This window comes from Homarus americanus, unplaced genomic scaffold, assembly GCF_018991925.1.
Source record: "Homarus americanus isolate GMGI-L3 unplaced genomic scaffold, GMGI_Hamer_2.0 scaffold28, whole genome shotgun sequence".
Taxonomy (NCBI): Eukaryota; Metazoa; Arthropoda; class Malacostraca; order Decapoda; family Nephropidae; genus Homarus; species Homarus americanus.
This window is the reverse complement of record NW_024742238.1, coordinates 2,877,803-2,949,891: the sequence shown is the minus strand read 5'-3', so window position 1 is coordinate 2,949,891 and position 72,089 is coordinate 2,877,803. Positions and strand designations below refer to the sequence as shown.

Below are 72,089 nucleotides of genomic sequence, written 5' to 3'. Positions count from 1 at the left end.
GGAAAGTCTTCGAGGTAGTAGATAATGACGAAAATTACGATGTTATTTACTTAGACTTTAGCAAAGCATTTGACAGAGTACCGCATCAGAGGCTTCTGAGAAAAATTAAGGCTCATGGTATCGAGTGGAAAGTTTTAAATTGGATAAAATCATGGCTCACCGATAGGACGCAGAGGGTCAGCGTAGATGGTGTTAAATCTGAGTGGGGCCGTGTAACCAGTGGGGTTCCCCAGGGGTCAGTACTAGGCCCACTCTTGTTCATAATCTACATAAACGATCTAGATACTGGGATCAGCAGTGACATAAGCAAGTTTGCGGATGACACCAAAATAGGACGGCAAATTAATTCAGGGCAGGATGCAAATGCATTACAGGAGGATCTAAATAAACTGCAGGGGTGGTCTGAAAAATGGCAAATGAAATTCAACACCAGCAAGTGCAGCGTACTTAATATTGAAAGAACAAATACTTATAATGTATACAGCCTTAACATCAACCTAGAGAAGTCGACTTGTGAAAGAGACCTAGGAGTACTTGTAAGCCCGGACCTACGGCCTAGAAAACAGTGCGTTAATGTTCGAAATAAGGCAAACAGAGTATTGGGTTTTATATCTAGAAGTGTAAGTAACAAGAGTGCAGAGGTCTTATTGCAACTATATCTTGCGCTAGTCAGGCCACACCTCGATTATGCGGTTCAGTTCTGGTGCCCCTATTATAGAATGGATATAAATTCACTAGAGTCGGTGCAGAGAAGAATGACAAAAATGATTCAGGGACTTAGAAACCTTCCATATCAGGATAGGCTAAAGAAACTTAACTTGCATTCCCTAGAAAGACGAAGAGTGCAGGGAGATATGATAGAAGTATTTAAGTGGGTGAAAGGAATCAATAAAGGGGATATAGATAAAGTTCTTATAATATCCGAGCAGGATAGGACTCGGAGCAACGGATTCAAGTTGGATAAGTTTAGGTTTTGGAGGGTGATAGGAAGAAACTGGTTCACAAATAGGGTGGTGGACGAGTGGAACAAGCTTAGCAACTTTGTAGTAAGTGCGGGAACTCTGGAAAGTTTCAAAAGGAGGCTAGATAGATTCATGGATGATAGAGAGTGGTAGTACTTCTCGACAGGAGCTGCCATGCACAGGCCAACCGGCCTATTGCAGACTCCTAATTTTCTTATGTTCTTATGTTCTTAACATTAACACATAACAAGACGATGTGACCTCCTTAATCTTAATAGTTGTCAAGCTAGTAAACTAAATTAGTGCTAAGAGACCTTTTAAAAATGCAGATATAGGTTATAACATCATCATTACGTTATGAGCGTGACTTTAAAATTTAGTAAAATAAAAGAGTATAATTATCACGAACTAAAGTAAAAGCGTTTGACACTCTACTGTGACATACGTGAGGTAGCTGACTTATTTATCTGTAACCACACAGTAATTTAATATTTTATTGAGAGACAACGTAATAACAATCCCTAGACAAATTCTGCAAGTCGTTTGGAGATAATGGGGTTTTATTGCTCGTTTGACCTTGACTTTGTTGTAATAAACTTGGTGTATTACATAGTTAACCATAGCTTGTATCACATTTACGTACATACTGTTAAACATTATTCCGAACACTGACTTGAACAAAATAGCAGCATTGTTTTCTTTTCATATTTCTATATTTGATATAAGGTGACACGAACTGACATTTACTTGCCATGGGACACAACTAATATGTACTAATACCAATAAGAGGAAAGCTATACAAAAACAGACTTACTATGGAGTGTAGTGACGTAGGGTGAGTGGAGGTCATGTGACGACCCCAAGTCTCCCATACTATAGGGGACTCGTGTGGCTAGAACATTTTTACCAGCACCAACACCTCTGTGGCTGTCTCCATCAACACCACTGATACTGGTGATCAACATCAATGAAGCAGTCCTCACCAACACTATTGTGGCTGTCTTCAACAACACTTAGCTATTTCCATCAACACTTAGTTTAAGAACCACCAACTTTACAAAATGTTCCTGTTTCACCAACACCAACACCATTGTAGCCGTACCGCCTTCATCAAGGTTCAGTTGGGTAAAAGCTCTAAGCTGTTTGTTATATTCATTAATGATCTTGATTTAGGTATAACTAGTAGGATTAGTAAATTTGCAGATGATACCAAAATGGGGAGAGTGATAAATTCAGACAGTGACTTTGAACACCTTCAAAGAGATCTAGATACCTTACATGAGTGGTCAGTAGACTGGCAAATGAATTTTAATACTGATAAATGCAACGTACTACAGATAGGGAAGACGAATACAAACGTTAAGTATAAACTAGGTAACACGGAAATAGAAAACTCAGATTGTGAAAAAGATCTAGGTGTATTTGTTAGCAACGACTTGAAACCTAGAAAACAATGTATTAGCGTTCGCAAAAAGGCAAACAGGATTCTTGGGTTCATATCTAGGTCTGTGAGTAACAGAACTGCTGACGTTATCTTGAAACTTTACCTAGCATTAGTGAGGCCACACATGGATTATGCGGTTCAGTTCTGGTGTCCTTATTATAGAATGGACATAGATTCTTTGGAGAGAGTACAAAGAAGAATGACAAAAATGATCCATAATATTAGAAACCTTCCATATGAAGAAAGACTGAAAAGCTTAGGCTTGCATTTATTAGAGAGGCGTAGAGTTAGGGGAGATATGATAGAGGTGTTCAAGTGGGTAAGTGGGATTAACAAGGGTAAAATGGAAGATGTTCTGAAGCTCAGTAATAACGAAATAACTAGAACAAATGGCTTTAAATTAGATAAATTCCGATTCAGAAAGGATATAGGCAAGCACTGGTTTGGTAATAGAGTTGTGGATATGTGGAATAGGCTACCGAGTGCTATAGTAGGATCGGGGACGCTAGGGAGCTTCAAGACGAAGTTGGATAGGCACATGGAAGTGCTGGGATGGGTGTGAAAGGGATCTGCCCTGTATGGGCCAGTCGGCCTCCTGCAGTATCCCACTTTCTTATGTTCTTATGTTCTTATGATTGTTAACTTGGTCCTTCGTGGAAATAAGATCAATTTCCACAAGCGACCACAACTTGAGTGCATCAAAGTAACTGTAAAGTATAAGCTGTAACAGGTCATTGAACGTATATTTCATATAATTTCAAGATAAACAGGAAAATATCCTTAGCTGCGTAATCCTGCCCAATACTGAGTGTGTACAGGGTAGCTACTGATGTTTTGACCTTGATTTCGGCTCCGAACTCACTCAGGATGTGACTCGAAGCCTCGGGGAATCGGATCAAGTGACAGTCACGTGTTGGTCGGCCTTTAGTTACCTCGGGAATAATCCTACTGGCCAGTGAGATTAACCTCTAGCCCAGTGGTTCTCAACCTTGTTTGCCCCATGCACCCCTTTCACCAGATGTCAGAATGTCATTCCCCCATCCTTTCCAAGATTGTCTGCCTCAAAAAGTGCATTCCAAATAATATGAATATAATACTGAAAATCCTTTGTTTTTTCCATATTAGTACATATACATTTACAATTTTACATGGATTATTTTTATAGTGGAGTTTTACAAATTAAATGCCAATTGAAAATGTTGATCGATTTATAAAACTTGAATAAAAGTAAAATAGTTTTTTTTTATTTATAATGAATTACTTAACAGACCAAACTGAAGCATAATGCAAGAAACAAAAAGTTCAATAGAATACCAGGATATTGTAAATTTGTAATTAATTTTATTCAAATGAAGATTACAGTCAATGAGAAACCTGTGATTGTTTTTTCTTCGCCAATTCTGGGATACGCGGAGGAGTGCTTGAAAGGGCACAACGCAGGTCATTTTCTACCTCTAATCTACTACGTTGCTTCGTTTTAATTTGCAACAGAGTTGAAAAGCCTGACTCACAAAGATATGTCGACACAAACGGAAGCAATGCACGGATAGCTCTTTCTGCCACTTTTGGGTAGGAATCGCACATCAAGGGCCAAAATTCTGTGATTGATTTCTCATCGAACATATCTCTTGCTCCCGAATCAGTTCCCCCCTGAAAACCTGAATTCCCCTGGTTGAGAGCCCCTGCTCTAGCCATGACCATTTCCTTGTCTTTCTTACCTGTACAATACATGTTTCGGGCTGCCACAATACAAAATAATCCTGAACTTAAATTTTCCTAAGTGGGTTTATATAGACCATATAGTTGTGATATAACGTAAGCTTCCACAGAAACATAAGTTGGGGATTTATTTCATAATTTAAAGAATGTGCAAAATAAAATAGCGTCAATTACCCTTACTCGTGCTGAGTCATCCTACACCTGGACTACTACTGTACACCATCATATTAGAGTTATGGCAGCTTGTGTACACAGGCACACGGAACTCTTGGAACTTGTTACGTTTAGAATTAGTATTACAAAATAATTCTATGTATAAATATTTTCAGTGGAAAAATTACGTGTTCACTGCCTAAGCGTTATTTAGAGTCTTCTGGTGACAGATCTGGGACAGTTTTACATTCAGAATTTTTCATATAACGGCGACATTAATGGCTGTTTTATGACTGTTATTTGATGTTTATATTGGGATGGGTAAGACCTGTCATCGTCATGGATTTTTTTCTTAACTCTTACTGGTATTAACAGAGTGCGGCGGCCGAGTGGATTACAGCGATAGCCTTTTGTCTTAAAGGTCGCTGGTTCTATCCCAGGTCATTCCCAATTCACCCAGCTGTAAATTGCTGCCTAATTTCGAAGTTACGAAAATGAAGGCGGTAGAGGGCAGTGCCTGGTACGCTGCCTCCTCGCGTACCGAAGGTTTAGCATATAGTGTTTTATATACACACTGTCACTAAGAGGCACTAAGTGCATTAACATCATCAAAGGTTCATTGAGAATAATTAGTCAGTTTAAGAAATTAATGATATATACAGTATGCCCAGTGACACAGTGACATGAGTGAAGGGAATGTCCTTGTTCACTGTGTAGGTGGTTGACCTTTGGATATTTGGTAACAAAACAAACGCTCCCAATTCTCGTCGGAAAACAATTAGTTGTAGCGCCGTTATCCTGCAATTACTACGTCGTGACAGACGAAAAAAAATAACTACAGTACAAAGAAGTTCCTCCTCCTCCTCGCCCACCATAATGGGCGCTCGTTATGATCCGTAGCAAGTTAATTACAGAAGGTCAACAACATTCACAATAACAAAGATAAAACTACCAGTGTTAGAGAGAGCAATTAACACGTGTTCGTCTGTGTCTTCTCAAATGTTGTTGTGTATGATTCCTATTATTTTAATATCGAGGAGTTCTCAACAGCCCGCGACGTTTTATCTATTCCAACACATGGACAGCAAACCGTATAGTGTATGGTGCTTAGGGAATTAGCCATTATTAATATTATTAATATTATTATGATTATTATTATTATTATTATTATTATTATTATTATTATTATTATTATTATTATTATTATTATTATTCCTTCACACAAATGATTACCCTGTAAAACTCATTTGAAGAGGTGGAAGTGTGGCAGCAAAAGATACACAAATGGACGATGGTAATCTTACTCATGACACGTGATTCGAGTTTAGAGGAAGACTGTTTCACGCGTTGAGACTAAAATTCCTAACACCCACGCCTGTCTTTGATGCCTCACTCCCACCTATTACCTCACACTTGGCTCCAACTGACGCGGCCAGGTGTGATGACCATTAAGACGTCTTTATAGGGTATGAAGTGTACTGTAGATAACTGTAGAATACCAGATATCTATCATTGCCCGAACACCACCACACGAGGTAGCACAATGTCAAATAGTACAATTTGTAGGAATCCAATTTTGACTTCAGATACCTAAGAACCACGAAGCCGCAGAAAATAGTGATTAAACATTGATCGGTTCCTTGTTAGTAATTACGATCTGTAAATATACGGCTTAATGGCTCGTTTCATTCGCTCGCGTGTGTGTGTCCTGTAGAGATATATACACACGAAAGAGCGTATACGAAAGAAAAAAATGTGGGACATACATAAATTTATAGGAGGTGATGCCTTAATAATGTAGTTCAACTGTGAATAAGACCCGGGTCGTGCAGGTGGCATGACCAACACCCATATGAGCCCACACCAGCGTCAACAAACATTTCCCTGATACTGTACATCCATTCCCTAAAATATTCACTATTTTTTTTTAATTCCGAACTGCAGTGGATTTTCTTTCGTTGATAAAGTTTATCATAAAATCGCCATGTTTATATTGTGATTACTACAATAATTACAGAGTACTTACGTAATGCATTTTTTATATTTGCTCAAGACAAACATACTACGCCACATACGGTTACATTCAATCAATCATTGTACCGACCTCATATCTGAGGGTTGGCGACCGCAGTCCTCCACTCTAAATGTTCTCGGGCTGTTTTTACCAATCCTATAAGGTTTTGCATCTCTCTGGGGCTGCTTTTTTTTTAATTCATCCAACCCTGTCTCTGCCTTCCCGTGGCCCTCCTACCCTCAACTTTGCCCAGTATATTTATATTATTACCCCCCATCCCTAACTATATGACCAAAGTATCTCATTTTTATTTTTCTGTATATTGTTAATCTGTTAATAACGCGATAACGACCAGACGGAGGAGCCACCTTACCACGGTGATACCAGCCACAACTTCGTCCATTATTCAACATACTATTGAAGGTGTTGATGTGCTATGACGTTTTGCTACATCAAATGAACACTCGCAGGCCATAATTTTTTCAGATAGCGATTTATAAATACCATGCAATATATTCGTCCTTATTCCAGGTAAAGGGAATATGTTTGAGAAGTGAACGAGGAATAATATCTCTCAAAATATATATGGAAGACTCGTCACAAATAATCTGTTGAGAAACTCTTTGGTGACTTGATACAACACAACACAGACCAGCCGACACAAATACATAGATAAACCTATAAAAATATCCCAGTGTTGTACCTCCCCCCTCGGTATTACTTACATTACACTAGCTGATTATTCCACCACACCTCTCCGCCAGGTGACACGTGATCCATGTTATTATACAAAGAAGTTTGATGTTAATACTCCATCATCAAGTCCAAGACCCACGTGTAATAACGCTGGTTCCGAGTACTGAATATGTGGAGGTGTTGATAATACTAACACGATATAAACCCTTTGTCTGGGTCTAGTTAGTTGCTCATCTACAGAACACAGTATTTTAGCACTGGCGGTGTATTTACTGACTGAATTAAAACCTTAAGACTAAAGCTGAACAATTTCGCCATAAAGGTCATGATCCCAGCGTGGTGAAGGTCCGCCTATACCTGTACTGTACAGTGCAGGGTAATGCACCTCTGTGTTGTGAACCTGAACCTCTAAAATAAACATAATAGTCCTGCGAGATGAAATATAACCCAGCCAATTTAAAAACAAGCAACGTTCTATTTGGGTATCAATAACTATGGCACACTTTCCTACTGATCAAAATCTACTTTGTTTACCAGTACTTCATTACCGAAAGAAGTCCAGTATACCTCCCCACACCTGTCAATGAGTGAGTATATGCGAGCAAATGGAATCAAAACAAGTCGTTCTCACACTGCGGAACATCAATATCTTCAGCAGGTAATCATTCTCCGGTAATGGTAACAGCGTTTGTATATTTCTACTTCTATACCAACCATGGGTTTGTTTACCAATCAGTGACGTCATTAATACGGCTGTCACTGTGACTACACGCATACCTTCTCAAAGTTCGGGAACATGAGGACAGGTCATGCACGTTTCCCGAGGGGTGGATGACATGCGCGGTGGTGAGGAGTTTAGTACTACAGTTCCCTCCTCAGTGTTACCACAGCAGCCCTGCCGAGCACTGTTACTACTGCCCGCCCCTCTCACCCAACCATTTCCTCCCACACCACAAATTATTAAACTCGTACAACATCAAAGTAACTGGTAAGTTTTAATCTAAGCTAATACTCAACTGTACTCAATTTCTTAGTCTATTTTCCTCCAAAGAACATTAATTTTAACAAGTCTTTCAAAATAAAATTCCCCGTTGTAAAGATGCAAACTTTCTTCATCGTTATTCATTGCATTACATTACATATTTTTGACGTATAATAAACCTTTTAATGTTTTAAGAACGTGACTCAAATAAATAGATCAAAATTCATCAATTGGTGATCCGTCAGATGTTACTTGAGCTTATCCAATGAGCAACAGGTTATTATAATTACTGTCTCCGTGAACTACTGTCGACGTCACCACCTACAAGGCCAAAGGAATTAAGTTACACATTCTCAGTTCGTGACTCTTTAATATTTCACTTCATATTTTCCCAATCTCCATACTAGCCCAAGAACACCCTTAACTGCCTTCTGCTCGACAACTTTTTTTCACTGCTGCAACACCTTCCCACATACCAAAGCAGTAATGCTCTAAATTAATTTATCGTACTCATGGGGTAAGTTATCGAACTTACGTGGTTACGTTATCGTGATTATGGGGGAGCCACGAATTACCCAAAAGTACCCAAATGTACCCAAAAGTATCGCAAATAAGGGTAAAATCTTAACGAATATCTGTTATACATACACAAAACATGTTTAATAATATTTTTAGTGTAATTTTGTAAAAATAATTTGTAAGATGAAATAATAAACAGCGAAAAACTTTCAGTATTGGCGAACGATAAATTCCAAAGAGTTCGTGAACAAGGGAGATAACTCAGATCCATCGTGATGCACTTCGCTAACCTAACCTAACGAAAAGTAAATCCTACGGCTATGTTAAATACCCCAAAGTAATAGAAACCGGTAATTATATCTCCATTTTGGATAGGTGACTTTAGAATTTAGCGTTTTTCGATGTTTATTATTTCATTATTTTGACATTTCAATGAAAACATTATTAATCAGGTTTTATTGATGTAAAACATATATTCGTTAAGATTTTACCCTGATTTAATATACTTTTGGGTACTTTTGGCTAATTCGTTGGACCGTGATTATGGTGTTAATTTCTCGTACTCAAAGGATTAAGTTATTGTGTTCAAAGGGTTACCACACTCAAAGGGTACATGATTTAGCTTTCATCTTGTTTTTCAATTTATCAAGAACATCCTAAAAATGGAAATTTTGGCCAAACAAAAACATCAAGAACCTAACCTAACGACTCTCAAATATCAATATGCAAGTCTAACCTAACCGGAGAAACCAGGAACCTAACTTCTTAGCCAGGGGAGCCCCGCCACCCGGACCACCCCAGTGTGTAAGAAACTTACCTTAATTAAGAGATGCAGGAGTAAATCCACGCTGATCAAATTTTTCTCTTCGTCAGTGTCCGTCTCTTATCACAATACCACGTATGGCGATCTACACAGCGCTGACACTCGGACACTTTACTCACAAAAAGTGAGTCCAAAGATGTCAACGGCTGCAGCTTCGTTTTCCAAAATGCACTGAATAACTCGCCGGTCAACCAAAGTAAAACCTTCACACACACACACGCCATTTTCCAAGTCCAGCAGCCGGCCGGAATTCCGATTTCCTACTTTGTTTACATTTGATTATCTTCGCGTTGTGATTGGCTACGAGACCATGACGTCATAAAAACGTTTTCTTTGTTAAATGTAATACATATATAGGATATCGGTAACTATTCATTTCCTTTTTACAATTATTATGCATATATTTAGTATGAAATATTGCACAGTAGATTCTTTAAACAACTTTAATATCGGGTGGAGCAGTACAGTATTATATTGAATAAATGAGGTAAGAAGAGTTCAAGAAGTAGAAAATGGAATGATACCACGGGTGAATATCATAGAAAATGCACTGTTAAAAAGGATAACTATTATATATATATATATATATATATATATATATATATATATATATATATATATATATATATATATATATATATATATATATATATATATATATATATATATATAATTTTAAAATGTCTGATAAAATAACAACAAATAAAAAACTAACACTAAAGGACTCGCCGAAAGTCGATGTATAACGGCGTGTACAGTAGATGCTTTTGACAAAGGCTCTACAGTGAAAGTCATGTGAATGGCACTGAACTCAAGGCGGATCCAGCGGGGGGACCCCTTCCCTTTTCATCAGAAAACTCCAATACTATTCCTTATTGCAGTATTGTACTCAGGCATTTTTGTGTAGGACAAAATAATTGCTATTGACCTCAGAATATCCCCTAATATCAAGTGCACATGACTTCAAATGGCCCCAAAATGCCCATGATATTGGTCAGTTTATAAAAAAAAATCTGTGGGGCTTACAGTACACCTCCTTCCCACCCAAGTGGATGGGCTCGCTTTGCTAGCCAGGTTTCCCCACCCAAAACTACCTTTTGATATTCCTGGATCCGCCCCTGGAACTCAAACATGGAGCAGGACGAAATGACTGTCTTTGTGTTCCTCTCGTGCCAATTCATCATCATACAGCAGTATGGCTAAACTATCAATTATAAAATTAAGGAAATCAAATAAAATACCTTCATAATTAATCTATATCATATTTATTTTGCATTTGACCCCAGAAAAGGCCTAATTAAACAATTTAGGTATTTTTCCGACGGACCATCGGGGTAGGTACAGTGACGTCACGGTCTGCCGACTACGTCATCGAATTTCGTTTTTTTACCGTCAAGCACCGGCCCTTACCACCTGCTGAGTGGCCAATGAAGGATTATGCGCATGCGCACGACTATCACGTCACATCGACACGTTAATTGGCCATTTAAAATATAAAATGAAAATCCCTCGAAAACTATCATTTTGTATACTACGGCAACGTTGCACCTACATATCCTTCTATTTTTTGAAGTTTTGGAAATGAGTGATATTTTGGACAGCGTCTCTCCCTAGAGTACTCCCGAACACCCAACACTCGAGCTCGCCACATCAGTAACTTAGTTATTATTACAGCAGTTAATACATCCTTCTTTTTATTTTTAGTTTAACTCCATGCTTTACCTTCAGTTATAATCACCTGATTATAAGAAATATCTATATTTGCACCAAAATACACTGATTTTCACTGGTTTAAACCTGAATATTTCTGCACCAGTATCAGCGTTTACATACGGTCGCCGGAGGGTTGAACGTGACGTAATAACATTGTCTTGTCCCAATACACGGCCGTGCGTCTGCTTGTTGCTGTGATTACATTTTGAATTAGCTCACCCAGTTTATTTCATCTGATGATTAAACAACCTCAGCTACCTGGGGGTTAGGTTAGATTATGTTAAGTTAACAAGTGAAACAAGCTGGGGCCTCCGCCTAACCTGCAGGTTATCCATTTTTAATACGCTCCAACTCCATCTTGAGTACAACCCCCTTTAGCTTATACCTAATAGTAAGACGAATATTTACCACTGTGAGAAAGACTGTGACTAAACTAGTAGTCTTATACGACGGTCGTTCAGATAATTACCTTCAAGAGTGAGGTGCTTCCCCATCTGGTCCCCGAGATATACGAGAGACTGTCAGTTACACCGGACTCAGCGGAGAGAGTAGAACGCCTGCAGTTGCCTAGCTTATACTATAGGCAGGCAAGGGGTGACTTAATTGAAGTCTATAAACACCTCAGAGGTCATTACTCAGTCGAGTGTTCATACCTGGAGCTGGCGGATGTCTGCCCCATTAGGGATCACAGCTAAGGTTGATGAAGCCACAAGTTCAGAAAATTGTCAGGGTAAACGTTTTTTCAGAGTCAGAATTGTAAGCCGTTGGAACAAACTGCCAGAGAGCATTGTGACGGCACCGTGTGTGAGCTCATTTAAGACCAGACTCGACCAACACAGGTGCAAATACAGATACATCCAGGGGCTAGTACATGCCCAGGACTTACCAACAGTGCGTAACAGAGGCGTGACCGACCGCTCTATAGTTCCTCACGTGGCGCCTTCAATGATCATGTTAAACACTGATTCATCGAAAGTCAAATGAAACCAACGAAAACAAATCTTTATTGGTCTTAACAGTAGCATTTTGTTAACACAGTCATGGGTAAGTGTATCGACAGCTCATACTGAAGGTTTTAAGTGAGTATGAGATGACACGAGTAATATTAAACGCAAAACTGATCTCTACGCTAAACACAAATCGCCCGGAACTATGATATTCGTCTTCGCTTACCTGGCTAAAATTTGGTGTGACTGCTGCCTTTATCTCACTACTGCGGCCATATATAAACCTTCCAACATACAACTGCCCACAAAATATCACTGTTGAGTTTATTTAAAGTTTCTTTTTGGTTACTCATGGTATTAAGAAAAAAAACATTTAAAGGTTAATTAAAAATATTCACTTATTATCTAATTTTGCGTAATATTTGGACATTTTGTACAGCATAGGAATAGTGGATCTGTCGGTGTCATGATTTTAATTAATTTGGTGAAGCTGGAACATGTAATCTCGCTCTCCCATCATCCACTCAGTGCTGAAGACTCCACAAGGAAGGTTCACGAGACAGACGAAAACAGTAATAACATTATAACAACAGCCATCCGTTTAGCCCCTTTAGTACAATGGCATTATACTCAGGGACTTAAGTCATCGTAGTCAAGGGGTTAAGTCATCATACTCAAGGGATTAATTCATATCGAAAGGGTTAATTCATCATACCCAAGGGGTTAATCATACTGAAAAGGTTAAGTCATCATACTCAAGAGGTTGTCTCGTACTCATGGGTTAATTCATCATACTCAAGGGGTTAATCATACTGAAAGGGTTAAGTCATCATACCCAAGGGGTTAATCATACTGAAAAGGTTAAATCATCATACTCAAGAGGTTAAGTCTCATATTCACGGGTTAATTCATCATACTCAAGGGGTTAATCATACTGAAAGGGTTAAGTCATCATACTCAAGGGGTTAAGTCATCATACTCAAGGGGTTAAATCATCATACTCAAGGAGTTAAGTCTTCATATCAAGAGGTTAAATCATCATAATCAAGGGATTAAGTCGTCATACTCGAGGGGTTAAATCATCATACTCAAGGGGTTGTCATCATACTCAAGAGGTGAGGTCATGATACTCAAGGGGTTAAATCATCATACTCAAGGGGTAAAGTCACCATACTCAGGGGGTTAAGTCATCATACTCAAGGGGTTAAGTCATCATACTCAAGGGGTAAAGTCATCATACTCAAGGGGTTAAGTCATCATACTCAAGGGGTTAAATCATCATACTCAAGGAGTTAAGTCATCATATTCAAGGGGTTAAATCATCATACTCGAGGGGTTGTCATCATACTCAAGGGGTTAAATCATCATACTCGAGGGGTTAAGTCATCATACTCGAGGGGTTAACAGGAAGGAGTTTAAGAGTATATTCAGGTTAAACTAAAATGACTTGTGACACCATCTGACCTTGTCTCACACACTGGTGCATTACTCATTACAAAGAACACACTGCATTTACTTTCATGACATGTGCGTTTGTGCATTTATGTGTAACTATGTGCGAGTAGCTCTATATATGATTAGCTGAGTGTGTGTGTGTGTGTGTAACAGTGAGCGGGCATTATATACATATTTCACCCCAAATATTCAGTATTTTACTATTATTTTTTTACACAATGAATTGGGTTAGTTTACGTTTACTTAGATTAGGTTATCGTTAGGGAGTTTAATACGATATAAATAAAAGGAGCTAGAATGCCTAATCGTCAGGTAATTCACTAAACTAAACAACGTTACCGTAAGCAAACATTCACTTGAGACGAGACGTACAGTACAATCGTGAACTACTGGAACAATGGCTTTCATCTGATAATGTGTACACGGAGACGAATATAAACATCCCCATAAACACTGACCGACAACAGCTTAACTATAGTACCAAATGTATTCATAAATTTAACTGGAGCTTTTAATCAAATTTAGCGCCATATTATTAAAGGTAATTAGCGTTATTTATCGCTTAACACAAAGGCTGTCAAACGCGACCCAGAAAATATATGAATAATATCTTATAATGTATTATACCTTTACCCCTTACGATGACTTACCCCTTGAGTACGATGATTTAACTTCTTGAGTACTGTACGACGGCATAACCCATTGAGTACAACGACTTATCCTCTTAGAGTGCGACGTCTTAAAGTTCATCAAGCTCAAGAGGTTGTCACTGTACTCAAGGGAATAGTTCATTATACTCAAGGGTTAAGTAAATCCAAACCCACCTGTGATAAGGGATATTTTAAGAATTAGGATTTTTTTCAGTTTTTTAATCCGAATTCACTCGGACGTCAATGGGTGCCGTAGGTTCTCTGATATTTCTTAATGATGTTTTCAAGAAGTTAAAACCTAACACTGGAAAACCTATCTTAAATAACCTTACGACATCATATCACAAATGTTCGTGAACTTGTCCTAAAACGAGTCGTGTAAACTAGTATTTCCTCATGTGCCTTTAAAATATTTACTGTTTATTATCACTGGCCATCAAAGTCTCCGTCAGTTGTGGAAACATGCCAAACACTTCTGTACTTTTAACCTAACACTTTTTGATGACAAACAGAGGTAGCTAACTCTAACTTCAAATATGTCTTAGCTTAGCACTTTACTACAACTGTCAACATGAGTACAGAATGAACAGTTGTAGTAAGGCAGTCTAGTCTGGCTGGGGGCTAAACACGTCAACACAAGGCTGGAGAACTTCCTACACCTATTTATGTTTACTCGATGACATCAGAGCAGACTGGCCTCCCTCTAACTTACAGTAAGTATTAACAGGAGCTCACAACAACCCCACAGCCTGGCACCACAGTATAGCACCACAGCCCAGCACCACACTCCAGCACCAAGACCCAGCAGAACTACCAAAACAATGTGAGAGAGCCCAAGCGTGTTCAGCACCATAGGCGGCCTTAATTAACAGTCAGGTGATGTCGTGCAACAGGCTACTGGTGGTAATGTCACGAGGTTAGTGGCATAAGGTTAGCAGTGTGCGTGTGTGTGTGTGTGTGTGTCACGAGGATATCTGTGAACGGCACCAAGTTAGTTATAAAGAGTTTGAAGTTCACAGCGAAGGATATTTTAACTAAACCAAAGAAGACTCACCACATCTGGCCTTATTTTCATGTCATTACAACAACACAGAATAAAAATTAATCATCCCCACGTCGACAAAATCTCTCTTTTGTTGTATATTTCACGACAGTTCCCCCCCCCCCCACAATAAACAAACAAACATCCTATTACATATAAACGGACCGTCCCTATTAGTACACACAAATAGGTAACTTAATCCTCCCATTTACCCTAACCTTAATAATAGTGTCAATACCACACACGCCACACCCACCAACGTTCAGGAATGTTACGCTTATTAATATATTCTCGAGTAAATAAGGTAAACTTTTCTAACCTAACTTGTAGCATAGATTTTGTGTACAGAGTTATGAGGCGGTGGGGGTGAGAGAAACGTTTATGATTACAGGGAAAAGGTACATGACCCAGAATGTTTAAGTTGAATATGAGAAAAACACCAAAAAAATCCTTCTGTCAGACTGAGAAGAAGAGGTTTACCGTCAGTTTGGCTGGGGAGTTAATGTTAAAATTGCCTTGAGTTGTGGTATGTCAGACTGAACAGCTGTGATATCTCAGACTGTGCAGGTTTATTGTATCAGGCTAGGGACATAATATAGACGAATTCACACACACACACACACACACAAAACAAAACAATGAAAATCCTCTTTGCCTTCCATGTTGTAAATTGTATCGCACGACCCGTCTCACTCAGAAGCGCAATATCCAAAACACGAGGTAATGTAACTATGTAACCCGTGACTGAGGACGTGCCTTCTGTGCCTCCAGTCTTTTAAAACCACTTGATCTACTCTAATGCCGTGTATCATCACAGTGTCGCGGTGACGTATTGTTAGTTCAAGTTAGTGGGAATTTTGAATCATTTATAAAACTAAACTACTCAAGGTGTGGATTAGCTCTGAATGGCAGTGTTATAAGAGTACCACTGAAACAAGTCACCTCCCGTCCTGTTGCTTAACCACCCCGTCTGTGATCTCATTATGGTAAATATATATCTGTGGTTAAAGTCTCTTGTTATTTTTTTTCGATTTAAAGCGTTTATGACTCCTTAAACAGACAGACGGACGGACGGAAAAACAGAAACTGCACCTTCTAAGACCCGCCTTCAGTCCGAGACGGCTGAGGATAAATATTTATTTCCGTATGCTTGAGGTCGAGAGAGTCAGGCTGTGGGCTTGACGTCTGTATTTGGTGAAGCATGATTAAGAAGTCCTTGAGTGTGGCAGGTAGGATAGGAGGATGCTTGGGAGGTGGTAAAGTGTAACAGGCAGGATAGGAGGATGATGGAATGAAGTAGGCAGGGAGGGGGAGGAGAGGGTGATGGTAGTGTTGAAGGCGTGTGTTGTATGGATGATAGTGGTCAAGGTGAGTGAGTGAGTGAGTGTGTGTGTGTGTGTGTGGTGATGAGGCAGACGAGTCATCAGAGCGTGGTGTGGGACTGTCCTCCGCCTCACGCAATAAATTAGCTGTCGACACTAACTATATCATTTAATCTGTGTCCCTTACTGGCTCAGGTGTAGACAAGGGCTAAGGGCTGGTGTCTTATGGCTAGAGTGGGCTGAGGACTGGTGATTTATGGCTGGACTGGGCTAAGGGTTGGTGTCTTGTGGCTGGAGTGGGCTGAGGACTGGTATCGTGTTCATATAAGCGACTGCTCGGCATGTAGTATCGACCTTTCCGTACATGAATATTAAACTGACTCCTCCGCTTGTGTTAGTTTCTCTTCCATCTTCGTTAGAGTATTATGCCTCCCTCACTTGACAATGAGAAAACAAACATTAAATATCTCTGATGCACACGATCTTTTGAGACACCCTGTACTGTACATCCTAAGTAGCTCGCTAGATTAGTCAACTCCAAACAGCCCAAGTGAAGGATATATCATCTGGGTTCATGAAATTACCTTATTCACAATTATATTATCTAATTTCAGTACACGGTGACCCATTACAGTACAGGGTCACTTGGAGTTAAAGGAAAGTGTTTCATTCCTGTATCTAACTTCATTTCACAAGGCTCCCATAACATTCTAGCTTATTTCACCTGATGATTAAACAACCTAACACTAACCTATCATAACATTAACCTAACATAACCCTCCCACGCCAAATTAGGAGGTTAATCATCTGGTGAAATAAGCTCGAATGACTAATCTACAGGTAATCTCGAATGTTAGCTCAAAATTCCTTAAAATATATTTAATGTAACAAAGTTCGTGACTCAATTTATATTATAACCTAAAAATACTCCATTTACAGACCATAGTAGTGCAGTAATACATTAAACACGACCCCCCCCGGTCTGGTCAACTCTGTCTGGCTTTTAAACAATTACCGTGTTTGTATAAGTTGAAGTGGGTTTTTAGCATATTATTCTGTGTTTGTGTAGTGTTGCATTTATGACTTGTGAATAGTTGACTTCTCCCTGCTTATTTTAACTAAGATTAACCATCCTGAGGCTAACTTAACCTAACTTAATTATACCTATTATAACCTAATCTAGCCTAACTTTTCCTATCCTCGCCTAAACTAACCTATGCTAATCTAACCTAACCTAACTTTGAATATCCTAAACTAACCTAATCAATCCTATGTCACCTAACCTATCTTAATTAACCATACTTATCCTAACCTAACCTAACCTAACCAAACCACACCAAACATAACCTATCCTAATCTAACCTAATTCTACCTAACCTATCCTATCCTAATCTAACCTAACCTAATCCTACCTATTCTAATCTCCCCAAACCTAATCTAACGTTGCGTAACCTAACTTAAACCTCCCTCCTCCCACAGGTAACATTAGGATATTTAATTATCAGGTGAAATAAGCTGGTGGTTCTAATCTACAGGTGTACCCTCGTTCCTATTGGTCATAATACAAGAGAAACACAAACCAAAATACGTCTATGTGTTTTCATCTTGTGTTTGAAATCCGAGTCGCAAAATTTTCTCACTTAACCACATCTAACTGAGCGAGACGGGGGTATTTTAATATCTAACGGATTCTGGATATAACGGACTTTCATCTCTATATAGTACGTTGGAAGGAGGTTTCACATATAACGGGCTTTCGATATAACGGATTGTCTTCTCCATACAGTCCGTTATATAAAGATTTCGCTGTAATCGGAGTAGAAATAAAAAAAATGACACTCAACAAGGATGGAGAGAAAATATATAGACAAATAGGGAGAAAAAACATTACACTTCCCCTGAGTAGAACCAGAGAGATGTTAGCCTATAGTTGAATATAGGTCTATACAGTAGATATTCAGTTAGATCGCCATACAAATTGATTCAGTAAATGCATTGACAGTGCAGGTATACAAACAATAGTAAACCATTAGACAATTCAACCAATCATAACCCAACAAATAACTCAACGATCGTTTACCTCTACGCCCTCCCTACATCTTACGCCATAATCACCATAATTAACGAATAATTTGTGAAATATAACGTAAATCACTGTAGCTGTAATGATCTGTGGTTGTTTGTGTGTAAAGGGTTTGGCTGTAGTTATGTAATACGGAAGAATTCAGTAACTAGGGATACTTTGACCTCGCGTTTTGCCGTTACGTCTCTGATGGGGGAACTCACGCTGGCCTGACCTAACTGGTGGTAGTGGTTTGGTTAGATTAGGTTAGGAATTAGTTTACATTAGGTATGGTTAGGGAGATTGGTGAAGGGAGTTAGATCAGGTTAGGGAAGGTTAGGTTAAGTTAGGGAAGAGGTTAGGCCAAGGAAGGTTAGGTTAGTCACCATTAAGCTAATTTATGGTAGGTTAGATTGGATTAAGTTAGGTTAGGTTAGGTTGGATTAAGTTATGTTAGGTTTGAGTGGATTAAGTTAGGTTAGGTTGGATTAGATTAAGCTACTTTAGGTTAGGTTAGTTTGGATTAAGTTAAGAGCATTATAGAACATCGAAAACATTATGAAAATAAATTAGTCTGGCGGTAAGACATCCTCACCACAATGTACCCCAGCGGTAACAATATCTCCTTAAGCTTACCGAGTTATCAGAGCGGTGGGCAACATGGGGGGGCACCTACAGTAGGGTGGGTGGGGGGCGGCACAAAGGACAGCCTGAATGCACTTAAGTTGTGTAAATCTCTGCACAGTTATTCAGGTGATAATTTTTTCATTTACATGCAAGTACACAAACCAGCAGGTAGTGTATACTGTGAGTACGTCAATAAGATTTGTTTGGTTTGGACAATCTCACGCCAAGCACCCAGCAACCAGGAGACCAACTTCATCTTGTTATCAGCTTATCAGGTCAGGTGGTGGAGGACTCTTGACAGGTCATCTCAGATGCCCGATGGAACCATTAATAGACGAAATGAAGAAACTCAAATATCATAAAGGTCTGTAAACATCCACAGCATATAATGGCAGTGTTTGTACAACTACTGCTCACTAAGTACAGTAAGTTATTAATGTAACTTATATGAATTTTATGTATAGTTTATCAAGCGGGCTTTCGCATTCCTGGAGATGTACTGGTGATCTATTATGCTGTGCGGAATTTTGTTTCGTAAAGAAGTTAAAAGTCTTGCTTTGCTGCTCAGATCACACTTAACCAGATATTTTCCGCCTGGAGCAGACTGTCACTCCTATTCATAATGCACCCCGGATGTTGGGCTCTGTTTTGGTGAAAGAAACGATATTTGTCCAGAGCCAACCTGAGCTGAACAGACGGTGGTAAGCAGAGGGCGTCGGTCGTGAAGGAAACCTTACAACACAAACACTGCACCAAGACACTCAAGGTCCAAGTCCCCCAAGAATCGTAACAAATTCTATTCGATTGGGATCAAGAAGATGTATCCAATTATTACAAATCTAAGCGTACTGTTGAGGCCACTTAAGCTGTCAGTCTGGTTCACGCTCAACAGTTTCAGTTCTACAAGGTCTTACAACACCCGCTAGAAAGAAATGATACAAGTTAGTGTTGTTGTACTGTGCAGAGTGAGTGGAAATTAAATAAGTAAATTTAATACAATAGCATCACCAGAGGCTACAAAAACTCGTCTGTTTAAGATGCTGAGGCCACCACTAGGAGAAGCAGTCAGGTGGGTCCGAGACTACGAGTGGTTCATGCATTTTGCCACTTGAATAGTGTTGATGCTTATTGTTGCTACTTATAAAGAGGTGTACGTGGCGTTAATTGGCTTCAGGTGCACAGTAAAAGACAGACTACTGATTGTGTGAAGAATAAATGCATTTTCTGTTTGAGAGCAGTGTCACGTGTGCATGGGAAGCCAGGAAGACACCTGGTAAAGTGTTGCAACAAACACAAACGGTCACCTTTGCTTATGATAGATATTTTCCCTACGTCACCATCCCAAAGGCGGAAGAAGTAGGCGAGTACAAGTTATTCAGAAAATCAGTGATCATAATAAGGTATAAACAGTACCAGCCACCACCTCCTCACCCACGCTCTGACACCAAGCCAAGCCATCACTCCGCCTCATGCTGATCCTCCTACACCCCAGAGAGCAACAGCAGGATTCCCCCTCACAGTCGTTCTCACAAACCCATAAAACATGACGGATCACGTGAAGATTACGCACCCCAACTTATAAATAACACCCTAATGTTAACCCAACCTAAGCTCCCCAGGTAACAATAGGATATTTAATAATCAAGTGAAATAAGGTGAGGTGCCTAGTCTTCACGTGACCCAACATAACATAAAATTGTATTCGAGGATTGTAAACCACGTGTGATAGAAACAATGGTAGATGTTGTATGGTGAAGGACTGAAGGGAGTATGGCAATAAGCTTGGTCAGATGGCTGCCTACCTACACTGCATCGTGAGGGAAATAATGTCTCTTAAATATTGGTTCCCTTTCCTTTAAATAATGACCTAACTAACCATGGAACGCAACAACCTCAAACTATGATATTGTTCCTTTGTATTTATATATTTACTTTGAACCTAAGATAACACTTAAACGCATCTCCCCGTCCACTGAACAACGCATAACCCTATATTGTTCATTTCAATCCTTAACATTGTCATACTGTAACAATATCTTAGTAATGTTTACTTGGGTTACCTGAAGATGAGTTCCCAAATTGTTTCACCTGATGATTAAACACTGTAACGCTACCTGGGGGTTAGGTTAGGTTAGTGTTAAGATAGTTTATGTGTTACGTAATATAATTATTTTACTGAACTTTGAGATTCAGTTATATATGTACCAAATTTTCATCAATAAATCGTGAATACACTCACAAACGTACATAAAAAAACAGTATACATATACACACAAAGCGCTAACACATGTACAGTATTTATTCAAACAAAACGCACCAGTTACTTTCCTATTAATAAATAAATACCTTCATAATAGTCTTTCTTGTCAATAGACAGTACCCACTCACCTGCGTGGGGTTGGGAGGGAGAAGCGAGGGGGCTGGCAGGGGCGAGGGGGGCTGGCAGGAGCGAGGGTGACAAGGTGTTTTTTTCACCATGTCTCTGTGAAGGAAACAGAAAGGGTTTATCAATTATGGCAGATAAATGTAGTGTTAGCAAAGAAAGAACTGATTTAATATTGTAGAAAATAAGTCAATGTTCAGGATCTATATGAACACCCAACACTGTTAGCACGTTGATGAACCTTGACAAACTGAATGAAATATACAATAAGAGATACTAAACATCAATACCACCGCCTTCTAGCTGCTACAGACCTCAGTAATAACTCTCTTTAGCCCAGAACCAATGTCTTGATACTAGATGAACATAAATACCTTGAAACGTAGATCTTCCATTTACACTTTGGTGGAGCGAAATACCAAAATATTCCCACCCCCCCCCCCCAAAAAAAAAACATTAATATTTAGCGAGGTGATCTGTGGTGTGTGGGTGTGTGGGTGTGTGGTGTGTGGGTGTGTGGTGGGTGTAACGTTTAGAGTGTGGTGAAGGAGCTTATACGTCTCACAGGGGTCCTTGGGTTCTGTTAGCTGTACAAAAAACTGCACGTTGTACACATCAGAGGTGAACCAGTCCTGTTGCCTCATAAACAACCACCATCCTACACTCTTATCATCATCACTCTAATCATCATCATCATTAAAGTTGTACACATTCCTGACAGTATCTCTGAATGTTTGTACGAGCAGCTACGTATGCTAACACACTTCCTTGTGTAGCTTTATGACTAATAATGCATCGTCATCTTCTTCAACAAGCACAGTCAGTTTTAAAGATTCCTGTTCAAAATTTATCGACCATTTCAAAGGTAGCATTATATTCTCTTAACCTTCTGTGTTCCCTCACTCTTTATTTCTCGACCTTGCAGTGTCCCCCCAACAGGTAACCAGAAGTCGTGTATAAGTTTGGTCATATCTGAGTAAACAACAACTGAGATATTCTGGGAATAAAATTATTAGATTTTTCTTAAGAAACAGTGACTTGACCTTTAACCCCTTGACTCCAAAAATAGAATATGTCCTTCTACTACCCAAGTGATGACCACAACCAACCCGCCCTATCAACAGTGTGGGGACGAACACAAACACAGGCTCAGTTTTTTTAATGGGGATTAGCCCACCCAACTACTGTACAGGTAACTGACCCACATCGGGGCCTGGGGGCGAAAATATAATAATAATAATAATAATAATAATAATAATAATAATAATAATAATAATAATAATAATAATAATAATAATAATAATAATAATAATAATAATAATAATAAACAATAAATGTATACAAAAATTAAGAAAATCAAGAGTGAGAAGCGATATACAATATTTTATGCTGTTGTCGATAATAAGAGAAACAATTGCGACCCTGCAGTTGTCTGTAAATGAGGCAGAAAGTCAGATCAGCAACCTGGGACTTGATCACAATATTTGTGATGCCATATGGCAGCAGGGTCTACCATTAGACAATACATTATGCTTCCAATATCTTCCCAGGTGGTAGTACCTCCCTGTTTGATAGCTGCCTACTACCTACTGCCTATATTATAACTGTATTATACTGTACTCCCTCTAAAGCTTCGTGTTGGGGGCAGCGGCGGCGGCCGAATACAGAATTATATCACTCCAGATAAAATGAAAATTAGACACTCCAACTTAATTCCTCTTAAGAACAGCCACCCTAATGTTACCTGAGGGGTTAGATTGGTTAATCTTCGGGTGAAGTAAGCTGAGGTGTCTAATTTTCAGGTAATCCGCTCATTTTCCGTCCTAAATGTCTATAGTTCGCACCTGAGACACCCTCAATTCACCTAACTTTACAATTGGGGAAAAAAGGGCAGTGAAGTGCAGTTCCTACCACACTGCCTCCTTGAGTCCGGGAAAAAAAGGTTTAATCTATAGAGCTGTATCTAACCTACCATTAACAGGTCCTACATTTTTCAAGATTCTTTTTGTGGAAGTAAGCCAACGACATCGTTCACTGGCAAAACAATTAAAACGAGAAAAAAGTGATTCTGACGAGACCAAGTAGTGGTGCTGAAGACCTCTGTGTCACTTGGGTATAGAGGGTGGAGTGTGTCAAGGTATTTAGGTCACCTGTGTGTATTTAGGTCATATTGTCAATCAGTAGACTTGACGTGTTACTGGATAATCTACGTTTCATCACTTGCTGCTACTTGTTATCGCGTATATTGCTCGTCAGGGAGTAGTGGGTCCTGGTGGGTGGGAGACAGTACACAGGGATTTTATCACAGCTAAACCAGACAAATAAAAATAAAAAAGGCGCTTAAAACATTGACGACGATAACGATGATTTTTTATATATTGTTTACCCTTTCAATTCCTCTCTTACACCTTCTCTTTCATTTAATTTTCACTTTGTCCTTCACTTTCAATTCCCATCTTTCTAAATTCTCATTCCTGTGCTACTCTCTGTTTACCTCCAGGACTCAGTGTCAGGCTACGTGTGTCCTGTGTTAGGTTAAGTTATAGTAACAGAATGTACAGTCGACACCTGGTCACATTAATTATCAGTCTCACAGGTGCGAAACAGGTGTCTAATTATCAATACTACTACGTATACACCTGGTAACACTTAATTGGTGTGAGGTTCTTATAATAACCTCCAGTATAGAACCTCCCATCACCAAGTCACGTGAGGTTGAGATAATGGTCACTCATGTCACCTTATCCGGCAGGTGTGAGGTCCCCGAGATGGAGTTAAGTTGGTTCACCTGGACGACGCTGCTGACACTCCTCTACCTACAGCCAGGTGAGTTACTGAGTGACTATCTACCACTACTGTCTACCACCACCCACTACTGTCTACCACCACCCACTACTGTCTGCCACCACCCACTACTGTCTACCACCACCCACTACTGTCTGCCACCACCCACTACTGTCTACCACCACCCACTACTGTCTGCCACCACCCACTACTGTCTACCACCCCCTCTCACTTGGCAACAATGTCTTCTAAGTGTCTCCAGGTGTTAGCATTATTTATTAGGTCTCCAGGTTTTTGCATTGTGGAGGTAGACCAGCTCAGTAAATCGCCAACGAGTGTTTAGTGGTGGTTGTGGCGAGCGAACTGATGTAAGTCTTCTGATATATATTTGGTCAGGTTAGGTTAGATTGTGTTTTGTTAGGTTAGGCTAGGTTAGGTTAGGTTTTGTTAGGTTAGCATTAGTGTGATAAGTCATCAGGCGAAATAGTCTGGGGTGCTTAATCTTCATATGATACGTTGCAGTTAGGTTAGGCTAGGTTGCAGTTAGTGAAGTGACACTGAAAATAATTAACACAACATAAGGTTTATTTTCCCATGAACAAATGACGTAATGTGTTGTGTATTATTGAGGGAGGAGCGACACCCTCATGCAGTGTACGTGAAGAATAAAACACTCACCACTGACATGTTGTATTCATACTTAATAGGTAATCGACTTAGTATACTGTATACACCACACCTAGCAAATTACAGTAAAAAGTTTCGGTCAAAATATGTTAAGTGTTGCAAATGACGGGGTGACAAGACGTGCGGGAACAAGGGGTAATAGCCTAACATGTACAACCATTTATTAACAATACCTGTATCACTGGTTCTATGTCACTTTGTCTCTACCTCACTCACTCTCGCCCCAGATCTGTCTACCACTGTTGGTGTGACCTTGGTCTAAATTGAGCTAAATCTAAATAAACTAACTGTATAGGAGACGTTGTCACACTCAAGGTAGAAGTCACAATGTAAACAAACACAGAAATTCGTTGACGTACTGTACTATTATAACTCTTTCTTTATTATTATTATGACATACATGACCCATAAGCACAGTAGATGCAAAAGTTGCCAAATGTGTTCAGGGAATTTCGACCTAGACTTGTATTGTACATGTACCACGCAGCCAGTCTGGGTCCCTAACAACCCTTATAGTCACTACAAGTGATCTTGGTCACGTTCGTGCCTTTGTGAGAGTTTGAACGCTCGTGACAGCGAACAGCGAATGCGGGTGTGCCAAGTCCGTAGACTTGCACGGTTAATTAGGGTGCGCCAAGTCCGTAGACTTGCATCGTTTTCCATCGTAAATAAAATTGTGAGCTAATGCCTTCCTAAAGAAACCATCGACATGGGACCAGGTTTGTTCCACTCTACGAATTTTTTGCGATTTTTCCTCCAAGTTTGATGAAAAACGATTGTGCCATTTCGGCTGCCCAGAACAGACACACACACACATGCCTAGTCCGATAGTATATTAGATAAACGACCTCCTCCTAGCAAACGAGGGAGGGTCACTACTTTACTGAGTTTTATTAAATAATTATAGAATATTAAGGTTATCTAAATCTCAGAGGGACAGAGCAAGATCTGTTGAATTGAGACGAAATACTTGTCAAAATAAATGTAGGATTACGTAAAGATTAGGCACCTCAGCTTATTTCAGCTTGAGTTTAAACACCCTAATACTAACCTAACCTAACATGCCCTAATCTAAGCTAATCTAACACAACCGAATACCTTATAAGCTACCCTACCCTAACATATCATAAGCTAACTTAACCAAATATAGCCTTATCTAAGCTAACCTAATATAACCTAATCTAAGCCAACCTAACCTTACATAACCTAACCCAACTAAACTTATATAACTTAACCTAATTACCCCCCCTCCAAGTAGCACATTCCCTCCATCTATTTTTCTCCTTTCAATCTACATCACTACTTCCCTATACTTATTGAGACAACACGCGTCTGGGTTTAAATTGGACTCTTTAAAAATACAGTTTCATACAAGAATTATTTAACTATGGCAACAACAAAATTCTCGTTTAGTGTTACGTAAAAATATCAATCGTAACAACTTTCAATAAAATAAAATAAAGGAATATATTTTAGTACCACTGTTGATGAAAGCAAGCGAGACCAGAGAACAAGATGCAGGAATATAGAAGTCTTCACCCGTCTCCCACAAATTTCACCATAGTTCCGGGTATCTCAAGAGGGTCTATGTCAGTACGGATGTTATGGTATTTCTAACATGACTGGTACAGAATAGTATACTACATTAGTAACGTTATTACATTTGTACAAGATTTTTTTTATTGGTACTTTTTTCTGGGGAAGGAAGGAGGTCGGTGGCGTGTTTAATTTCATCATTATTGCTGGTGAGTTTGTCCTTCAGGAGAAAACCAGAGTACCCGGAGAAAACCTGCTGTGTTTGGTAGAGTCGCACCGGACAACACCCTTTTCACATCCGGGCAGGAGTAGTGAGAGGTGCAAGATCTACCACCAGCTCGTTGAAGTAATTAAGTAATTTTGATGTTATGTCATACGTGTGTGTGTGTGTGGTCGACAGGTGTGAGCGAGCGGGCGTTGTTCTTCCAGCCAGACAACCTGCCCAGCTCGGAGGCCAGAGCTACCATCATGCTGGACCCAACCTCCAGCCCCCCTCTCACCAACCTCTCTGTGTGCTCCTGGTTTTGGATCCACCACTTCAGGGAGAAGACCTACGTGTACTCCTACGCCACCTCTGACAAGAACAACAACGAACTCAATATGGGCCTTAGTGAGTGATGCTCTCTGTTTGTAGTCTTTATGTTAACACGTGCACACATACAAATACAGTATATACACTGCCATGTACACACATCCATACACATACGACATAGTACACACACTCACTCAAACAAATATATATCTAAAACAAGCTAGAATCCAATTTTCAATATTTTAAGGTTATTTACAGAAGAAACGGCGTGTAGGGGACGGGATCATGGTTCCTATTGTGTCAACAAGCACCATTTACAAATTGAATGAGTGAACGATATAAAGTTCCCCACTTATACACCTCCCAGCTCCCCACTTATACACCTCCCAGCTCCCCATTTACGCACCTCCCAGCTCCCCACTTACACACCTCCGAGCTCCCCACTTACATACCTCCCAGTTCCCCACTTACACACCTCCTCCCAGCTCCCCACTTACACACCTCCCAGCAACTCACCTTACACCTCCTAGCTCCCCACTTATCCCGCTCCCCACCACCCCTCCCCCCCTTACACACACCTCCCAGCCCCTCACTTACACCTCCTAGCTCCCCACTTACACCTCCCAGCTCCTTACACACCTCCTAGCTCCCCACTTTACATCTCCTAGCTCCCCACTTACACACCTCCCAGCTCCTCACTTACACACCTCCTAGCTCCCCACTTATACACACCTCCCAGCTCCTCACTTACACACCTAGCTCCCCACTTATACACCTTCCAGCTCACCCACACCTCCTAGCTCCCCACTTATACACCCAGCTCCCCTTACACACCTCCCAGCTCTGACTCCTTACACCAGCCCTCCCCTCACTTACCACCCTAGCTCCCCACTTACATACCTCCCAGTTCCCCACTTATACACCTCCCAGCTCCCCTCACACACACCTCCCAGCACCCCACTTACACACCTCCCAGCTCCCCACACACACCCCTCCAGCACTTACACACCTCCCAGCTCCTCACTTACACACCTCCCAGCTCCCCACTTACACACCTCCCAGCACCCCACTTACACACCTCCCAGCTCCCCACTTACACACCTCCCAGCTCCCCACTTACACACCTCCCAGCTCCCCACTTACACACCTCCCAGCTCCCCACTTACACACCTCCCAGCACCCCACTTACACACCTCCCAGCTCCCAAGTTTCACCCCAATTGGTTATGACTGTACCACTGACCTTTTCCCTGACATAAGTATTGTATTAACCTCTTCTATAGCTCTTAACACTTGCTCTAACTATACCTTCACCTATTGTATGAGACGGTAATAACATGTTTTATTTATCTGTTACTCACATGTCTAGCCACACACGCACACACACACGCAAACACACAAATACACACACATATATCCACTCCATCTCTCTCTCACTTAGCCATTTCATTCACCACATCAACCAGCCATATTAAATTCTTCCTCGCTTTAATTTTCCTTAACTGTTTCTCTTCACAATATTTGTTTCATAAGTAACTAACCATTATAATGAGAAACAAATGCCTCCCGTATTATTCATTAGGTATGTGTGTGTGTGTGACAGCTGCCATTCATTTTCAATGATACACAAGCTCCACGAAACACTCAGAGAACGTCACTTGTGTATTAATGAAACAATTACAGATTCTTACAACATTTATACATAACGTTCTTGGTGGATGTTCAGCTGTAAAAACATTATCCTTCAATTCTCACTACGATGAAAACTTACTAATAAGATAAATTTACTACTAAATAAAAACACTGTAGCACAAAATTATCAACTGTGAGTTTATATCGTTATCAGTTGTCCTATTTAAGAGCATCGTGTGTTTACTTAATTGTCACCCACACACACAGTCTTCCCCTCAGGTGCTGAGTGAGTTATTAGTAGTAAAAACCTCTCTGTTAGTCTACCAATTTACCCCCTGAGGCCAGACACCCTCGCTTACCTGTAAATATTTAATCCACCATTGTTCATGTCTAGAGGAGATAGGGAACAAGACGTCGAGTCTTAACACACAAAAGTAAAGTGGTAATTGGCAACAAGTGTCATTAACCTTTACAGCGACCGTTTCCAGCAGTAATTACCAGATATTAGTTATGTGGAACAATTATCTGCCAATAGTATGAGTATGGTGTTTTAGTACAGCTATTTCTTCATCTTTATCTTACACAGTACACATCCCATACTTCTTCCCTTCTAAAACTTCTTGGGCATTTCCTGGTCTCTATCTGTCTCTTATTCACGATCTTGTCTTACGCCTTTCAAGTTCTCTCCACATAATCCGAATTTAGTAAAGCTAATACCTCTCTCGCACCCTTTCATTTATTTTAGAAGCATAAGTCACCGACTTTAAGCTTTCTTAGGGCGACGAGCCACGGACCTGACACTCTCTTGTGACTCTAGTGATTTTCCCTGTGTGTGTTTTTTTTTTACTTCATTCCAAGACCTTAGTCTGGACTCTACTGTAAACACTGTCTCTTTATAGAATTAGTCTTTGATCAGTTCTGACCGTCCCTGACCTTAACTTTATACCTCTGTGACCTTCTTTGACCTTCACTGACCCCAAATTTATTCCTCCCTGACCCTTTGACACCTTCATTTACCTCATCTTTATACCTCTCTGACCTCTCTTTAACCTTTTCCATGACCCATAGAAGAGTACGTGGCATACATAGCGGTGGGCGGGAACTACAAGTACGGCCTCAGGAATATGACCTACGTCCCTGGCGTCTGGTATCACATCTGTTTCGTCGTCCAGTACAAGAAGTTTTTCGTCTATCTCGATGGGTGAGTGAAACAAGGGAGGGAGTGAGACAAAGGAGGGAGGGAGTGAGACAGGGGAGGTATTGGGGAAGGAAGGAAGGAAAGAAGGAAGGAAGGAAAGTGAAGAAGCCACCTGTTTGTGTTACCTTACTTTAATTTACCTAAGTTGTGAATTACATTAATTAGCTTACATTCTCATACTGAGCGACAGCTAAGAGTAAGAGTGACGCCCATATAGTGTGACGACTTTCAGTAGTTAGAATGACGACAACTTGGTGTAGCACAACTAACAGCAAATCTGAACGACACCAATTTAGTCGTGTCTCCTCCTTCAGGCAGCTGCAGAACACTGACGATATCACCCCGCGCAATATCCTGATGAACGGCTCCCTAGTGCTGGGCCAGGAGACGGACCTGGTGCAGGGCGGTTACCAGGAGCAACAGAGCTTCTCCGGCATCATCACCGGCTTCAAGTAAGTATAGGTGCAGTGCAGGGAGGGGTGGATAGGTGTGGGGAGGGATGGGTAGGTGTGGGAAGGTGTGGATAGGTGTGGGGAAGGATGGGTAGGTGTGGGGAGAGGTGGAGAGGTTTGTGTAAGTGTAGGGAGGGGTCGAGAGGGTGGGTAGGTATATTTATGAGATGAGATAAAAATACAAACAAAACAATACGACTTTTTTCCTCGTGACCTCGGTTGACCTTGAATGACCGTGCCGGCAGCCTGTACAGTCGTGGCCTGAGCAAGGAGGAGGTGCTTGCCTTGGCCAGATGTTCCTCCAGCGTCGACGAGGGTGACATAGTGGCTTGGTCCTCAACCTCCTGGCAAATCGAGGGTCAGGTCACAGATTTCGACCTACCACAGCAAGAGTACTGCACCCGTAGGTAAGTCTGGGTGGTCAAACTTTACCTTACCCGTGAATAAGTAATGAGTGACGGTTCAACCTATCAGAATTCACAACTAAAATTATTATTTATTGGAGTGAATACACGACACAAGGTTCAAGAACATCACAGTTTGTAACATTAGGTTTAACAAGACCATACTTTAATACATTACCTGAGTCTCCGGTATAATCACCCACAAACACACATACAACGAGAGAAAGGACTAGATAGAGAGACAGGTAGGTAGATGAAGGGAATGAGAACAAGTGAGGGTAACACGCCTCCTTCAGTTCCCAGACGACGTTGTTCCCGGAGAGGCTGACTAACGCCGCTGCCCGTCAGTGGTGCACCAACCTCAAGACGGTAATGAGCCTTCCCCGCAATGCCGAGGAGAACACCAGGCTCTACCAGGCAGCTACGCCCTTCATCTCTGTCTGCCAGCCACCCAACCACGCCAAAGGATTCTTCTGGATCGCCGCCACTGACGCAGCAGAAAATGGCAAATGGACAGACCTGGAGGTGAGGCTTGACGTTCCTAAACAATATTTCGTTTGGGTGGAATAAAAAAAAATCACCAAAAAGCGTCGTTGGTCTAGTAAGTTACCATGTTACAGGCAGAGGTTCTAGAAAGGCAATGCGAGGATATGAGTGCAAAAATACTATCACTGGAAATAAAATGACATACAGTACCAGGCTGTGCCTCTGTAATATTCGTCCTAACATTATGTAGTAATTCCATGACGCCAACTGTTCACACACAAGTCACACCAGGACCTAGACAGAGCAGCGCCGGACGTTCATACAGATTGGCTAATAATAATTAACTGTGTTTTAAAACGAAATATTAGGAAATCTTTAAGTAGCTTAATACTTGTATGTGTTTGTTGTTACTAAGACTTTGGCACCCAGAAACACATCCTAGTTGCTGTTTGTGGTGTGTTGAACTAATGTTTGTGTGTCCTCAGGGGAATCTACTCAACTTTACCAACTTCAAGGGATCATCTACGTCCAAGACCCTCAACTGTGCTGGGCTGTTGATCCCTCCCCAGGTCGAGGAGTGGGACGACATTAATTGTAGTGACACCTACAAGTTTTGCTTCGCCTGCGAGGAGGAGGAGGTACCTGCCGTGCTCAAGATGCGGGGACTGTGTGAGACTGACATAAAGTCCGCCTGGTTTACTCTACATCAACAGGGTGCACAAAGGCCCACCTTCATGTAAGCTGCTGCCTTCGTCTGCCCCCATAACTTGAGGTCAGTTTGTAACTGTCCAAATATTGAAACAACGCCAAATTACAACGTGTTAAAAACTATCACATAGAGAATTCCATCCCTATAACACCACAATGTCACTCCACACAACTATATCGTTCCTATTCTGTCACCATTCAACTGTGGTATTTATTTATACCCCCTCTACTGACTCACGACTTCATGAGGCACTGTATAGTGAGCAGGAAGCCTCATCATACCAACATCATCATCATCATCATCATCATCATCATCATCATCATCCTTTGCTGCCGGCCGTAATCCTCGGAAATAGAGGTAAACCACACAGTTGACTACTCTTATCATCCCACCGACTCTCCCTGTTTACTCTCGCTAGTTCAATCACTTTTATCTTCCAAAACTCTCTCTTAAAAGTTGAAGGTTGGAGGTGTATTATAATGTCCCTTAAGACCATAGCTGACCTTAATGAACCATAATTAATCTTAAGGTAATAAGGTAGGGTAATGAGCCATAATTGACCTTGGTGAGCCATAACTTCTCAACCATAAGTGACCTCATTTTGAGCTATAATTGACCTTAATGATCTAGCATTCGCCTTAGCGAGCCATAACTGAACTTATTGATCCATAATTGACCTTACTGAGCCTTAGCTAGTCTTACTTTGACCTTCTTTATGCCATGAGTGACAGTTAAGGTGATCAGACACCTAACAAATTACCAAAACACCAATCTAACCTAACCTAACCACTAACTGACCTATACGTGACCAGGGGCTTCACCAAATACCACGTGTACTTAAAAGAGGAAACAAGCACCTGGTACCTGCACGATCAGTGGAAGAACCTCACCCTGGCCACCTACTACACCTACGACCTCTCCTACCCCATCGGCACCCACCAGTGGATACTCACCACCAACTATAACGTCTGCGGCAAACCTGAAGGTGGGTGTTGGAAAGGGTGAGTGTGTGGGGTGGATGTTGCAAAAGGTGAGTGTGTAGGGGTGGGGTGTGGAAGCAGGGTGTTTGTAAGGGCAGGGTATATCATTGTTCTCTTCTAATACTCTTAACACAAAGTCCTGTATAGCAGAAGACACGATAAAGAGAATGGTGAGAAAGTTACCATGGTAATAACTGTTCAATCCACCAACATAAAAGAGAATGTACTGTAATGTACCATGGCCACACCTCTCCCTTCCTCCTCCGGCCCCCCACTGGCTCCAACTAGTGCTGTGAGTCTTACTGTGTCGAGAATGGGAGCAAAAACGCAACAGAGGCCTTTGTACCAATATAGAACGGCCGGGGGTGAGTTAATGAGGTAACTACTGTAGGTGTGATCTCTTCCTCCCCCACAGGTGCACAACACGAGTTGTCATTGTCAGCGTGCTACGACTGGGAATACACATGTGGGGACGGTACCTGCATCAAGCTGGAGCAGCGGTGTGACCTGCGGGTGGACTGTCCAGACAATACGGACGAGACAGGGTGCGAAAAGCTGGTACTACCCAAGGGCTACCTCTCTACCCTGACCCCGGCTGGTGTATCCCTCGGCCCGCTGAAAATGAACCTGTCCCTCTCCATCCAAGGCTTCTCTGAGGTACACACGGGTGGTGGGAGGCTTATAAGGATGCTTGGAGTACACATGTGTTCTGGGAGGTTCACAAAGGTGCTAGGAGTTACAGATGGGTGCTGTGAGGACTATATAAATGTTGGCAGATACACATTAGTCCTGCGAGGACTAAATTTAGCAACAAATAAAAACCATGCTACGAAATCTCCCCTGGCATTAAAATTTGCAATATAATAGGCTTAGATATTACTTAATAACTACCAGATAATAACTAACAGGGGGGGCAGTTTAATGCAGAGTGTACGATGGCTAACTGACGGAGTTTAATATGTATGGGAAGTTAAGTGAAGAATGAAGTGATTTAGATCCTAAACCCTTTCGATGCAGTTCCCGCACTTTATCCCATTCTTCTTAATTCTGGCTACCACCAGGCGATTTTATTCAGCTTAGGGAAAACTCCGGCAGCCAAAGGGTTAAACAATATGAACCTCGACAGATCAACATCCGAGACATGAAGCTGACGGTAGACCTGTCGACTACGCTCTCCTGGCTGGACCAGCGCCTCCGATACACCAACCTTAAGGACCTGGACGAGATTAACTATATCGAGGTAGGGAGGCCACACTGTTGTTTCTACCAGGGGGCCACACTGTTGTTTCTACCAAGGGCCCACACTGTTGTTTCTACCAAGGGCCCACACTGTTGTTTCTACCAGGGGCCACACTGTTGTTTCTACCAGGGGCCGCACTGTTTCTACCGGGGAGTCACACTGTTGTTTCTATCAGGGGCCCACACTGTTGTTTCTACCGGGAACCACATTGTTGTTTCTACCAGGGGCCACACTGTTGTTTCTATCAGGGTTGTTTCTATCAGGGGCCACACTGTTGTTTCTATCAGGGGCCACACTGTTGTTTCTACCAGGCCACACTGTTGTTTCTACCGGGAACCACATTGTTGTTTCTACCAGGGGCCACACTGTTGTTTCTACCAGGGGCCACACTGTTGTTTCTACCAGGGGCCGCACTGTTTCTACCGGGGAGTCACACTGTTGTTTCTATCAGGGGCCCACACTGTTGTTTCTACCGGGAACCACATTGTTGTTTCTACCAGGGGCCACACTGTTGTTTCTATCAGGGGGCCACACTGTTGTTTCTACCAGGGGCCACACTGTTGTTTCTATCAGGGGGCCACACTGTTGTTTCTACCAAGGGCCACACTGTTGTTTCTATCAGGGGGCCACACTGTTGTTTCTACCAGGGGGGCCACACTGTTGTTTCTACCAGGGTCCACACACCTATCTCTTTATCAAGGGCCACATACGTGTAAAAAATAAAAACTAGACTATTTTCAACATTTCAGCTGAGCACCATAAACTAATCTAACCTGACCTACACTAACCTGACCTAACCTGACCTACACTAACCTGACCTGACCTAACCTACACTAAACGTTAATATTACAACACCTAAACTGTCCGGTGATTTTGTCCAGGTTAAGTTTTTGTCCATGCATCGGCCAAAACACGTCCATTAATTTGATCATGTAAGTATTAACAACTCGTCTTAAAAATTGTGCAGTTGTTCAGGTACAGTACAAATATATATCTGAAGAGGACCACCTGAAGATTTGACACCCCAGCTTCCTGCATCTTCCGTAACGCTATCTGGGGAGGTTAGGTTAGGTTAGGTTTACGCTAGGGTATGGTTAATCTCAAGGTGAAATTACCCCAAGAGATCACAAACTACAACAATTAACACCTTTGTAAACACCATTATCATTAATCTCTATCATCGTCATTATTATCACCATCAATACCCTCACTCCTCATCATCACTAGCGACAACACCATTACCACTAACGCTACTACCTCAAACATCACCATAACCAACACTAACATCACCACTACTACCACACTAACCACCATCACCACCACTATTAAACTAACCACCACCACCACTACTAAACTAACCACCACCACCACTAAACTAACCACCACCACCACTAAACTAACCACCACCACCACCACCACAGCTTTCACAGGTATGGACGCCCAAGGTGGAATACATGAACGCAGACTTCCCCAAGATCTACACCACTGACCCCGTCCTCACCGCCAGACGCGTCTCACCCCCGGAGCCAGACGACCCCTCCGCCCCCACCCACGGTAAGGAGAGTTTCTGGGTGCGGGAGGGGCGGTGATGGAGACAAGGGAGAAGGTCAATTCACAAGTGGGGAAGGAGAAAGGCAGAGGAACAGAAAGTAAGGAAAGCAAAGTTAGGGAGGGTACCAAACAAGGAGAGAGAGAGAGAGAGAGAGAGAGAGAGAGAGAGAGAGAGAGAGAGAGAGAGAGAGAGAGAGAGAGAGAGAGAGAGAGAGAGAGAGAGAGAGGTGTATTACAGTGAGATACAATTTCCACAAAAGGTTAAGACGAGACACTTTAACACCAGAGTAATTCCTTTCAGATGAGGTGTATGAAGGGAGGAGCAACCCCCTGAGACTGAGTCAGAAGGTCAACGCTCCCTTCTCCTGTTCTATGAACCTCAGGAACTTCCCCTTCGACACCCAGCAATGTCACCTGCTGCTGCGACTCACCTCCGCCAGACTGGACTTTCTCATCTGGCAGGACCTGAACGTCACCTACCTGGGAGAGGTGAAGACTATAGTAGTGATAATTACTCTAATATTTGTCTTAGTGTTAAGTTTGTGTTAGATGAGCGCGCGCCTGTAGTTCACTATGATCTGTTAACAAACATCACATTCTGCCTCATGCCAGCTCTGGTACTGTACACACTTGCACTATCAGTCACTTCTCCGTGTTCGGGGGCAGGTAGAGGCAGCAGGTGGCGAGCAGCAGCTGCCATCAAGCATTTGGTAAATTCTTGTATTTTAAGAGAAAAATTATGAATAACATATAAATAAACTGATCATGCATTATCTTTTTGCCAAGTTCCTCTCAAAGAAACAGTTTTAGCTGTAGCGAGCCAGCAGGACCACCAGCCACACTCTTCACATTATAAGTTATATGACAAGCAACCCAGAAATGTCCCCAACGTGGGAGTTTGGGTGGAACCACCTCATGAAAAAATAATCAAAATATTTGTTGGGGGTCCCCTCCCCCCATAAAGATGTTAGAGTAGTTGACGTAGATGCTAGTGTAGTGGATGCAGTGCAGCTGATAGTGTAGTCATGTAATAACGAAGACAAATGTGTGTAGGTGCTGCTGACAGAGTATGAGGTGGCTGCCGTGGTCATCGCGCACAAGGTGAATCTTAACTACAGTGTGGCCGACGTGAAGATCACACTATACCGCCGCTTCTGGTTCTACCTGACGTCGACCTACCTGCCCACCATCATGCTCATGGTGATCAGCTACGCCTCGCTCTACTGCAAGCGAGAGAACACTGACCTAAGGGTGATGATGTCGCTCACCACGCTGCTCGTGCTCTACGCCCTCTACCAGCAGATCTCTGACGGCCTCCCCAGGACCTCCTACACCAAGGCCATCGACGTCTGGTGTTTCTTCGCCATCACCTTCATATTCACAATGGTCTGTACAACATTAACAGGTTTACTGCATGAGAGTGGTGAGGATGAGAGGACACAATCATAAAACAAAGGGAACATTTAAAACATATCCGGGTCAAGTGACACGAAAGATGTAAATAAGAAGATTTAGAAGTAAAGTCAGGAAGAGAGTATAGGTGAAACACTTGAGAGAGAGATGCCACGTGGCAGTGTTGCCTGTACGTGCTGTACGAATTATTCATGTTTAAACAAAACGTTTGGTATATAAACTTATACAAAGACATTAAAAATACACGTTACATGTACTCTTTACTTATGACTTCAATTATTGGCTTTCAAAATACCAAAATATTGAGCAAGACAGGTACAGGGGGACGCTATTGTGTAACAGTAGGGAAAACACACTCAGCATGACAAACATTCTGGCACACCGCAATGATTTGTTGTGTAAGTCAGATGAACAGTCAGTAATTGCGGGAACCATTACCGACTGTGCATGTTTTGGGGTTTTTTTTGGGGGGGGGAGGGGGATTAGCCCACCCGGGCACAGGTCACTGACCCACATCGAGGCCTGAGGGGCGAAAATGTAATAATAATAATAATAATAATAATTCATAGTTAATAAAATTTATAATAGAAATGCAAAATCAAAGATAAAATAATAATAATTCACAGGAAACATACAAATTTAAAAATAAAATAATAAAATAATGATAATAATAATAATAACAACCCTGTAATGCTAATAATAACAAAGAACCATAAAAAATACAAAAATTAAAAAAAAATCAATAGTGAGAAACGATATATGTTTGTTGTGTTGTCAAAGTAAGAGAAACAATTGAGACCCTGCAACTGTGTGTAAATGAGACAGAAGGAGAGATCAGCAACCTGGGACTTGGTCACAATTTTCGTGATGCCATATGGCAGCAGGGTCTACCATTAGAATTCAAGGGTCGGGGAACTTTTTTGGGTATTACCCAAAAAATGTTTTTGGGTAAAATGAAATTACCCCCAGACTTCAAAGTACACTAGTACAGTAAACAAAAACAAGCCAATTTGCTCCTAAAATTGTTGGATATGGTATATATATATATATATATATATATATATATATATATATATATATATATATATATATATATATATTCATGTAGATCCACAATGAAAACATGGATAAGATAGCTTTAATTCAAGACATCTTCGTTGCTCTGAAGATGTCCTAAGATATATTTATATATATATATATATATATATATATATATATAAATATATATATATATATATATATATATATATATATATATATATATATATATATATATACAAAATTCAAATTCATTACCCCTAAAATTTTTAGATTCACCCCATTTGGGGTAATTTACCCCTGTTTCCCGACTCTTGCATTAGATAATACATTATGCTTTCAACCCCCCCCCCCTCCACTGGGTCAACAATGTAAATCGTTTCTTGATAATTTAAAGCAAGACTGTGACAAGGTTTTGTACTCCTGCAGGTAATTTTCCACGTGTTGGTGGACCTGACAGGCAAAATCTCGTATGGATTGAGGAGACGCCGCCATGTGTCCATCCCAAAAGAAGTCAGCTGGAGTGTGGACGAGCCAAAACCGAAGAAGGGGAGCAGGTCCATGGTGGCCGCCAGGATTATCTACGCCATCATTGTGTTCATATTCTTGGTCATCTACTGGACTGTGGTCATCACCAACATAGAGTACTAACTTACTGACAGTCGTCTGCTGTGATTATGAAAAGTTTATTTTCCCAGTGAAAATAATATTAAGGAAAGTTAACCAAATTTTTCATAAAGTCAGTTTGTTTACATAATATTCATGTACATCTATTTATAGTTCAACTAATTATCTTGTCAATTCATTTTTAAAATGATTTCGTAAGATAAGACAAAAATACTGACATAATCATGACGAAGTAAAAATGTAAGGGCGGTCTATACGTACAGTACGCGAGACCTTGTTCTATTAGTAGTTGTACAAAATACTCTTTGTTTAGCTCTTTTTAACATTAAACTCTCCAAGAAGCTAATTTCCCAAATTCTGTTCATCTTTTGTTAATGTTACAATGCATGCACTCACACTACATTACAAGTGCATACCATCTGATATTAGTACCAAGTTGGAAGCATCACTTCTTGTCCAAATCACCTTAGTTAAGCAACGTTGGGCCTGGTTAGTACTTGGATGGGTGACCGCCTGGACCTACTGTACTGTACTGTAAGTACACCAGATGCTGCTGGCATAAGGAACTCTACTGGAAACAAACCTATCGTTGCTTTGTCAGCTTTCATTGGTCATATTGACCGAATATAAATTATTATTAATATTATTACCCAGAGGAAGCACGTAGGTAAATGCCAGGAGCGTGCGTGGAGCTCCTCAAGGTCGACTGTTAAATTTGAGACGTCTGAATCTGAAACCGTGTATACAAAAGAATTTTTTTCATTATGTGCATCGCTTAAAAAGCATAAAAATGATAAACATTAGTTTGTACATTTTTCTTTGTTGTAGAGTACAGTGTATTACTGTAATGTATCAAATGACCTTTCATGTTGACTCGGCGATAGTTTGATAATACTGCTTGGCATGAGACAACACGTCTACGATGACAGGTCAATTCTCCGGACTATACCCAGTACATCTGTTGGTGTTATGTGACCTTGAAGTAACACAATTCAGGAGCATCAACAATCTTAGGAACAGGACAGCACCACGTACTAATTTCTGGCATTGACCTGTGACCTTACTTAATAAATGTTACCTTTTCATATAAATAATTGTATATTCTTTGTACCCTTCACTGATTTTCTCAAGTGCTATAAGTTATTTGTCCATTTCGTTTTCGGAGTTCAAAGTGAGTTTGGCTACTGCGTCGATATAAACAAGAACAAGAGAACTAAGGGTAATGCAGTGGACCTATTGGTCCATGCGAGACCTCCTGTCCTAAAGATCGTTGGATTTCGCCCTTGACAATCTCGGTCCACCGAATTGTAAATGACTATATAAATTTACAGTTGGAAAATGAAAGAAATCCAACAATTGTTATGACTTGTGTCAATCTTACCTCGACTTCTCTACTATTTGCCTCAGTTTTTAATCTCCAAATTCCGTTTCTTCTCCGTTTATTAACTTCCCAATTTCCTTATATCTAAACTGACTCTCACAGAAACAGATAATAAAGTTTTCAACAATAAATGAATCAAGAATGCTTTCATGCAGGCGGGCACACACTCCCTCACACCAGAGACCAGAACAACACGTTACTAGAGGTACAGTACAGTACACAGGAACATAAGACTTGCATTACGCCTTGTGTCAGCCTCCCATGACCAAGAGAATAATATACAAATGTGGGTAAGATTCTTGGAATACTTATGGTAATCTGGCACTGACGTAAAGGTCACGTAGGGGACCACCTGAAGACCATGCACCCCAGCTTATTTCATCTAGTGATTTCTTTTGTAGATACAGATGTGTATCAAAATATAAGTACTGTATATCCTTCTTCCAGTTCCCAGATGATTGTATCACCCTGAAAGGTTTCAATTTGTCTACTTCATGAGCAAAAGGAAGATGTTTGCAAAATTCTTGTCCAAAGACATTCTTTGCAGTATAAATATTGTATGTTGCTTTGTCTCCATGAAGATTATTGCTGGGCCACTGTCATGGTACATCAGTAATACCAATACACTGTACACCTGTATTATCTGAAAAGACCTGTATAATTCCCTCTTTGTTTGAGACGTAAATGACCCTTGGAACAATCACTACAGCAGCATCACCTTAATCACCAGCAAGCCTGACTTCAAGCCTGTGTACAGATAACGAGCAAGTAATTATCAAATGTTACTTGTTTCGTTTGTTTGAAAGATAAGATGATTGGTTTACAACTTTACGGGTTCTGGGGTTTTTTATTTCACATTCACAGGAGGACGTGGTGTTTGGTGTATTTGTGTTGTGGTTCTTTTGTGCTGCTCATTCCATAGTTATCAAATACTATACGTATGGGTATGCTGGTGATCTTCTTAATAAAACCGCTAAGAAATAAGACTCACAGACATTGTGAAATGATCCCACTTTTGGCCAAGGAATTTGATACAGAGGAGCACAACCATCAGTTACAACCGCAGTTTTCTTGTCACTGATACGTTCAAGGATGATACTTGTGTCAATGGAAAGCACTGTAATGGTTTATAGGATGTGTGACTTTGGTGATCTCATGGTTCCATCATCTTGGAACAAGGATGGTAACACTGTCCGAAGTTCGTTCCAGAAAATGTTAATTGGGCGTGACAACCCATAATACTTCCTTGAGATAAATGTACAGTATAGAGCTCTGGCTCACAACTAGCTCAGCCATGTTAATATTGTTATTATTATCGACTCTGTATCTGTGTTTTTCTAGCTAAATAAACTGCTTCAATTAATCAAACTCATACTGCAGGTGCTGAGTCATGATTGGCTGGGTCTGGGTGTTGTTGAGCCACCCAGTCCCGGCCCCCGACCGAGCATCACGTATCACCACCACACTCCGTCGTGGCTGCGGTGAGCAGAGTTCTCGCTCTTACTGTGCGCTGAAACATCTCACTAATTCTCCCTGACAGGTATCAAAAAGTTACCGACAGTACACAAGACGTGATAACTAAGAGAAAATACGAAGAATATTTAAAAGAATCCATCAGGGACTCTCGTACTTTCCTGATCAGATAAAGGAAACTACAACAATGAGTTGGTTACTGACGCTGGGAGTCATAGCTGTGCTCATCTGGTTACTTAAGACTTTCTGGCCAAACATTCGACAAAGGTAAGTGTGACATGACGAGTGAAAACTTATTTTTAGCCTCACTTTTTAATATCTTTTTGGATGTGAGTGAGTCTACAGAACTGTGTGATCACTGAGATAGGGTGAGACTTCCTTATGCCAAGTTGGGACTTCAGTACACCCAGTAAGGGTGATCGCTCCAACACAGACAGACAGACAGAAACAAATGCAATTATTTTCCTCCATTATTTATCTATTGTAAAGTACACATTAAAAGTAAAGTAAAAACATTGGATTGCTCTCAGATCTGGTGACCCTTGACTCCACACGTAACATTAAGATAAGGTAAAGCTCTACAGTATCCGCCACTAACGTTACCTATTTAGTTTACGAAGGACAACACAGCCTAGGTTCCTGACTCTACACAACATCAAATAAACACACCCAAACATATTAAATAATAAACATTAAAACATACAAACATATTAAAACACACAAGTGAACACTAAATACAGAAATCCGGCACAACGACCTAACTGCTAATTCACTGAATTCGTGAAGGTCAAATGTTGTTCGTCGCTTCATACTAATTTGTTAAGAGTGCAGCCAGTTAGGAAGGTCATGCTTCAACAACAAGGTCTTTAATAGTTAATTGCTACACTAGCAGAGTTCTCACAGTATGTCAGGCATATAACTTCCTGAATTCTAAGTTATGTGGGTTTTCCTGACCGCGAGGACCCTGACTACTGGAGACAGCAACTATAAAAAGCTAATTAGAACACATGGCAATAAACACCTGGACAAGTAACTATGTAAGTATATAAGTCATCTGTCAGTTATAATTACGTCAGATCATTCTACTTGGAAACAAATTCCAAGTTCCGGACTTGAACACAGAGCACCAGGCCGCCTGGTCAAATAATTCTCATTCAGCGACTGCAAGCTTAAAAAAAAAATCACTGAAATTTTTCATTTTAAGTCGATATAAAAATAAGGGATCTCATGAAGATTAAGAACCTCTACTTGTTTCACCTGATGATAAAACACTAATGGTAACCTAACCTAAGCTCCCCATTTAACATTAGGGTCTTTAATCATCAGGTGAAATATACAGGAGTTCCTAATGCTGTATTCATGAGTTCCAGAATTTCAGAAATTTTCATATACTGTGTATCATATTGTGTTTATTTGCACCTCCTTGTACCACGTGTCTCTATAAATAAAGTTAAGACACTGTCTAAACAAACAAGTGACTGACCCGAGCTGGTAATCTGATCCTCCCATACCTTGGCAGCATGGCGGCACATTCCGCGGTCCAATAGCCTGTAAACTGAGAACTTGTGTCAACCCGCTTACTATTATCGCTATATCTTCCCCCTCGTCTGTTGTATAACTGTGTATCATCGCTTTACACTGTTAAGGATAACTCAGTGTTGTAGTGTGAAGTTACATCATATACTGTAAGTCTCTTAACATCAAGGAAAAAAGTTGGCAGACCAGGAAAATTATTTACTGTCTAATTAGCAGTGATCCACCTTGTTTATATGCTGTACACCTTCAATACTTTACTGTAGTTTCACCTTGAATACATTCAACTTTTCCCTCTCACTGGCAAACATTAGCATAGAAAACAGAATTGAAGTCTCAGATTATCCTGCCCCCTAGCAACTAAAGTCTCATGGTGAGTTTACCAAAGTCATCACTTCAACCAAGAGAATAATGTACAGTCTAGCAATATCTGGCATCGACTCGAAGGTCACGTAAGCAAGATAGCAACTGATACTCGAATACCCACAAAACACACCATTCTTCGTATTCTAGGGTGTCTTTTAGTCCAGGTTATTATGCCGTTATGATTTGCGACATTACAAGTTTTAAACCAAGCATACCTCACCCACAAGTAGGTATCAGCTGTATTCCGTGAGTCGAGGAATAATTTTGGCTACTCTTTATTACCTCCTATCCATCCAGCTACTTTCGTCCTAGTATGGATTCACTGTTAAATATCTTAGGGGCGCTGGTGACGACAACGACCCTTCATCTCACTCTCGTCTCTAATCCACTCACTATCTCCCGATTCCCTACAATGGATACGTTCAACCTTGGCTCAGTTCATTGCTTCCTCCCTTATGCTCTGAGCTGGCCTAGGTCGTCTTCCCTCCCTCCCTCACCTCTTCTCTCCCTACTTCACTTCTTCTCCCCCCTTGTCTTTTATTCCACCCCTCTCCTCCTTAATGAACCGTTATAGTCATCCTCCGCTCTACATCTTCACCATCATCTATTATTTTCCAAGATCACTTTAAGATTAGGCACCCCAGCTTATTTCGCCTAATAATTAATCACGCTAACCTACCCTCCCCCCTCCCTAGGCAGAGTTGGGGTGGCTAATCAAGTGAAATAAACTGGGGGAGCAGATAATCTTCCTGTGATCCCAACTTTCCCCTTCCTCAGGCGCGACGCTCTTGATGTTGTGGTGTGTTGCGTTCAGGTCTCTGTTGCCAAGACCACCAAGACCCATTACGCCAGACTGGACACTAAAGTAACCTGTCAACTAATTTAAGTTACGTACAGACGTGTGCTGCGCCGTGGATGACAATGTTGTACTCATAAAGACATAACCAATATGCCTTTTCTTCACAAAACAGCTACATTCTTCCACCAAGCGAACTATTAATAAGTATGGTAGCGTGGCGGGTGGGTGGCAACAAGTAAGTGACGTGTGTGTGTGTGTGTGTTAGCGTATTTCTGTGTTTACATGTGTGTACGCTCCTAAGTTTCACTGTGGGTGTGGCCAAGTGTGAATATATTCTATGTTTCTGTATGCGTGTCTTGAAATACTTGAAATGTACAGAGATAGAAAATTGAGATACTTTGGTCATATACTGTGCATCAATTAGGGATGAAGGGATAATAACAGGAATATTAATGGGCAAAGTTGAGGGTAGGAGGGCTAGGGGAAGGCAGGACTGATTGATGAAAGAAATTAAAAACTGGGTCCCCAAGAAATAGAAAACCACAAGACTCAGAGGATTGGTAAAAACAGCCTGATAAAAGAGTGGAGGACTGTTGTCACGAACCGTCAGATATGAGGACGTTACTCTGGTTGATTGGTTGCCTAACTATATAATGTTAGAAAGTATCCGATAATTTATCAGGACACAATTCATACAATTGTGCCCCCCCCCCCCTCCCCTCAGTACTGCAAAAAAAACGAAGTTAGCACCACTGGCCTAGTATGTGGTATGTGTGCATGCGTAGCGGACAGCAGGACAACTCATGGTATACAAGCAGGTTAAACGGCAACGTAAGTGCCGAGTCCTTATTGGCTGGGTGTTGTTGAGCCACCCAGTCCCGGACCCCGACCGAGCAACACGTATCACCACCACACTCCGTCGTGGCTGCGGTGAGCAGAGTTCTCGCTCTTACTGTGCGCTGAAACATCTCACTAATTCTCCCTGACAGGTATCAAAAAGTTACCGACAGTACACAAGACGTGATAACTAAGAGAAAATACGAAGAATATTTAAAAGAATCCATCAGGGACTCTCGTACTTTCCTGCTCAGATAAAGGAAACTACAACAATGAGTTGGTTACTGACGCTGGGAGTCATAGCTGTGCTCATCTGGTTACTTAAGACTTTCTGGCCAAACATTCGACAAAGGTAAGTGTGACATGACGAGTGAAAACTTATTTTTAGCCTCACTTTTTAATATCTTTTTGGATGTAAGTGAGTCTACAGAACTGTGTGATCACTGAGATAGGGTGAGACTTCCTTATGCCAAGTTGGGACTGAGTTGGCAGTCACCAATGCCATGGACGACTATGTTAACGCGTGGCATATCACCAAGAAAGTCATATATTATGGCAAAGTACTTGTTGTTCTTAAGTCACTGAGATGATAATACACTGTTATATTTACAAAAAATGGGATCACCTGAAAAATCTCCAAGCTTATTTCACCTAAAAATAAACCACCTTAACACTTCGGGGTTTAGGTAAATTTAGGGTTTGTAAGTGTGGTTAATCTTTAGGTGAAATAATCTAGGTACAGATCTCAAGTTATTCTACGAGCTTTGTACTAAATATTATTTACTTCTGTAAATAATTAAGCTGAGCACAAAATCTTGCTCTATTAAATGAAAACTAATATAAGAATAAAATGTACGTCAGCATGATATATTTCCGGCTACTTCCTGGTTAGAGAATCAACCACGAGTGCATACTTATTGTCTACGTGTATGACATCATGAGAACTAGTTTACTTGCTGACCCACGATATTTACAACCACGGCCACCAGCTCTACTCCTCCCGAACATTAAGTGGATCACCTTGTGTAATGGATGATTGATAATGGTGGAATACACTGTAAGTCAAGAATCAGAAATGCACAAACATTAATGTAACACATTACAGGATCTTAAGTGTTTCTTTACCTCCGCAGGCAAGTGATTATCAAACGCTTATCTTACTGACGCTTTTATCCCGAATATTTCACCACACGAACGCCATTACAGTATGTCGATGATGCACACACGCCGCCTAACCTGATAACAGCTAACGAACCTCGTTGTTGCTATTTCTTTACGAATTTGTTTTCACTTTTCAATACAAAAAGTGAGGTACCACAGTTCTGGGAGTGAACTAACAAGGTGGGGATCACATAAATATTAGCCCCCAGCTTCTCCAGCTGGAGCCAGTCTTTATGTGACCCCTCCCTTGTCAGTTCACTCCTACAACTGTCAGTATATATCAATGTACTGTCAACAAAAATATTTTCTGCACCTTTATGGTGTTATGCAATATTACACACCGGGCCAAGAATGCTGAACAAGGGTTTTTATATGTACTCCTCTTAATTTCTTTGCATTAACTATACGTGATATACAGAATACATTGTATTGGTTAAACAATCCGAAGCACAGTACTGTACAGTGCCAACCTTACCAAATAAACATGGCCTCAGTCAGTGATCATTGAGAAGGCTGTCAGACCCGGGGATGCAGAAAATTTTTTTGTTGTCTGTACATACTGAGAAACATAGTCCAGCTGAATCAGAGCTTCTGATCCTGAGAAGCAGACGACACACAATGACGCTCCCAGAATTATCTCATCTCACGATTGACTGGCTGAGCTGACACCCTCATGTGTAATATCTTATTATTGACGGGTCACCATCAACTTTCCTCAGTAGACGTTCGATGTATTTCTTTTTTTTTTGCATTCGTTTATTTCGATCAGACAGATATATTAGTCTACATTTCCATTAAATACTGAGCCAGATAATGTACACATCAGTAATTTAGTGCACGGGGACTTTTCTTAGGCATCACCATCACAAGTCTTGTTATAAGGACACCTGACAGCTTCGTTCAGTTGTAGTTATGCGTAGTGATTGTTACTCAAGACAAGGTCAAGCCAGGTTATAGGCATGACGAGTACAGCTTTGATTACATATAATTTTAAGTATATAATTATGCAAGAATTTGGTTTTAAACATATTGATATATGTTTTATAATATATTCTGTGAAATTTATTCTAACGGATCATATAAAGAATTAGCATCCAAATTATTTCACCTGACGATTAAACACCTCAGTGCAACCTGATAGGTTAGCGTTAAGGTGTTTAATGATCAGGTGAAATAATCTTGTGTTCCTTTTATCCATATTCACAAAATGAGGTCATGGCGCTGAAGTACACATTCAGAGTCCCAAGAATGTTCTGATAACTAAAGAGGATCCACACACATAGAGAAGGTAACCTGCGACACTTAGAACAGAAGGTGAGACTGATATCCAATCGGCCGTCTCACCAATATATGACTGTACTCTCAGTTACTGTCTCATGGGACCAGTCACCCAGTAATACCATGGCTCACAGTTTCGTGCCCAAATATTGTAGCGTTTCTGGTGTCTGGGACTGAAACACGTCTCTTTATCTAGCCGGTATTTATAGGAACTTAGGAAAATCATCCACAGTTAGTGTGCGTCAATACTGAGCATCGCGGCGTATAGGTTCCACTGTACTGTATACTGTACTTCCTTACGCTCTTGGTGAAAAAATTAAACTCTATCTCTTCTGCCTCACTTCCTCTACACCTTCCTGCTCATCTCTCTCACTCATCAATTCCTCCATGTCAACAGGTACTTCGCAGCCTTCATGAACTACTACACCACCCAGCCGAACCCCGACATGGACAAGCTGAAGAAGGATTTGTTCTCCCCGTTGGGATCACTGGTATCGCATGACCCAGAACTCCGCAAGAACAATGCTATCAAGATCCTTGAAATTGGCGTTGGTACAGGTGTGTGAGTCCTCTCTGCTACCTTCTGGGATTTTCACCTTTGTGTGCGTATTCGGGGGGAGCGGGTTTATCAATTTGATTACTACTACGTCTTGGCAAGGGCGGATCCTGGGGTGGGGGATGGGGGTCTGGACCCCCCTATTTTTATTAGAAAATTCCAATGCTTTTTCCGTCATGCAGTATTTGCAGACAGGAATTTTTGTATAGTAAAAATTATTTACTATTGATTTCAGAATATCTCTTAATATCAAGTGTGCATGGCTTCAAAATGGTCTCAAAATGCCCATGATATTGGTCAGATTTAAACAACTCTGGGGGGGGGGGGGCTTGCTGCGCTCACCAGGCTCCCCCATCCACAACTTCTTGGACCCCCCCCCCCTTTGATATTCCTGGATCTGCACCTGCTTGGTGCCAGCAGCTGTAATAGCAAGGAAATTCAACTTACGATATCTTCAATACCTCTCATAATAATCTATGCCAATAAGATAAAAGAAACAGATCAAATAAAAACCTTAAAAATCAAGACAGTACAAGAAATTATAATTCCCTAATACACCATTAAGAAAAAGTATATTTAATTACTGCACTGTACGTCACTTAGCAACCCATTTCATATCCGAAAATCCAAGCATTTTCTATTGGAAACAACAAAATGGAGAATTATATCGTACATCATTAAATTTTAATCGTAATCAGTTACTGCCACTACAATGCCTCAAATACATTATTTTCAAGTCGTTCGTCATGTACTGCAACTGCCCTGCTATTATTCACGAATTTATTCTTAATTTCCACACGAGGAACTTTAAGCCAGCAATCACTAAAAAAGTAATTGGTAACTGGATCTTGTGAGGCGGAAGGGGGAGGGCTGGGTGGAGGAGGCATCTATCTAGCCGACAGGCAGCCACTGAAAATAATGAGAAATTTGACTGCTTAACCTCTGTTGACATCACAGGTACCGTAACGGAGCAGAAAGGATTTAGAATTATTTTGAAACCATTGGTATGATGAAAAACCTAATTTTCAACCCCCTTCACATTCAATACATTACAGCTTTTAGGGTCGATGTGCAAAGGACAAGTCACGGCGCTGTGGGTATACAGTATAACATTTTGAGGGTCGTTAGAGAAGGTTTTTTGGACATGCTTCAGCTACAGTCTTTGTATAGAAGTGTACACAGTTCTTATATATTAAACGCAGTTTCTTAACTCATGTGTATTCACATTCAATTTAAATTTGGTTTGACCTACTTAAATAAAGTGGAAGCACGCAAATGGATACTCTGCTCGCCTCCTGACCAACAGGTTGCTAATTCACTCATTCAGTACCTCAGTTGGCACAGCTGTGATTAGCTATCTGACTTTACAATTGGAAAATTGAAGGAAATCTAGTTCAGTGCCAGACCAATCTCCCTAACGGACCTAACAGGCCTACGAAACCTATTTTTTCTTTTCAAATTCAGTTAATCGGATACTTTTAGTTACATGTACAAAGTATAAACGTGCTCCTTATATTCTGATCTCTAGGCATTCACACTTAAATACTTATTATAAGTTGACCATTTGTAAGACATACTGAATCTTTCCCAAAGTCTACTCTTACCAAGAAACTATAACGGTCACACCTGCCCAGTTTATACTACACGAGAGCAGGAGTAGACTTAACACAGGTTTATTATTACCTCAGTCAAATCCAATTATCCGGAATTAGCTGATGGCTGCTGTACTAAAGATCACAACCTTAAGCAAATGAAACTACAAACAAACAAAACCACTACAACTAACTTCTCTGGAGTAGGAGTTGTGACCTCATGAACTAATTTACCAGCTCTGTTGTGACAGCGCAAAATGTGAATTCTTTCAAAGTCCAGGCTAAACCAACATTGCTGCATCATCATGTACATTTGAGATTGTGTATAACCAGTACATGCTAATAGTGCACAACTGAGAACTGACAGATGCTGAACCGGTTAGTAAGGTGATAAGTGACGAAGACGAGATGTTAGGTACACCCCTGACAGCAACCCACCGTAGTAAAACCTGCCATTTCTAGTGCCAGCTGGCTGCCTGCCGTGTGTCTGAGGTACACTCTTGTTCCTCTAACTTTTAAACAATTCATCATGTCATTGGGAATTGAGTTTTAAAATGAAAAATCAAATGTACTTTAGTAAATGTGTCACCTCTGAAATTTCATTACTAAGCACAGAAATCAATGTAAACTTTGAACTGTAGCAGTTAATTATTCAATATTATATAGATTAAGAAGAATAACTATTTGTTTATCTTGAAAGAGGTGTGATATGCTACTGACGGAGATTTAAGCAGTAACATCAAATGGGCATCAGATTGTTTTACCGTACGTGCTTTGTAAGAGTTAACTTGTAGTTCCCTTTCACACAATGATTACGAGCTGTAGTTAAATTAAGAGAAATCACCTAATATTATATACCGTATGGTATGTATCCTCTGTGTGTGTGTGTATGTGCACATAGAATGGTGTAATGCGTCTAGTGTGGCAGCATTATGTTAGTGTTAAGGTGCAGGCACTGCTTGCTTCCTCTCGCTTTCAGCTACCGCCGCTGGCTAGCCCTCGTGGCGAACAGGGAAGCAACTTGCATAAGTCTTCTCGTACCAGTACACAGCCTCTTTACTATCAAGACTCCTGCTGTGCCTCCTCGTGGCAACACACTGTAACTGGGTGCCTCATGGGCCCAGGCTAGACCAGCAGGGAATCTCGGTGCAGCAGTGGGCCTCAGTGGGCTCTTAGGCCCACTGGCATGTGGACACGTCCTGGCGCCTACCGACCCCGCTGCTTTGCGGATTAACCTTGGTAGGTATAAGGCTACGGGAGTAAAACCCAAATGCAGACATGCTTACAGAACTCCAACAAGACCCCAACGTTGGTATAGGCGGAAGAGGTGACCAACATGGGATCCCAACAACTACACCGGTGGACGAAGGCAATGCAGATGGACAGGCTACTAAGGTGAAACACAATAAACTGGGCTATCGGCAGTCCATTGTAACTCTCTCCCTCTCCCCAGTCATTGCAACTACTTGCACCATTGGATCAGGAAAATGGAGGGCCAAGATGTGTGGTTGAAGCCTGCGCTCCTGCCTCACCACATGAATCAACTCACGTGCAGCCATTATCCAACTTCCCAGCACTAGATGTAGCCCTCCACACGTGCAACATCCGTGGACGGCCCTGCCGATCCTGCATCAGCCTCTCGAGTCATCTCAGAGCTCACCAACGAAGGTGACATCCGTAATAACTCATATCATTGTATCATAGCTGGATAATCGTCATATTCGATTCCGAGTGACAGCAAAGTACAGTAGTAGTATGTGAGATATGCCGCTTTCCTCCACCACGATTTACAACTACTATCTGATTTTCCTGGCTGAGTAAGTTTATTTTGTCCCACCATCAACTTTAAATCACATAACATAAATATCACCTTGGGTACTTTTATCAACTTTCTGTTTAAATATGTGTTCTGATTTCATCTCGAACTGCTTACAATAAACCATATCAACCTTCCTATTGGCCCAGCAGTTCTACAATTTGTTTACGCATAAATAAGCAGAAAGAAATACCACGGCCTAATTTTCTCATATGTCACTTTGATCACTTCCATCACTGTCACTAAAATATTCTCTCATCACTTAAAATTCTTCACCACTAAATTACATTTCCGAATTTTCGTCTCGGTGAGGTGCTCGATACCTCGTTTATAAAAGCCAAGTCATGGAGTGTACTATGTAGCAACACTGAGCTGGATCATTATTATGAGGGTGGCAACAGAGCACAAACACAGCTCTCAGTAGATTCAACACAGGAGGATAAGACTGGCGATACAACAATATGGTCAGTTTCATCTGTCCTACTGAGCAGTCAAGTGTGGTGAGGAGGACTCTTAGGTGACTTAGCCTGTATGCATCATGTGTTTTGAACACAATTGTGACATACTTTAGTAGTTTATATCAATGTTCTTTAATTAAACTGGTCTGCACACACGAACATATAAATATTATACAAACGATAAATTAAAAACAATACAACTTAACCTAACCTAATTTAGATGAACTTTGGTTAATATGGCAAACGTCAACCTACTTGAACGAGATATTAAAATGATAAGAGTTAACATATGTTTGTTTCACAGGGGTGAACTTTGCTTACTATCCTGAGAAATCACGGCTGGTGGTGGTGGACCCCAACCCACACTTCGCAAGTTATTACAATGAAAACAGAGCAAAATTCCCCAATATACAATCAGAGGAAATCATCGTCTCGACAGGTAAGACCAAAATAACACAAACCTTTTAGTTTTGTCATTTGCTTTCCTGAGTATTTTTTTTTTACAGTATATATATATTACGGAGTCCTATCAGATATTTCAACAGAGGAGTACAGTTTATGTCAGAGCCTTAAGTTTTATTCTGGATGATGACTTTAAGTCCACATTTATCTTCAACTGCTTGTCTGATGTCTTCAATGCTATAGTGAACAGGCAGTAGTGTCAACATCAAAAGTTGACTGTGGATCATGCCAGGACATTAGTCACACTGTAGAAACTGAAAAATTTACCAAACAGGGTATTATTACTACAAGTGGTGACCTTCAACACTGGTGGGGACGAGGCAGAGATAGAAGGATGTGATAAGGCAGAAGCCAGTCACAAGGAGTAGTATAGTATGTCTGTCTTATCACCAAGAAATTATAAAACGCTATCAGTCACTAAGTCTTGCATATCTGTTACCATGGCTTAAGCAATAACAAGAGTATAGATATATTTAGTTTCAGAACGGTTTTTTTACTAGATCCTGCCATTGGTCAGCCATTAAAAAATCCTACAAAGTTGTGTCTAAGTTATTCTTTATACAGTACTGTATATTTTACTAAGATGTGAAAGTTAGAGAATGAATTTTGATGCATGACTGACATTCACTGCACGACAGTTGTTGTTATACTGTTATTACTGCGCTTCAACAACTAAGGTGTTGTAGTAGGTCACGTTGTACATCTTGGGCGGCGGGGTCAAGCATTGCCGCTCAAGGTGTCGTGCAGCTTAACATCCTACAGGTCTTAAAAGTGCGTAACGAGATTAGTAATACACTGCAATAGTCTATCAATTAAAAATCATGAGATAGAGCACTCAATAGTAACACGGGAAGGTACAGTGAATCTTAATGGGAAAATTACTCTTTCTGGACATATTTTGGGGGAGGGGCCTTTGTTAACATCAGTATCAAAATACTGTACTTAGGTTTTATTAAGCCAAGTTATAAATTTTAGCAAATCTCTGATGGTGTGAATGTGTTCCCTTTCAATACGTATGTTCATCATGTATCACTCTCAAGACAATACAGTAACTTGTTTATTTCTGTTTCTTTTCAGTCCATAATTATGGTTTATGTTCCAATACAATTTGCTGGTTTTCATATTACAGTATCCCAAACTGTGCCAGAAACTTGTCAAATGTTAACGATGGCACCGCTTGACCCTTGACATTACACTTTAACACTCGGGCATTTTCTGGGAAGGAACATCCTCCACTGTCTTATGGAAGACAGATGAGTCTTTCATGGAAATTCCATTAATAAAACTTCATTTTCACAGCTGAGAAAACCTATATTTCTGGAACACAATCAGAATTTTTACTCACTTCCAATTGTTGGTTATTTCAGTACAATTAAAAAAAACCATTACTCTATGGTACAGTACATTATTTCCTGTGATATCTTGTTCCCATCAATTTAACTAAGGCTAATGGAAGTACAGACACTCCCCTGTTTATGGAAAGGTTCCGTTCCTGGATCCTATCCATAAGCCAAATTTTCTGTAAACCGAAAATGACCCTTCCATCTGGTAAATAATACCCTACCCTGTGCAGTACCAATCACAGATGCCATCTCACAAGGGGATGCGCTCAGTTGACTAATGTATAATCCTCCACAAATAGTGTTGCTACGCCGTACCAGTTACTTTCCGTAATAACAGAAACTCATGCACAACCCATTTTTTGTTTTAATGGGACTTATGGGGGGGGCATTCTGTATCCTCGAATTTCTATAAACCGAGTGTTCTGTAACCCAGGGAGTGTCTGTATTGTACTGTGATAATGGAAGAATGTTGGAATAAATATTTGTTCAATCTTGGTTTTTGTACTCCAAAGCCTTATCAGCTACCCAGAGAGATTAGAATGCCTAAAACTGCCTAGCTTAAACTACCGACAGGCATCTACTCAGTTGAATGTACAGTCAGCCAAAGATAATTTGGTCATAAGAAGTTTCCAAATGTTCTTATATTTGCTTAAATAATGAAGAAAATTTGATCTGAGAATCTTGTGGCAGTCCTCGTTCCTCGTTGTAGTTGAGTTGCCAATTCATTAATATAATTTCTTCATTATGCAAATATACGAACATTTGGAAACTTCTTATGACCCTAAATAATAATGAATAGTTTATTATTATAATAATTCTACCTTTGGATTGTTTAATATTTATCCTGACAGTGATACAGCCGAAAATAGATCCAACAATCACAATCACCTTTACATACAGCCTTACTTTACCTATTATTGCCAGGTAAAATTGCGAGCACGAGATCCAGGGTGGGGTCGGTGCATCTTTGGCTGAGTGTACATACCTGGAGCTGGCAGACGTCCACCCCACAAGGGGTCACAGCTCAAAGTAAAGGAAGCCTCAAGTCCAGAAAACTGTGAGGGCAAACTTTTTCCAGAATGAGAATTGTGAACTCTTGTTGTGGCGGCACCGAGTGTGAGCTCATTCAAGACCAGACTTGACCAACACTGGACCAGGTTCTGATATATTCAGGAGCCAGTGCATGCCCAGTACTTGCCAACAGTGCGTAAAAGAGACGTGACCGCCCTCCCAAGCGGCTAACAAGCCGATCAGTGACGAAGAGGATAAAACAAGTATGTTCACCGGTAATACAGTATTCCGAGGTGAACAGTTGTCCTGTGAAGGTCTTCTTTAGGTTATACTAAACAGCTGGTATGTAAAGGTCCTGGTCAGGCCACATTTGGTATTAGGCAGCTACCAAACAGGGAGGTACTACCGCCTGGGAAGATATTGGAAGCATAATGTGTTGTCTATGGTAGATCTTGCTGCCACATGGCATCACGAAAATTGTGACCGAGTCCCAGGTTGCTGATCTGACTTTCTGCCTCATTTACACACAATTGCAAGGTCTCAATTGTTTCTCTTACTATTTACAACACAACATACATATATTGTTTCTCACTTTTGATTTTTTTTTCATTTTGTATTTCTTTGTGGTTCTTTATTATTATTATTATTATTATTATTATTATTATTATTATTATTATTATTATTATTATTATTATTTCGCCCCCCAGGCCCCGATGTGGGTCAGTGACCTGTGCCTGGGTGGGCTAATTCCCGTTAAAAAAAAATGTACAGTACAAGTCACACTAATCATTTACTGTAATAACCAACGATCGCATCTCTTTCAACAGCGGAGGAGATGGACATGGTGCCAGATAACAGCGTTGATGTGGTGGTGAGCACACTCGTCTTTTGCTCTGTCGGCAACACTGAAAAGATCCTTCAGCAAATACTTCGTGTACTGACGCCGGTGAGTAAAGTTCCACTAAAATCCTACACAAATTGTCCCGGTGCTTCTGTTAACCTAAAATGACAGCTACTAACTTAACCATGGTCTTTGTTAAGTAAAAGGGAAATCTCGAGCAACCAGCACAAACGTTTGTTATTAATTTCTTGGTAAATTTTTACTTTCGGACACGAGTCCCTAGGGGTTGACCAATATCTTTTTCCAGTGCATTTTGGTGTGTTTTAAACAAATCTGACCTTCATTTTTGGCGGAAATTGCTAGTTTTTGCCCCCCAACAATAATGGGGGTCTGGGAAATCGGGGTTTTTGGGATGGGAGAGAAAACGAAAACGAGTCAGGTGAGCTAACAAAACATAGCCTAATTAACCTAACTCCTAGCCGGGGGGCTCTGTCCCTGTACCCCCGGTAGACGGCCCTAACCTAACCCCTAGCCAGGGGCTCCACCCCCAGTAGACCTAGCTTAAACTAACTTAAATGTTTCAGTAGTTAAAACTTTGTGGCGCGCCATGTTCGAAAGTCGTCTACGTTCTCGCAAAACTCGGCAATACAATTAAAATAATCGTAGGAGCACAAACGACAACCAACTTCCACCGCTGCCATTGTGAAACTGGTCAATGAAATTAAAATTGTACCCAGTCAACATTGCGCATGTGTGATGCGCAGATAACATCTCGCAGACGAAGACTGAAAACTACTTAAATCAATTAAATTCAATTGTGTCGCTAGTATTATCCATTTCCGCCATGTATATATGGGGGTTCAAAATGCTCAGAATAGCGACATCTAAATGTTTCAGTAGTTTATAACTTTCGGAGGAGCTATGTCCGAAAGTAAAATAATACCAATTTCTTTTATGACTAGTTAAAAAACTGAACATACTGCACTTATGTGTTATAAGTAACATAACAAACCTTAATTTACCCAAACAAAATAACTGGTATGAAGTTAGGAAAATAGTGAACAAGGGCTAACTGTGGAAGGTTATCACTACAGTACTTACCAGGAGAGAAGAGTAACAGCTTTCACTAGTAGTCAGACATGTGGGACCATTGTCAAACACCAGAACATTTGAGCAGAATGACATCATCAGTTCTGTCTTCAATGCTCTGCAAAATTGGTTTCCTGTGTCCAGGGTTGATATTTGCATCAGCTGACAGTCCTGTGGGTAATACAAACGTGTATAAAAGCATTAGCACACTGCTGGACCTGTTTGTTATTTACAACAAGTCATACTGGGAAAAATAGGTGTGCCATATTCAAGCAATATACTAAAGCTTCAGCATGAAGGGTTGACTGTGCCACTGACATAGATGATAAACTCATGAGGTCCTCTTTCTCTACTTGTCCTCTTCTTCTGCTTTACAGAACCGAAACTAGAGAGAGTATTTTTGGTGTGAAAGGATGCAGTAAAACTCATTTGGGTGCCACTGTACTTGTGCAGTTAGAAAGGTTATATCAACATAAACAACGAGACAGACATGGTTCAGTCAAATGATGAAAAGTTTTTCCCCTAAAGTGCAATGTACAGTACTGGTCTTAAATGTGAGCAAATTATGAGTCTCCGGTCATTCTTATTACTAAATTTAGCTTTGTGACGATGTATGACAGCCAAGCTCAAGAAAAGCTCAACCAATCTCTACTGACTTCAGACCATCAGTTTGGAAGTTAGAGGCTTGGAAATGATAAGCAAAATAAATTTAATGTGAAGCAGGAATATTATTGCTCTACTTTTTCAGTGGTTAAAACTATTTGCCAAAATTTACTTAAGCAACTATGAACTCTAACTTAACATAAACCTGGAGAACAAACTTGTGATTTCAAAGTTTCAGACAAACAGGTGAGTCTTAAAACAAAACTGCACGAAGGTTACCCCAACCAATTATGCTGCCAGGAACAAGTTATACCCTTTATAAAATATACTATACCACTACTCTAAACAGCATATATTTAAGATAAAGGTTTACATCAGTGTATTCCTTACAAAAAACATAATAATTATTGGTGAGGAAACAACAATAAGGAGCAGCATCTCAAGGAAGAGCACCTGCCTAGGCTTGCATTGCAGTGTGGCATTTTAATATCAGTCAGCAGGATATTTATGCTGCTGTTGACAATGTTGTAGTTTCAAGTATAATGTTGTAGTAAGTAGAATAAATCCACTAAGTGCTCAATTCTAGTGTTCATAACAGTAGTGTATCAACAACAAAATTCACATCCTGGGCCTCTACCCTGAAAGTACACAGTTATAAGTGTATAATTATCTCCTCTGTGACATAGTGATAGATATTTAGCGCCAGAGTAAAAAAATATGATATTCATAAGGCAAAATTTAATGATGCCAACAGAAGAGATTTAAAACCCCCTAGGAGATAATAACAGAAATATTAATAATCATAATTATTTAAGGGTAGGATGGTCAGGGATAGGCAGAGACTAGGATGGATTAAAGAAATTAAAAACTGGGTCCCTAGAGATACAAAATCTTGGAGGATTGGTAAGAATATCCCCCAAAACGTTTAGAGTAGAGGACTGTGATCACCAGCCATGGTATGGGGACGGTGCTCTGATTGATTGATTGAGCTGTTAGTCCATGATATTGTTAAGTGCCCGACCAGTATACAGCACACCCACAGCGTTCAGATTGAGGGAAGTTAAATAAAATTAATTTTTAGTTTTTCCTCTCTAATTACTCAACAGTACAGTACATTCATTTAGTGAGCATTAGCATATGTAAAGATAATGAGTTATCCACTCTACTATGCACTGACACTCCACTAAGATATGGACCACTGACCTTTTTTTTATGCTAAATGTGATAGTTAATGGTAATTACTATAAACTGTACAGTACTGATATTCACACAAATATTTTTTTCCCTTTGCTTCACTTAAGGTACTGTAATGTCCTTCTAAATTCAAGGTGTCTTATACACCAACAAATGTAGTAATTCAAATGATACTTCAAAAAGGTCATACAGTAATTCATTGTTTAATTAACTGGTAATTAAAGGCAATTGTAAGACTTGTTAATGTATGCAAATAAACAAAGATAATAACCAAGTAATTATTCTAGAGAGGAGGAAGCTTCTACATAATCAAAATATAAACCTTTATCCCCAGGGAGGAAAATTCATCTTCTTCGAGCACATCCGAGAGTTTGACACAGAACGTCACGGTATGAGGAGGAAGATACAAGGATTTCTTACAGCAACAGGCATCTGGCCTTTCTTGTTTGATGGCTGCTATCTGACACGAGACATGCTGGAGACCATCCAGAAAGCAGGTTTCTCTAAGGTGCAGGCCCAACGTTTCTACAACCCCATCGACCATATCGTCTTTCAGCTGGTCACCCCAAGCCTCAAGGGTGTGGCTGAGAAGTAACACAGAAAAGCCTTTCTCTTTATACAGATTTCTTGGAGATAAAGTGTGACATAAAACTAAGTACAGTACTGTAGTTACTTAAAGATAACAGATGAAGGGAGAGAGAAGAAAATTAGAGAGTGACAGATAGAAATGAGTATATAGAGAGAGAGAGAGACGAGACCAAATAAAATGAGACAAAAAAAGTTACAGATATGCAGCAAGTCTTAAAGCGAGACAAAATATTCCATTATAAGATTCCATAACTTAAGCCATAGTTTCATATCCGGCAATACTTGATTTGTATCTCGTTCAAGTATTGTAGGAACAGATCGATGGCTAACCCAAGCAAGCGTGGGAGATGACCATAAAACGTTAAGTGTTGATAATGTAAGCTCTGGAATGCATCCTGCTAATTTGTTTTAACATGAGAGTAAATATATTACTCCATTCATACCATTAACTATGGGTAACAATTTCTCTACATTATTGTGGTTGGCTAATATTTGTTGTTATAACTATCACAGTACAATAAATAAATGTAACTGAACTAATGGTAGTATAAATTACACTTTCATACACTATAAAACTCTTATGTACTGTAGTTATATTGGGGTATTGCTTGTCAGGGTATATGGTAAATTAGTAAGTTGTAGTGTGTGGGGCAGTGTTGTTATGTGAACAGTAGATTTTAGGTGAATTGGATAGTGTATTGTGTTGACACTGGTTGAAGGTGGTAACCACAACTCTCTCTGATGTCTGGATTTATTAAAAAAAAAATTAGCGGGGATTAGCCCATCCGGGCACAGGTCACTGACCCACATTGGGGTGTGGGGGTGAAAATATAATAATAATAAAAATAATAATACAAATTAATAGAATTATAAAAATAAATATAAATGCAATAATACAAATAATAATAATAATAATAAAGAACCGTAAATAATTAAAAACATTAAAAAGAGAAAAAGGTCAAGAGTGAGAAACGATATACAGCATATATGTTGTTGGCAACTTGTCAATAGTAAGAGAAACAATTGAGACCCTGCATTTTTTTTACAGGGATTAGCCCACCCGGGCACAGGTCACTGACCCACATCGGGCCTGGGGGATGTGATAATAATTGGTTCATAGTAAATAAAATTTATAATAAAAAATACAGAATTAAAATAAAATAATAATATTACTAATAATAACAACACAGATAATAATAATAAAAATATTAATCATAATCATAATAATATTATTATTATCATTATTACCATTATTAATAAAGAACCACAAAGAAATACATAAATTAAACAAAATCAATAGTGAGAAACAATATATGTATGTTGTGTCAATAGTAAGAGAAACAATTGAGACTGCAATTGTGTGTAAATGAGGCAGAAAGTCAGATCAGCAACCTGGGACTTGGTCACAATTTTCGTGATGCCATATGGCAGCAGGGTCTACCATTAGACAATGCATTATGCTTCCAATATCGTCCCAGGCGGCAGTACCTCCCTGTTTGGTAGCTGCCTGCTACCTATAGATGGCAGTGTGTTCAGTACAGTGTGCTGTTTGGGAGGAATCCTTGGATGGGGGAGGTTCCTAAGTTGTTGTTGTGTGTTTGTATATGGTTGTATTGGGAGATAAGGGTGGACAATGCTGAGTGTGTAAGGGTACTGTACAACTGTAATCCTTTTTTTCACATGTGTGGCGTTCAAGAATATTTACAAATAACCTTTATTAAGAAGTCTATATAATTACAGGGACCTAATACTAAAGGAACAACCACCTACCATTTATGTGCATGTTTTCTTAAAGACTGATTGTGCACGTGATCCACCATTCATAAGATGAATTAACGGGGTGGGGGGACTGAACTTTCCCAGAGAGGAACACTGCCTCGAAATCATTTGTATTTCGATAGCTCAGATAATTATTTGACGTTATTTTAGATAATAACAGGTCTACTTACCAATTGTGAACACATTTAGTTTGAATTTTCTATGAACCAATCAGCTACAGAATATTAGCAAAGACTATAATAAGAAAGACAGGAAAGCAAGGCGAAAACCGCGTAAGCCACATAGCATATAGTTGGGCGCGGGATCAACAGATGGCGTTTGTGCGCGAGGAGACCACCTGTGTGTCGTATGCACACGTAATGTACAAAAACAGATCACCCTGAATTTGTGTTTAACGGTTTCACGTTGTTATATATCATTGATCATATAGAATTTACTGTGTGATATTTGTATGTGTGTGTGTATGCGTACACTTTAAGAACGTCAAGGCAAAGACGTCAAGATAATAATATTACCTTCACGTTCTTAATGTGTACACATGCACACACACACATACACATACAATATCACACAGTAAATTCTATACGATCAATGACATATAACAACGTGAAAGCGATAAGCACAAGCGAACTCCGCTGGTTACCATGGAACGCTACCCTCACGCGATTTAAGCTTTTAGTTAGCCACGTTGCCAACAGGTGACGTTGATAGAGCTCAGTGGCTCAAGGTTTTTTTTAATCGGTAAAGATAGACGCTTTCCTGTCTTTCTTATTATAGTCTTTGGTATTAGTATAGAAAAGGGGCGTGGCTTACGGGCCTGATTAACGTGAAATACTTTTTTATAGTCACCACGCTTGGAATTAAAAATCTAGATTCTAGATTCATCAAGAGGTTCACCTCTGGTTGAGGTACTGTACGCATTGTGAAGTCTGACTTATTCAGTGATTAAATGCCCAGCTATGGTCTCTGATAGCTGAATATGATAGTTTAGACCAGGGGTTTTCAACCTGGGTACATCTAACCAAAGGATACGTGTTTATCTTCTCAGCATCATACATGCAATGTGTAGGTATACATTATTCATATAATGTTTAAAAGCTTTTTTTTTCCTATAATGTCGTTTTACCTTCAAACTTGGTGAAGCAGACGAGTCCTCCAAACTGATTGCTTTACCATTACAATGTGTAAAAAACAATTATACAAGTGGAGAAGTTGAGATACAGTAATAGCTTTCATAATTTATATCCTCTCCCCTTCCAAGTACTCCAGATTGAAGTGTATACCGGCATAGTTTATATACATGCTGTAAATCTGTATGGCAATTTTACTGAATAATAATTATTAATTATTATTGTTAGTGTTATTATTAGTGTGTGTTATTTTATAAGGTTCAATGAGAAAGTCAGTTAACAAAAATTCTGCTCGTGTTACAATATTTTAATAAGCTGTTTCCCTGATTGCCTATTGCATAATGCTACTGAAAAGTTTTGGGCACTTTCATACTTCTAACACGAGTTGTTTGACATGCGATGTTCGTGGCCCCTCTCCCTATTCGCACATCCTTTGAATAACGCCGAGTAAGAGACCAATTTTTAACAGTTGAATGAATTCCCAGATCTGCTTCCTGTCCGGGCTAAATTGTGCAATTTCCCTTTGCCTGGATTAAGCACGCCCGGCTATATTACCTAGCGAATCACTCGAAACGTCAAATATTCAGTGGTTGCTATTTTGAACCTCTAGTACCAGAATCCATAAAATTATTTTCCTTCTGACGCCAAACTGCGTATTAAAGTAAAATTAAATATTGCAGAAATAAAACGGATATATTATACGCATACAAAACTGAAGACGAGTAAGTACAGCGCAAGTAAGCGGCTTAAAAATTCGAAATAATTTTATTTAAATTCGATGATATTGAGAAACGGGAACATGGAATTTTATAGATGATTAGGTAATGTTCTGAGATGTTGGCAAGTATAATGTACAGTAGGTCTCATCATCCACAGTACAGGCTCTGTACAAGACTCTCGAAGCTCAACAAAAACAAATTGAAGGCTATAGTACGTCTCGTAAATTCTTAAACGAAGTTATGGTACAAGACCTTTGCACTTTGGCTACAGTATTTGGAAATTAATATAATTAATTTAATGTATTACTTTTCAGTAAAACGAATCCGGTGTCAAAAATTTAGAAACGAGTGTTTCACAGTTCGACGATATTCAGATGAAGTTGAGTAACTATATCACCAGATATATCCGTCGCTGCCAGTAATCTAAATGTTTCCCAATATTTAATAACTTGTATTAAGTGCATAGTTATATTAATTTTACTGAGCTTCCTTTATATTATTTTGTGTTACGTTTTTAACATAAGTTTCCCAAATATACAAATTCAAGGAATCAGTCAAGGGTTATTCTTACGAGGCTTTTAAATAGCGGCTGTTGGACTAGAACGAAAGCTATTTATTAGAGACAATATTAGCTCACCAGCCCTAACCCAACTTACTTAGTCTAACTTTGAGTAGGCAGGATATATTTGGGTAAAGATTCCATTTATATGTTTTAATAGTTTGGTCTTGCTAAAATAAGTACAGTAGTTATTGTTTATGTGGAGCTGCTACTGCATGTTCAGCGTGGAGGCCATGCATCCTCGTTACTCCCTTATTAAATTCAAACTGTACAGATTAACATATACGCGACATATTTTGTAGAAACAAGCCACCTAGTTACCTAAAGTTAATACACTCTTACCTTACTCTAGCAGACACAGAGCTGCGCAGTCTGCACTGGCAACAAAACACTTGTGCTAGCTTAGAACTGTTCACCGTCACCCCTGGCCATGATGTTCGTCTGTGCTATCAGAACCTGTAGTGTAGATGTGTCTCCTCAAGTTTTGCCACAAGTTTCTAACAACCAATTTGTATTATAGCAGATACTTGCCTCGATATCTTGGTCAACAAAATTACGGTAATGATAAGAAATATATTGAATCAGCCGTCGAAAATTGATAAAGTAATGTTTCAAAATATGACGACCAAGTCGACCAACTGTTACAGTTTTTCTTGGCAGTTCAATTCCCCAATTAAATAGTCGCCACTGATAATATTTTTTCGATGTAATAATTTATTTAAGTACATAATCCTAATTATTTGTTTGTTTCTTTTATTTCATTAACTACTAAAAAAAATTTCCCACAATAAATTATAAAAAAGAACCATTTGTTGTTGTCTGGGCTGTTGATGTTAGACCATTTATCTAATAGATATGGGATGTGTGGTTCGTTTTGCTTGTTCTAGTGGTTCGGTTTTACGAGATCAATCATCATAATAAATAAATTTCCTATTGTAATACATAAGATACGATCAGAAAATAAACTTACCACATTCATAAGTAGTTTCATAGGGGCATGATATCATTCCTTCACAAGCGACCAGCGTTACTTTCACAGCTAACCCTGTTGGTTTCTACTCTAGGCGGGGGACGCATTATTATATCGGTTTAGTTAGTCCTATTGCTCCTTGGACGATGCTGATAGAAAATGGACACGTGCTGAGATCTGAATGGGAGACTTGGTAAAATATTAATGTCGGTTACCCCGGGAATCTTAGAAATTTTATATTTGCAATCAATAGTTAGGCAATTCTAAGACATTTTTCTTCAATAACGTTTCCCTCGCAAATGACCTAACCTAACCCCTAACTGGGGGGAATATATATATATACAGTATCACCACTAATCAGCTTAATAGCAGTTCGGGTTGCTGGTCTAAAAATTAGTCTTTGTTAAAATTTTATGAACTTCATTATCCAGTGTTAGTACAGGAGGAAACCAGAGTACCTGGAGAAATCCAGTGATGTTTGGGAATGTCGTACTGGATAACACTCTTCTCTTATCTGGCCTGGGACTTAAACCAAACGAACTATGAAGAGCTACAGAATGATCTTTGTCATGAAATTCACAAGGATGCACCTCAGTCATACCAACACTAGGGAGGCATATCACATGTCCCAATGGGACGAAGAAACAGCATTAACGGAGACCAAATTTGAAAAGGACCTTTGTGAGAAGGTGAGTCAAGCAACTAAGCAAGTGGTTCTTATAAGAGCATTCAGATACCTAGGTAATACGTCTCTCGCAACATTCTTCAAAAGTGAGGTTTTTCCGTTTGTGGTCGCCAAGATAGGCTAGAGATTGTCAGTTGATTGAAATCATCCAACGCAGAGTCACCAGACTGATGATTGCACTATGGCACCTTAGTTACCTTGAGAGATTAGAACACCTGCAATTGCCTAGATTATGCTATACTGTATGTGGGGTGGGTAAGGGGTGATTTAATAGAGGTTTATAAACACCTCAGAGGATATTATTCAATCAAGTGTTCATACCTAGAACTGACAGATACCTTCCCTACTAGAGGTCCTAGCTTATGATTGAAATTGCACAAGTTTAGAAAATTGTAAGGGCACATTTTTTTTCGGAATGAGTTGTAAACTCTTGGAACAATCTGCTAAGGAGAGTTGTGACAGCACCGAGTATTAGCTCATTGAAGACCAGAATTGACCTATATTGGCGCAGGTTCAGATACATCCTGGAACCAGTACATGCTTAGGACGTGCCCGAGCGACGAACAGGCCGATCAATGGCAAAGAGGATAATGTATAAAGAGAAGGCCGTAAAGAACTACATACTGTATATGAGAACTGTTAACATTGATGTCAGCATTACTTGAACTAAATCTAAATTGACAATCAGGAAGATTTCATAAAAGCACTCAACAATGTGGAAAAGATCCATCACAACTCACACAGATGAGAGGAAATATCAGATAGTGCCATGTACAGTATTTAGAAATTATTGTTGCTTGATGTAAAATGAAAATATACAAGGTGTGTCGTACAGCAATGTATAAGTAATTTCATTTGGTTTTTCTAGAAGTCAGGAGACATGGAAGCAAAATGAAACTCCATTCTTCCATGTTATTTATTAATGACAAAACACATATACACTATTGAAATGCTCTTAATTATAGACTTAAAACTATAAAAAATAGTTGTTTTGCATTCAACGAGGGGTTCAGGGGGGTCAAAAATACTGCCGTAAATAATTCAATTCAGTTATCACACTATTCTATTTCTGAACTAAGACTGAGAAGCGACGCATCCATACCTATATCTTCTTTATCTCTAACACAATTCTCCATTTTTATCAACATCCAGTAACCTCTTTCTCACTCCAATGACCAATATTTTGTTCCTCGGTAGATACACATTGTAAAAAAAAATCTACAATCACTGTCATACTCTGATCTGGTTGTTACATATTTATGATGCACCATGCAACATGATCATATACAGTACATAGTTCAATCCTCCAATACAATCAGATACACCCTTCTACTCTCCAGCACAATCAAACATGTTCTTCAACCCTCCAACAGACATTTTTTTTTACTGGGATTAGCCCACCCAGGCACAGGTCACTGACCCACATCGGGTCCTGGGGGCGAAAATGTAATAGTAATAGTAGTAATAATAATAATAATAATAATAATAATAATAATAATAATAATAATAATAATAATAATAATAATAATCATAATCATAATAATAATAATAATAATAATAATAATTCATAATACTGTATATGTATATATATACTGTATATATATATATATATATATATATATATATATATATATATATATATATATATATATATATATATATATATATAAATAATAAAACAATTATGATAACAATCATAATAATAATAATAATAATAATAAAGACACAAAAAAAAGATCAAGAGTGAGAAACAATATATGTATGTTGTGTTGTCAATAGAAAGAGAAACAATTGAGACCCTGCAATTGTGTGTAAATGAGGCAGAAAGTCAGATCAGCAACCTGGGACTTGGTCAAAGCTTTTGTGATGCCATATTGCCATATGGCAGCAGGGTCTACCATTAGACAATACATTATGCTTACAATATCTTCCCAGGCGATAGTACGTCTCTGTTTGGTAGCTGCCTGCTTCCTGTAGTACATCTTTCAACCCTCAAATACCATCATAAACTTTCTCCAACACAATCATATATACAGTAAGTCTTACAATCCTCCAACACCTTCAAAAACATTCTCCAACCATCCAATACTTATGCAACTATCAATTGTTCATCAACTCACAGTACAGCTGTAATACGCTAACCATCATTCATACACATCCAACAACTTTAAGACTCCCTCCAGGTTTTCATCCACCATACTGTACATCTATCAGATATCATACACACCTACCACCAAACACAATATACGGTATACTGTATGCATGACATACTGTAGATGCCTTTCTTTGATCCCATCTTGCGGACCTTCCAACCCTTCATGAGTATAAGTAATTTGGGTCAAATAGTGTTATGAAAGATGCCTCATTGAGTGAATGGTGGATGTTGCAGATTTTTGTTCTGAGATTCATAAGCAAACTTAACTGATATTCCCTTGCAACTCCTCACATGAGCAGACAGTCACAATGGCCAACCTTTGCCTTGACTATTACAGATCCCTACCCTGTGCTGACCTTGCATGACCTGCCCCACCATGATGAATAGGTTAACATTATGGCATAGCTGGTAGGGGGGGTGAATGTCACCCCTGATTGGAAAAATAAGTACTGTAGCTGGACCAGTTGAAAAAAAAATATGACAGTAAAGGAGAGACAGCGAGAGATGTGGACATGTATTCCCATGAGAACCATTTTCTAATAAAATTTTTTGCAATACCAGTGGCATATTGCAAGAACCAGTACTTTAATACTTTATTATATGGCTTAGCTTGCCCCTCTGCAACCAAAGTTGTAGTCCCCCCCCCCCCGAAAAAGACAACACTATGCTTGTTAATCTCACATGCACTCTCCCACCATACAACTATGCAAACACCCTCAGTGTTCACTGTTGATCTCGCATAATGTAGGTGGTGACAGTGGCCTCTTTGATGTTAGGTGACGTTGGTCTGTTGACTGTGATACTAATAACACCTGTGGAAAATGATGTTAATCTTACTCATAGTCAGGTCCGCCTTATACCAAGGTGATGGACCTTATGGCAGGGGGAGGGGGATCACTGGAACCTCTTCCATCTTGAACTGTCAGACCAAAATGAATCAGAAATTAACATGTCTCAATTATGAATAAGTACTGTAATCATGTCATCCTAGTAAATGAACTAAGAATATTCTTGATTGTATTTTGTGATGAACAGTATATAAGTATGACCTAGTCGGTCTGAGGCTCACTATGACTCGGGCCTATATGACTGGCAGCCCTCAACCTTGTATCAATATGTACAGTACTGTTTCAAACTTAAAACAATGAAATTTTCAAACATTTGGATGGGATGGTTCACAAACCTCTCTTAACATTATGGTTTTAATGAGAAAAAAAAATATATATATACAGTGCTGGACACTAACAATTTCTGCTCATCCAATATAAGTACCCGGTACTGTACTGTATAGTACTGCATTTTGTTTAGGGTAGGTAATAAATAATCGCCTTGTTGAGAAAACACCGTTAAGATTATTATATAAATAAACCCTTAAAATATGAGACATAACTTTAATATACAATGTAACTTGAGTGATTCTCAATATGCTATGAGAAGTCTTAACCAAGGAGTCACTGTTGGTTGGTTGGTGAAGTGTATGAGGTCGGTGATTGGCTCTGGGATGTTGACACTGGGTAGATATATCAAACAAACTAGTCACTCACCTGATGGAGGAGTAGCAGTGGATGGAACTGTACTTCCCAGTGTTCAGTCTCTGATGTGGTGAAGGTGACACTGGGTGAGGAAACCTACTGGATCAGTTCCTTGGCCCTTATAGTCTCTTATGTATAGTTAGTCTCCAGCACCACGGACACACATGAACATACATATACTGATATAAAAACACATAGTATACATGCATATGTACACACTACCCAATTACACAAACAAATACATATCTACATATTGCATATATTGTTCTAATTAATTATAGGTGCACTTTCTTACAAATGTGTCAGAATATCTGGGTTACATCCACAGTCTTACATAATTACTGTACTGTAAGTTTATCTTCATCTACAGTCTTAATACATCGCCATAAAGTACTATATTGAGATTCTCTTATATTCTGTAGTGTAATACCTTAAAGTTAACCATTAAATCTTTGTGGGGCATTGTAAGTTTCTCTTGGGCAATTATGATACAGACTTACAGATTTACGAAAATAGCATAAGTGTGGTATTACAATATATACAATTCAATTCCTTCCAAAGAAATTACTTACTTACTGTTGCACACAATTTCATATAGGATAGATATTGCAGTCTGGAATGTAAGGTACAGGACATATTTACAAAAGAATAATCAGGTACAAGAAACAAAACTGAATACAATACAGTAAATACTTCAGCCAAAATTAATTTTTGGTTGTAGTAATGTCATTAAGAGCAACGCCAAGTTAGCAGCAACACCCAAACATGTGAGGTATTCATATCCATTATTTCTTGCTCATGTTTGGAAAATTTCCTTTGATTTTTTGGTTGTACATTTTTCGGCACTTCATTACAGTATAGTGTCTTCTTACTCACTTCCTAAATAGCAAAATTGCATGACATTTTCTAGGTGTACATTTTGCACATGTATTTGTAAGGTCACATAGCTATGAAGAGTTCAGCAAAACATTAAAGAATCTATTAACCACTGAACTTCAAACACCTTCATACGTTGCACTTAAGATTTATGTACAGTCTTACTGAGTGTGTCAAGCCAATAGTACACAGGAAATATAAACTAGCAAATTAATTAATCGAGATTGACACATTCTCAATTCACCGGTTGTGGAAATGCTAGTTTCTTGGACAAACTCTCCCTTCCCTGTCATTGATAAAACTGTCTTCAGTTACAGTAATGCTCCTCACGAGAGACCTGACACTTTTCACACTGCACTTTGCAACACCAGATGAATCTACAATTGCACTTCTCTGTCACTTCCCTAACCATTGTTTGGTACCCACGGCCACAACACAAGATCCTGCAACCATCCATGCCCCAACTGGTCTTGTTGCACAGACGTCCCTCAGTCCCCAGTACACCAAGGCTGTGGAGGAAGTTATTAGTTATCTTACAGTGGCACTTATAATACATGTACGTCTGACCACTGTGAGTCATTTAACAAAAATATAAATTTAAAATGGAACACCACCATAAATGCACTGGACAGCTGATTGGTTGACCTATAATTATTTTAGTTCAGACAACAATGCTGAATACACCAGATGGAACAAAGCTTGGACAGAGTTTTGAAAGATCCCAAATTTCCCTGTGGAACTTTTCTAAGGAAAGGTATAATGGGAGAAATAATGCTTCCAATGGGAAGAAAAAACATAATAACGTGGGAAAAATAGTGTAAATGAACTCTTCAGGGCAGAAAATTAATCTGAAACAACAGCCCAAAAAATAGAAAGCATAATATTTGGTATTTACTTTTCTAACCCCAAATCTAGAAAAATAAAAATTGAACTACTTTCAGATATAGGACACAATGTACTGTACAGTTTATTGCTTCTCATTAAACTACATTTGCCATTTTTCCTGATAAGTGCCCAGAGATATATTTACTCACTCCTGATTCCGGGTGCAATAATCGGGAGACTCTTCCAAATAGAGAAGATCGCGTCTGGTGGGTCGTTTGAAGCCCCTCTTCAGTGGCCGGAGTTTCTTCCTCTTCCCCTTCTTGACAAACCTGTTGATGTGAAAGAATGTCAGTACTGTACAAGGAAAGGAAGTATTATACACGGAAAAGACGCCTTTAAAACTCTTTATCATGATACAGGTAATGATATAAAAATTAATAAAGGATATTTGACACTGATGGGATTTATGAATTAGGGACTACAGTGAACCCTCGCCCAACACTGGCTAGTCCAACGTGATTTTGACTATATGCGTTTAAATATATGTGACCAAATAATTTGCCCAACACGCCGCCTCGCACCATGCACCAGTTGGAGGTGCCCGCCAGTCTCGTCTCGCTTATGTGCTCATACCATCAACATTGTATTAAAGCGATTTTGGAACTTTTTGTGTTTTAGCATTGCTTTGTGTGTTTGCCCTTACAGTATGGCCCCCAAATGCAGAGGTGATGCTAGTGATGGCAGCACACCCAAGAAATGTAGAAAAGTGATGACATTACCTGAGAAAATAAAGATTTTAGATCGGCTATGTGGTGGAGTGCATATAGCAACACTTGCCCGTGAGAACTCTGTAAATAAATCCACCATACGCACAATTCGTAGTATCATCATCATCGAAGTCTTCTTCATCAATCACCGTCAAGAGAAGGCTTCACAACATCTACGGTATGTTCGTCATCATAGTTACACCACAAACATCTAACCATGGGTTGGTGAGCGCAGTAATACAATATTATAATGCCGATCATTAATATTTTTATTTTTTATGGTATGATAGTTCTATTATTATCATCATATTTGTGCATTATGTAAATATTTAAAAGTTATGCATTTCATGTGAGAATAGTCCATTAGCGGCCATAAGAAGTTAAGTTTGCCCAACGCGATTTTGCCCAACAGCCGTTTTCGAGGAACCTAACCCCCGATTTGGGCGAGGGTTCACTGTATAACAAATCGACAAGGTTAACAGTTTGTCTTGTATCTCTCCTCACATAACAGACAGGCCAATGTAGTCACAAGAATAAAAGTCGTTAGATAAGCTTAAACCAAGTCTGCCTTAATTTCATTTATAATGTGTGAAATAATAAACATGTATTGGTATGAATAAACCTAATAAAAGCCTATAATAGGAAGTCTATCTGAAACACTCACATTGAAATAAAACAACTTTGAAGCCAGCCACCAATCTGGCACTCAGGCATCAAGGAAGGAGTGATGTCACGGGACCGGTGAGGAGGAGCCCTGTCCTGTTGGAATATGAGGTTCAGTTGGCAGTCCTCTTCTTACCGTGCCACAAACAGCTAAAGCATCTCTAAGTACGCGTGGCCTGTCACAGATTTTTGCTCAAAGAAAAATGGCCTGACAATTCTTTTACGCATAAGACCACTGCAATCGTTAACTTTGAGATTGTTTCTTTC

At 39.8% G+C, this 72,089-nt stretch overlaps 3 protein-coding genes across 5 annotated transcripts in view; 2 read left to right on the top strand and 1 right to left on the bottom strand.

Moving 5' to 3' along the window:
- The first annotated feature begins 24,270 nt into the window (after positions 1-24,270).
- On the top strand, positions 24,271-39,875 carry LOC121876616. Its single transcript, XM_042381890.1, has 14 exons — positions 24,271-24,339; positions 26,921-27,130; positions 29,752-29,884; positions 30,196-30,333; positions 30,579-30,740; positions 31,034-31,262; positions 31,709-31,959; positions 32,745-32,917; positions 33,328-33,569; positions 34,039-34,152; positions 35,574-35,706; positions 36,005-36,192; positions 36,757-37,089; positions 38,584-39,875. Exons 1-14 carry the CDS (start codon positions 24,282-24,284, stop codon positions 38,803-38,805), a joined length of 2,586 nt encoding a protein of 861 aa, XP_042237824.1. The 5' UTR covers positions 24,271-24,281; the 3' UTR covers positions 38,806-39,875.
- Positions 39,876-41,603: 1,728 nt separating this feature from the next.
- On the top strand, positions 41,604-59,702 carry LOC121876562 (methyltransferase-like protein 7A). 2 transcript variants are annotated; one of them, XM_042381764.1, is made up of 5 exons: positions 41,604-41,902; positions 48,007-48,167; positions 52,336-52,470; positions 55,675-55,793; positions 58,909-59,702. In XM_042381764.1, exons 1-5 carry the CDS (start codon positions 41,823-41,825, stop codon positions 59,167-59,169), a joined length of 756 nt encoding a protein of 251 aa, XP_042237698.1. In that variant the 5' UTR covers positions 41,604-41,822; the 3' UTR covers positions 59,170-59,702. The 2 variants fall into 2 exon arrangements, with proteins under 2 accessions (XP_042237698.1, XP_042237696.1); XM_042381762.1 differs by lacking the exon at positions 41,604-41,902 and adding an exon at positions 45,197-45,522.
- An 8,645-nt stretch (positions 59,703-68,347) lies between these two features.
- LOC121876624 (protein Wnt-5b-like) overlaps positions 68,348-72,089 on the bottom strand; it is a 76,899-nt gene continuing 73,157 nt past the window's right edge. For both annotated transcript variants that reach the window (XM_042381904.1, XM_042381903.1), the window contains 2 exons: positions 70,602-70,721; positions 68,348-70,076 (listed from right to left, as the gene is read on the bottom strand). In XM_042381904.1, the coding sequence (XP_042237838.1) occupies positions 69,875-70,076; positions 70,602-70,721 (322 nt within the window). In that variant the 3' untranslated portion in view covers positions 68,348-69,874. The remainder of the gene's footprint in view (positions 70,077-70,601; positions 70,722-72,089) is intronic.

Coding starts and splice junctions, on each gene's coding strand:
- LOC121876616 (XM_042381890.1), top strand. CDS start 24,282: ATGGAGTTAAGTTGGTTCACCTGGACGACGCTGCTGACACTCCTCTAC. Junction 30,741..31,033: donor CAAGAGTACTGCACCCGTAG/GTAAGTCTGGGT, acceptor CGCCTCCTTCAG/TTCCCAGACGACGTTGTTCC. Junction 35,707..36,004: donor CCCCTCCGCCCCCACCCACG/GTAAGGAGAGTT, acceptor AATTCCTTTCAG/ATGAGGTGTATGAAGGGAGG.
- LOC121876562 (XM_042381764.1), top strand. CDS start 41,823: ATGAGTTGGTTACTGACGCTGGGAGTCATAGCTGTGCTCATCTGGTTA. Junction 52,471..55,674: donor GGAAATCATCGTCTCGACAG/GTAAGACCAAAA, acceptor CTCTTTCAACAG/CGGAGGAGATGGACATGGTG. Junction 55,794..58,908: donor TACTTCGTGTACTGACGCCG/GTGAGTAAAGTT, acceptor CTTTATCCCCAG/GGAGGAAAATTCATCTTCTT.